The sequence below is a fragment of the Monodelphis domestica genome, chromosome 2, assembly GCF_027887165.1.
Source record: "Monodelphis domestica isolate mMonDom1 chromosome 2, mMonDom1.pri, whole genome shotgun sequence".
NCBI classification, from domain to species: domain Eukaryota; kingdom Metazoa; phylum Chordata; class Mammalia; order Didelphimorphia; family Didelphidae; genus Monodelphis; species Monodelphis domestica.
Window position 1 is genome coordinate 396,746,353 of NC_077228.1, and position 72,089 is coordinate 396,818,441.

Here is a 72,089-nt window from a genome sequence, read left to right on the forward strand (position 1 = left end):
AAAGTAATTGCATACAAAGCATTCTGTGCCTGTGCTTGATACATATACATATGTGTATATATTTTATTCAGATAATCTACAACTTTAATAAAGTTTTATTTCACTCAATTTCAACAATTATTCAAAAGCTGCTCTTTTCTGTGCTGTTCTCTATAGAAGAAACTAGCTTAAAGGGAATTTGGGAACTTGGGTAAATATAGGATATGTTATATACATTTTCTATTGTGTATATGTGTATATGTATATATATATATATATATATGTATATATATATATATACACACACAAATGGTGTGCCAAAATTCTTACTGCAATTTTAAGCTATTAAAGTAATAAGACACCATTTATATGTCTCTATATAATCTTACATTAAATGGCAGAATTGAGATTTGAACCTGGATCCATTGATTAAAAATGGAGCCAATTCCTTGTTTGAGCTAATACATTTTGACAAAGAATAAACAGAGTGATGGAATGAAAGACAGAGTTGTTATAGGGAAAACTTCATTTACTTCACTGATTACTAGCTAATTCTATATTGCTCTTATCTATTAAGTGCATTGCATTAATTCACATTTTTAATGCTACTTTGCCTCAAGTTGTTTTCCATGTGTGTGTTTCTATATATATGAATTGAGTATGTATGTTTACTCTGCTCCACTAACATCCTTCCCTGATGCCTCTTCAAAATGTGGAAATGATGCAGGTTCCTCAAAGGCTATGCCAAATAAGGCTAGGTGATGATTTTTAAGGTTCTTGAAGTCTCCCTCTTTTTAGATACCTATTGGTCTTTCATTAGATGTCAAGAGAATCACAGTCTTTCACAATTGGAAGGATCTTACTAGCCATCTAGGCCAAACTGGACTTGATCAGAAATGCCCTCTATCACATCTCTAGCAAGTAGTCATCTGGCCTCTACAGAAAGGCCTCCAGTAAGAAAGATACTCCTACCTCCTAAGACAAACTATTCCACTTTTGGACCTCTTTAATCATTAACTGGTTTTCCCTTACATCAAGCTCAAATTTGGATCTCTATAACTTTCACCCATTGTATATTATTCCACTTGGTCCCAAGCAGAGTTAGTCTTTTCCCTTTCCAACATGGTAACCCAACTCTTATTTGTGGCTCTAAAAAGCTATTGTATGTATAGCAGCCCTGTAAAACTGCCTTAGGAGAGAGGTTAAATCAGGTTGAGGGTAATCGAGAAGCCTCAAAACTATTGGTGACTTAAGGGAATGTCTACTCCAAGTATGTGAAAACTATCCCTGATGGAATGGGTTAATCAGCACAATTTGTTCCAACAGCCATAAAGGCTGCTAAAGCAAGCCCTATGGAGCACTTGAAGCTTAGACAGATATCGAAGACACTAAGATCATCCATTGCATCCTGGGCCATCACCAGTCATTCTGGCTTTTGTCTTACCACTGAATGTTGTTGACTCTGGAAAAGAGAGTGAACCTGACAACTTTGCACAACTCTACTGCATTTAAATCCAACTCATGCAGAGGTCAAGACATCATCCACCATCCACTATTTTAGCCTAACACCGGGCCATCATTGGTCATCAAGAACAAAGGGTAAACAACAAAAATCTTTCAAATACTTGAGGAAATTTATTATATCTCCTTGGCTTTTTCTCCTCACTCATCAAAGAATTCTCACATTCTTTAATTTTTGTATGACCATCTTCTCACCATCCTGATAGCCTTAGAGATGTACTCCAATATATTGATTCATGTTGTAGTTTGTTCTTGGTGAAAATGAAGCCAAAAAGAAAAGCCAAATTTATGTATACAATTTAATCTTGAATAAAATATTAGAGAGATTAAGGATTTTAGTCAACTCACTGGCATAGTAGTTCAGATCTTTTGTTATATATTTGCTTACCTGAAAGAAACATGCATGTTTCTCCTCTATGGAAACCAGGGCCATTTTCTCTAGGGAAGAACCTTAAAAAAACCATACACTACCACTTTTCAGCTATTATCAAAATCAGCTTCATGACCACTGATACTTGATTCTAACCATATTGTGACTATAGTTCTGCTGGTGGGCTCCCTTTTTTTGCCAGAACTGTGCTAAAATCATTCTCCAGCAGAATTTGTCCTGGATTATGTATAGGAATATGTCTTGTTTTGGCTTTACAATGTGTGAATTAAATTCACTATGGTTGCTGTGGTTTGGGCAGTCATTCGAATGAACTCAAGTTACTGTCAATGCCATTATAGTGAAGAGCTTTAAAGAAGACCCAATATCCCAAAGATCCTTGAGCAGGCAACCTCAAATGGGTGGGCCTCACCTACAGAAAGCAGCAATTAAGTGGTTAAAGAGCAACCAACCCAGTCAACTTGTATTTGTCTTATAGAAATTTGAGTCAGCACGCTCTGGGAAGCACTTTGTGCCAACTGAATATGGAGATGGCGAATGTAAAGCATGGAAGCATAACAACTCGATTACTGACTTCCTCTTTATAAAAGAAATATTGTTTTAAGCAAGTTATTCTAATGACCAGAAGTCCCACAGGAATGTGTCAGTAATTACAGCAATCAGTACAGAGCACTTGTTCCCCCTCCCTTTCAATATTTCTTTATCTCACAGCTTCTAAATAGTAATAGTGGCGATGTCTTTTGCCTACAGCCATAGAAAAGGGGGAAATACTACAAATCAACTTTTATTAGTCAGAAAGAAATAACAATCATATAAATGTAAAATGCATTTCCTGCCTTAACCATCATAGCCCAATAAAGTGTACACTATAACTGATATCTTTATGAAAAGTTGAGCAAATACTGTTTCTTTTTCTTTTAGAACCAAAGTAGGGATGGCTTTGTGAGATAAGCTTTCAGTTTTTCATTATGACTCTTTGGGAGAACGAGATGAAGAGCAAATCTACATAATTTGATCACCTAAGGATGAGGCTAATGTACAATCCAACGTAAAGCAAAAGCAAAGCATGTAAATATTTATTTAATCCATTTTCTTGGTAGCAATTTCTATAGTAACCCAGAGAATGGATGGCCTATTTGCCTAGTTTGTTGATGAGAGGAAACTAAGAACAATTGCTAACATGGTGAATGGCATAATAAGGGCTCAAAAGAGTTGATACAGGCTAAGACAATTTTTTAATAACCACTTTCTGACATTTTGAAGTCCTCCCACCCTTCCCTCCTCCCAAAGATGGGAGGTAATATGGCATAGGTTGTACATGTGCTGTCCTATGATATATATTTCCATGTTCATCATGTGAAAGAAGATATATCACTTATATAAGGGAAAATTATGCAGAAAATAAAGTGAAGAATAGTATGATTCAATCTGCATTCAGACACCATCAGTTCCGTCTGTGGGGGTGGGTAGTGTTTTTTATAAGTCCCTTGGAATTATCTTGAACTCTTGCTTTGCTGATAATAGTTGAGTCATTCACAGTGAATCATTTTACATCATTTCTGTTACTGTATACAACACTCTTGTTTCAGCTTATTTCACTTTGAATCCCTTCACAAGTCTTTGCAGGGTTTTTGTTTGTTTTTTGTTTTTTTTGGATCATCTCAAACAAGAGTAAATTTAATGGCGATATTTTGCTATCATCTGCGTAAGTCTTTAAGAAGTGAAGTGAGTGAGATGTTGGAGACTGGAGGAAATAGGTTCTGTTCTATACATATTAATATGGAGATATATAAGGGAGATCCAGTTAGAAATAACAAATAGGCAGTTAGTGATATGAGACTATGCCAGTAGAGATTAGGGCTGGATATTTGTGAATAATTTTCATAGAGATGGGAACTGAATCCATGGGATTTAATTAGAGTTCCAAGACAAAGCGTGTAAAGAGAGGAGAGAAGGGAACCTACAATGGAGTTTTGGGGGAATTGACTGGAGAAATGACTTGTCCATGGTCATACACTTGAGTCTATGGAAGTTTCTAAACCCAAGTCAATCTTGACTCTAGGTCTAGGGCATGTTCCATAATATCATGTTGCCCCTGCAATTTATAAGACTGGGAAGATCTAACTTGATAACAATTTAATAAACTATTTGGAGATTTTAGTTAATTTCAAGCTTGATGTGGGCTAAAAATGTGACCTCAATCTGGATTAATAGTAATAGAAGCCCATGTTTATATCACACTTCAAGTTTTGCAAAGCACTTTAAGTATTTTATCTCATTTAATACTCTCAATAATTATCGAGAAAGGTGTTATTCTTAACATTAGTCATATAGATGAAAAAACTGTTACATAGATGAAGAAACAAAAGATGAAGAAGAGAATCACAGAGCTTAAGTGACTTGTCCAGGATCACACAAGAAATAAATGCCTAAATTGAGATATGAACTCAGTTTCCTGACTGAAATTCAACATTCTATCCAATATGCCACCTTTTAAATAAAATATAATGTCCAGATCAAAGGGAGGTAATTATCCCACAGTATACCAAAAGGTTCAGACCACACCAGAAGCAGTGGACCATGCCTCAACACAGGATATTTATAAACTAGAAAGCAACCAGTGACCAGGATGGTAATGAACCTACAAACCAGATCCTACGAACAGCTGTTGACTGACATAGGGGTGTTTAGACTGAGGAAGACATAACTTAGGCAGGAAAGACATTCCAATTGTATGAAAAACTTAAAAGACAAAAGAGAAATTGAAGTCATAAATTTATATTTAATGCTATGAAATTGACCAAAGAACACTGCCTTCTGGTTTGTAATTATTTGAATTAGGAGATTTAATCTTATTTTACAAAAGCCTGCTGGAACTTGGAGGTGAAACAAATGGAGATTTTCATTTGAAATAACTGTGGGAAGCCAGTTTGCATCCAGATCATTTTGTCTTCCATTGTCCAGAACCTCTTCCAGGGTTTTAGCAAAATCAAAACTGTTCTACTTCCTAAGACTTAAATGCAGCCAAGGGACGGTGTTAAGAACATTCTGTCCCACTGATGGACTCTACTTTTGGCATGAAAAGACTGAAAGAACTAGCCTCATGAAAGCATAAAGAAACTCATTACCGGAAGAGTGGATGGACACCAGGAAATAAATGTATTTTTCTGTCTCGAAGCTCATGAAGATTGCTTACCTTTATATTTGTCACTAGTAAGCCTAATAAAATCCCAAAGGCTGGATCCCAGCTAATTGTTCTTCATAAGATAAAACTAGAAATAAAAGATTATCTAAACTCTCCTAATCAAGTGACTTTCCTGATCAAAAATTCTATCATTGACTCATTCAAAGTTTTTGTCTTTTATTATTTTAATGTAAGTTTCTTGAGGACAAGGACTTGACTTTTTGTATTTTTATCAGCAGTACCAGGTGTATGGTACACAGGGTGTTCAGGGAAGATTAGTTCCTCTGGTATGAGGGCTTGTCAAGCCCTTTTCAAGACTACTTTCTTTTTTGGGTGTCATCTTGCCATCTTCCTCTCACCTGTGGCTCCAAGAAGCTGTAGCATGTACAGGAGTCACACCCTGGTAAACCATCTCAGCAGATGGGCCAAACCAGACTTAGGGGAACTGACAGGTCTCAAACCTATTGGTGAGTGAGGAGGATGTCTACCCCAAGCATGTGAAAACTTGCCCTAGTGGAATGTGGAATCCTGGGGTCCCTCTCTACACCCACACCTCAATTTATTTTACCTTTCCTTTCTTAAATTTTCTTGATATAATCCCTATCTTTGCTCCTCTTTTCCTATAATAAAAATCTTATCAGTGCTGATGATCCCTGAGTCTCAGACCAAAGAGGGGGTATCTTCATGCCCACTGACTTTGCATGACCTGCTTCTCATTAAAGCCAATGGTCTCATTAAAAAATAACTGATGATGATGAGATGGTTTGTTCCAAATGCCATGAAGTTGGCTGAAGCAGACTCTGTGGAATACTTAGAGCTTGGTTAGATATCAAAATAGCCAAGGTCACCCACTGTTTCCAAAGCCATCACCAGTCATCCTGACTTTTGTCTAGCCACTAGACTTTGATGAATCTGGAAGAGAAAATGAAGTCAATGATTTTGTGCAATTGTGCATTACTGAAACCCAATTGATGTGTGAATCAAAAAACAAAAACAAAAACATCCGCTTAGGGATGTCATTTTGGCCCTTTTCAAGTATGAAGGTGTGGGGAGTGGAATTTTTGGGAAGGTCTTGATATAGTAAGATGTACCCCATTTAATCACTCAAATAATCAGAAAGGCCAGGATAAGATGCAGACAGATGTGGTTTTATTGAGTATAGTGCAGAGGATGAAGACACTGCGCTTAAGTCAGAGACTCAATGATACAACTGAATTTCCCAATTTATAGGAAACTAATAAAATGCCCTCCTGTGCAAGAGTACCAACCAAAGGCTTATGTGAGAAACTGGGAAGGGGAAGGGAGAAGGGAAGCGAAGCTGTATCTAATTAAGCTGATGATTTAAACTTTACCTCTACTTGGAATTTCTACTGCTAGCCAAGAAAACATTGAGAAATATATACTAATTTTCACTCCATACAAAAGGCAACAACCAGCCAATCAACACAGTATACAGTACCTACCACATATAAATGCTTAATAAATAATGCTTCATTCATTTATTTGTTAGTTTACTCATTCATTTATTCTCTATACTTGATAAAACCTTTCTTTATACATACAGACTTATGGCTTTCTGACCAGTCGTATCCATTCTCGTGCATGCCTTCATCTCCCTAGGAATCTTCAGTTTGCCTTTTTCAATGAGAATATTCCATTAGTCATCTCTCAGACATCAAAGAATTATTTACATGTTTAGAATAGCTCAAAAATTGGGTTACATCATAAAATTTGCGCCTTGCTATAAAAATGACCAAGCATTTCCTTGGCTAAGTGTTTCAATGGTATAAAAATATTTGAATGACCAAAAAAAGTTAAGCCATAAATTCATATCTAATGACATAAAACATAAGACAAAAGGAACACTGCACACTGGCCTGCAATTATTTAAAATCCCTGATTAAATCTTATTGTACTCTTCTAGCATTCCATTGTTACTTCAAGTTACGACTTCTAAAACCTAACTCTTCATCTTTCTCCCACTAAACCAAAAGTCCTTCTGATGTCCCTATTTTTCCATTAATGGTACCACCATTTTTCCAAGGTCTCTGCCTCAACATGTAAGAATAAGGCTTTTCTTTCTTTCTCTCTTGCCACCCATATTGAGTCAGTAACAAGATCATGTTCTTTACTCCTCTTCAGCATTTCTTTTTTAATTGGAAAAAAAAGATGGTTCTGAATTGAACAAAGACCAAAAAAAAAACTTCTCCTAATTAAAAAAAAAATAGAACATATATGTGGAACTGTGAATATCATATACAGGTAGCTCAGAAAAAATTTACACTACTTTCAATGTCATCCTGTTTATGTTTCCTTCTGAATTTTTCTCCATTTTCTTCTGTGCATATTAAAATTTTTCAGTGATTCTCTTTTGTTTTTTCAGTTTTTTTCAACACTACCACTATTTCTCTTCTCTCTTTTTAAAGCTATCAAATCCTAACTTCTCTATGAAAAAAAAAAGATGAGGAAAAGTCCTTGTAACAAATCAAGCCAATCTGCAGTTTTTCATATCTATCTCTTTCTATTCCTGTAGCCATCATCATTATTCATTCATTCCCTTGTAACATTATACTAATATTAGTGTTGACGTCTATAGAAGTATCTGCCATTCAGCATACTGTACAGGGCAATGTAGTAAATCCAAAATGGTATATAGAATGGCAAGTCCTGGGGTGACCATTCCCACTGGCTGCCCCAAGGGGAAAGAGAAGAACCAGTGAGAATGCTCTCTCAGAGGGTGTGGTGTGATGTGGTGTGGTGTGGTGTGTGTGTGTATGTGTGTGTGTGTGTGTGTGTGTGTGTGTGTGTGTGTGTGTGTGCACGCGCGTGCGGGTGGGTAGAGGCAACTCTGTCTCAAGGCCTATGCCGGTGATGGCAAACCTTTTAGAGATGGAGTGCCGGGCCCTACCCCCACCATACCTCCCATACCAAGAGCCATGCCCACCCCCACCCCCCAGAGACCTTGGGCCCTGCTCTCCCCACCCCACTCCAAGTGCCAGACATTCCCTGCCCCACCCTTACCTTACACTGAGGAGGGAGGAAGCACTCCCATTGGGTTGCTTGACAGAGGGATGGGTGAAGTGAGGGATGTTCTCAAGGAGTGTAGAGAAGGGGAGTAGCCCAAGTGCTCCACTCCCTTTTAGCTTTGCTACCTGTGAGCTCCCATTGGGTTGCTAGGCAACGGGGTGGGTGATGTAAAAAAAAAATCAGGCATGATAGAGAGGGGGTAGGGAGCAGCTGTGCCAGAGTCCCTCTGCCTTTCTAGTAATGAACTTGGGGGGGTAGCCATGTGCCCACAGAGTACTCTGCATGCCACCTTGGCACCCATGCCAAAGATTTGTCATTACTGTTCTATTCACTCTTATGGGTAAGATCTCTGCTTTCATCAATATGGGTACTCCTTATACTAATGCAAATAGAAACCAATTTCCCTACACTTTCTGTACATCAGATGATACTTGTCCATATTTTCAGATTAACTTGTCTAAACCACTGCTGCCACCCTACCTTGATAATCTCATTCCTTGGCTTTAAAACTTTCATTGATCATCCAGTGCCTTAGAGATAAAATCTAGTCTTCACTGATGCTGAAAGCCTACAATCTGGTCCAACCAACATTTCTAGCCTTTATTTATATCCCATGATTGGTTTTTATATAGCTACCAATGGGATTTTCCTAAAATTTGTACACTGGGGGGAAAAACACGCTCCTTGACAATATCATATCCCTGAAAATGTCATAGAAGGTGGCATGGCCATCATATTTTAATTTTCATTCGAAATGTAGATGTTACAAAGAATGTCATTAATTGCACTGATGTGTACATCATAAAAGTAAATTGAGAAACTAACTTTTTTTCACTAACTCATCACAGTGAGATAGCTGTTTAACCAAAGTTATACTCAATGGTTCCACTGAAAAAACTTAAGCTACTTCTTTTTGGTGGTAGTGCTTAAAATTCTGGTGAGTCAAAGTTGCAAAGAGGCAAATTTATGCTTATTATCAAGAAGAGAGATTATTAGTAATTAGCTTTATGAAGGAACAAGTTGTTTCTCTTTGAATGTCTTCAAAAAGATGACCATCAGTCTTGCTATACTGGGGACACCTTTCAGGGCTAAATTGGACTAGTCTTTTGAGATGCCCTCCAAACCTCATATCCTGTGATTTTATGATTTAAATCTTTCATTTAACAGCACCTCTATATATGACATAAGGATAGCAATTTCCTCATGTTACTTGACAATTAAAATTATCTTTTTAAAAAATGTAATAATAAGTTTATCAAAAAATAAAAATAAAAAAGAGAAATAAAATCTTTACAGTTGCTAGGAGTCTTTTGTTAGTGTGGAAAAGTGTAAAGGGCACTGGATTTAGTCAGAGACTTAAGCTCAAAGCATTTGCTGTGAATACTTATGCGTCCTGGAAAAAGTCATATTACTTCTATAGGTCTCAGTTTCCTTGTTTCTAAAATGAGGAGGTTAAACCAGATGGTCTTACTAGTTGTAAATCTTTATTTTTTTTAAACCCTTACCTTCTGACTTAGAATAGATACTAAATATTGCTTCTAAGGCAGAAGAGTGGTGGTAAGCCTTAGGCAACTGGGGTCAAGTGACTTGCCCAAGATCACACAGCTTAGATGTATACTAGACCAGATATGAACATTCCATGCCTGACTCTCTGTTCATTGCCTCCTGTAGCTGCTCCTATGAGCTATAAATCTATGATCCTACAATCTTAGTAGGAGGTTTTTGAGATCCCAAGTGGCATTATTTTCATATTTAAAAATAATTTGCATAAGTTTATGTACATTTCACATATACTTTTAAACATTAAAAAATAATTTTTCCAAATTACAAAAAAAAATTATGACATTCAATTTTTGAAATTTTGAGTTCCCAATCCCCTTCCGCTGTCCCTTCTCCTTCCCCTCCCTAAGATGGTAAGCAATTTGAGATAGGTTATACATGTGAATCATGCAACATATATTTCCACATTAGTTGTTTTCACATTTACTTCCCTAGGTATATGTTATGTTTACCCAGTAGACTCTAAGCTGATTGAGGAAATTGTCTATTTTGTTTTTTGTATCCCTAGGGTGTAACACAGAGTTTTGGGCATACTCCAATATTGCAATAGTTCTGTGATCCCATCAATGTGGATACTACTACTACTATTACTACTACTGCCAATAATAACATTTATATAAAACTTTAAGGGTCTCAAAGTACTGTACAAATATTATCTCACTTAATCCTACGGTGGAAAGTACTATTATTATACCTGTCTTTCAAAGGAAGAAACCAAAGCAAATAGAAGTTGAGTGACTTGCCCACAGTCACAAAGCTAGTAAGTATCTGATGAAAGAGAGGAAGTTGTAAAAGAAAAACCTTTGTAAGTAATCAGCTGCAAAGAGAAAGCATGGGGAAAAGGCAATGGAAAAAACTCAAGATTCCAGGGAGAGAACAGAAGCTGAGAGAACTCAAAACAGCCAGCTCACTTCCCTCCTCCAATTAAGAACCTGAGAAGAGGATCTCTGAGGCTGGGGGGTCCCTCTGGATATCAACTGTTTCCCAGTGAATGCCTGAAGTCCCTCACTCAGCCAGTACCTGCAACCCCAGAGACCATGCCAACAAACCCTGACTGCCAAGATTAAGACATTTCCTTAGACCTACAAGTATGAAGAGGGCAAAATTTTAAAATATGCCTTTGTGTCTGGAAACAATATAACCTCTTTGTATCACTGTATCAATGATCTGAAAACCAAGAGAAGTCAACTAGAGGCTATAGGCTTGAACTGGGAAAGAGAAACTGGGCAGGAAGAATCCTTGTGTCAGCAAAAGAAATCAACAGTTTAGTACTATCCGAGAACTCTAGGGCACCCAAAAAGGAAAAGGACTGAGATACTTAGCTAGAAAAGAAAAAACCCAGGTCCAGGCCAAAGGTCAGAAAGGAACAATATCCCAGATCCTTAATATTTATTATTTATTTAATATATTTATATATTATATAAAATAATATAAAAATATATATCATATATAATATATTGAATAGTATTCTCCATCTCTCTCCCCAATTTGTCCTAACTCCATTACTTTAACTAGATTACCTCAGGAGTAAGGACCAAGTCAGTAGCTGACCAGAAGAGAGGTCAAGGCTGAAAGCCTGGACCCCCAAGATTGGGGGAGGTCAGTCTGCCAATTAATAGGTATTCCTGCTACCCACTTTCCCCACCTAATACCTTTATCTCTCCCTTCCCTGAGTGATCCCAAATAAAGTGTTACTACTTAGATCAAGTCTGCCTAATTCCTGACACTAAGGAAGGGGGCTGAAAATTTGGGGAGAACTATACATCTCCAAAAAAAGGAGGGTTAACTCAGGATCCTAGAGATCCAAACAACTAGATCTAAAGGAGTGATCTCCTCTGGCAGAGGAGAAACTTCAGGATTTGGGGCGGGGGGAGGAGAAGTGGCAGCTGGTGTACTTGAAGGACCCAGAGAAAAGAAGGTCCATCTCAACTATAGCTGATCAATCTCTTCCCTCTCTTCATTCTCTCAATTCTTTCTCTCCCTCTCTCCAGTTCCCCAGTGTATTTGTGTGTGAGACCCTCTTCCTGGACATATATTACACTGAAGCCAAATTCAAACATGGGTTTTAATGATTCCAGGTCTAGCCCTCTATCCCCTGGATCAACCAGATGTCTCTATCACACCCATTATGCCTGCTCATTCTTTTCCTTGCTTATCCCTGTCCTCTCATAAGTTTTCCATAGTAATTCCTCCCAATATGGTGGTGGTACCAGTGGAATTTGTTGGCAATCCATCATCAGTGACTTACACATAGTAGATATTAAGTAAATGTTGAATTCAAACTGAGGTGACAGAGAACTCAGGGATCTGTGCTGTACCCAAAATGTCTTCTCTCTATAGCAATAGCTGTATGATGAAAATCAAATCTCTAACATAATTGTGTGGATGCTTCATTGATGAGTATAGTAAGAGGAAATATGCACAAGGACACATAAACACAATAATTCCATATTTCCTGTATCTGTTGCAAATAAATGCTCTGTTTTTTATCACTTCTTGAACATTCTATATGACCCTTTGGGTATTTCCTGGGGGAGTGAGAAAGGATGTAAATATGTTGTAGGTCATCCACAGCAGTGACATGTGGATGTTTGCTTAAACAAATCATAGAGTTTGGAGGTGGGATACTGGAAAAAGAGTTTTTCCACACATCTACTAAGACCCTATTCACTTAGCCCAAGAGATTGAGGCTTTAATGAAAATAAATTAAAGCACTTCAATTAATTCATTCCTTTGCATACTCAGCCAAATAGGACAATATCACTATCATTTGCAGGATTTTTACTTCATGGCATGAGAACAACTATAGTCTTGGGAAACTGAATCGGAGATCTTTGCCAGGCCCAACCAGCACACGCCATCTTTGTGATTGGAGGCCTAATGCTACTAAATGATGGCTCTAATAATTTCTGCTGTAGTTGATTGTAACTGGCACTTAAACATGAATTATGAAGAAGAGAAAGCAGCATCTCTCAGCTATGGAGTCATTATGATAGATTGCTCAGGAGCAGAGTCAGGGAATTCCACTAGCCTTTTAGTCCTGAACATTTGCTGAGAGTATTTCAGGAAATGTGCTGTCTGAAATCCAGGGTCAGATTTATTTGCTTTTAAACTTATAAATAGGCCACAGAGGTATAATTTCCAGGGACAGAGGGAACACAACCCTAAAGTGAACTATCAGTATGGAAATGGGGCTTCAGGTAGAAATCCCCCATTGCTCATTGCTAAGACAGCCTTCCTCTCCCCAGAATTACAACAAACTATGGTTTCTGGGAAGCTTTTAAGAGTTAAAATGAGACATAGTGACTTCATGAGACCAACATGTTCACATCATGATGTCGTTATGTACCCACCCAGACACAGACCCTTTGGAGCACAGAGATATCTGTGAATGCTGCTCCCCTTGTTCCTTCCATTGCTCTAGACATTGGAATTTTTCAGCATACCAATGACAGCATGAGTGGCTGTAGCTAGGATCTAGAACAGGAAATCTCAGATTTTTTTTTTTATCCATCGACCTCTTAACGGCACATGCTCCCACAAACCACTCCTATCCCTGTCTGTTGCATTCTATTACAAAGAAAGAATAAATTTTGGGGAGCCAGTAAAAAAAACAACTACTTTTGTGGCTACATTTGTTTCAAATGTTCATTTCCCTACTCTTTTTAACACACATACAAATCTGCCTCAGAAAATTTCCCTTGCTAAGCAAATTAAGAAGCCCCACATCTGAAATTCTTATGTGACTTGTACCATAAACCAGCTCACAGACTATCCAGAGGTGATTTACTCAGGGAACAGCTGCATCAGAGAAAAAACTGAAGTGGAGAAGAACTGAATTCCTAGGATCATAGATATGGACCTTAAAGGCGCCCAAGGGCTGTCTAGTCTAACCCTCTCATTTTTTACAAATGAAAAAACTGAGGGGTTCAGGGAAGGTAAGTGATTTACCCAAGGTCACAGAGATAATAAGCCTCAGGAAAAGGAATTTGAGCCCATTTTCTCTGCCTCCAGACTCAGCTAACTTTTTGACTCATGTTGACTTGCCATTGGTTTATGTCTTGAAACAAGTCTCTTTCAGGAGATTTTTCTGTGAAAGGTGAATTTTCTGTCCTGAATATTGAGAAAGGTTTCTTCCTAGACTTTACTCTTTATTGTAGAGGATAAACAATGGTTCCTATCTTCTTCACCAAATTGGTTTTCCCTTCAGGTTCTGCTATAATACAAGGTGTATTTTAAGGTTAAATAGCTTGATATTTACCTAAGACTTTGGGGACATACTGTACTAAAATTTTAAACCTTATAGTCTATTCCTCTTCATGCCTTAAAGAGAATTAACAGACTCCTCCTGTCCCAGAAATTGAGAATAGAAAGAATCAAGCCTACAAATTCATTTCCTCTCCTGCCTTGAATGTAGGATGAATCAATCAACATTTATTAAACACCTACTATATTCCAGGCATTGTGCTAACACACACACACACACACACACACACACCAAAAAGATAGTTTCTACCCTCAAGGAACTTACAATCTAGTGAGGAGACAGCATGCAAGCAAATACATAGAAAACAGAGAGGATACATATACAAGATAAATAGGAAATAATTAAAATAAATGGGGAATGCACTGGCATTAAGAAAGGTTGGGGAAAACTTCCTGTAGAAGGTAGAATTTTAACTGAGACTCAAAAGAATGACACCTCTCTTTCAAATGTTCTCTCTACAGTTTTGGGCAGCCTCACTTTAAAAGAATCAAGTTCCAAACTTCAGCCACATCCCTTGGGGAATCACCATACTGCTGAATCACTGTTTAATTGGTTACCCTTTGGGGAGATTTGGGGGAAATGATTTCATTATTCTTGTTTTCAGTCAATGCAATGTCTCAAGGCTATGTTTGGAGGAATTTAAAATGGGCTTATGACTCAGTGATGTTTCTTTTTTTTTAATTTTTATTATCTTTATTTTCTTTAAAAAAATTTAACCTCTGTTAAATCTTTTTTTTTGCAGCACTGCCAAAAAGATAATATTATATCTCACCTATGACTTTCTTTTTTTATTTGAAATTTTTTATTTAATTAATTAATTTAGAATATTTTTTGATGGTTATATGATTCATGTTCTTTTCCTCTCCTCCTCCACCCCCCTCTCATAGCCAATGAGCAATTCCACTGGGTTTTACATGTGTCATTGATCAAGACCTATTTAGTGATGTTTCCTAAATGCCTGTCATTCTGTTTCTAATCGGCAGTTAGAAATCCAACTGCCTCTGAACCAGAGCTGTGCTAGTAGATGTCTAGAAACCAACTCTCAAAAAAACCTCAAATAAATCAAAGGAAAATTAGAGACTGCACTCAATTTAATCTGTATTTTAACATATTCTCCTTCACTTTCTTAAATTTAGACAATCAATAAAACAATAGGTCAAGCCTGGATTTGTAATATTTGCTGATTTTTGAGGTGAAAATATTCACACTGAAAATTTAACAATTGACCTAGGGTAGTGGTGGTGAAACTATGGCACATGTGATAAAAAGGGTGGGCACAGACTGCAGTGGCCTGCCAGAGTTCACTACTAGAAAGCCAAAAAGACTGGGGCAAAGCTATTCCGCTTCCCCTCTCCATGCACCTGAGGACATTTCTCACACAACCTGCCCATCTGCCCAGCAGTTCAATGGGAGTTCTTCCTCCCTCCCCTGTCTGGGGTAAGGTTGGGGTGAGAGGTGGGCTCACATGCTATGTGAAGGCACAACAAAAACTGTAGCCTGTTGAGTCTATGGTGAAGAAGATTAACTTGGTGGGGTTGGAGAGGAGCAAAGCTCACAGTACAGCACAGAGTAGGAGGGGAGTGGAGCATTTGGGCCATTCTCTTTCCTCTCTCCACACATGCCTCTCATCACCAGTCCCTCTGACCAGCAGCCCAATGAGAGTGCTTCCTCCCTCCTCTTTCTGGTCTCTGGGGGGGAGGGAAGCATGGCACTCAATCTGGGGGTTGGGGGGAAAGGAGGCCAGGTATTCTGTCTCTAAAAGATTAGCCATCACTGACTTAGGGGATCTCTGAATGCAGGCTCCAGAACACTTCCACTATGAACTTTAAATCAAATATGACTAAATCTTGGATATTCGGTCTTAATGATCATGATTTCATCAGTAGTAACAAGAGATATTGTCAGTCAGTCAATAAATGTTTATTAAGTACCTACTATGTGCCACACACTGTGCTAAGTGCTGGGGATACAAATATGAAAAAGATAGTTCTTACCCTCAAAGGACTCACAATCTAATAGGCGAAGAACACACACAAAAGGAATCTGAAAAGAGTTGGATTAGGGAAGGTATCCAGCATGAGGCATTATAAATCCAAAATACTTTGGGCAGATGGGAAATGATGACAAAGTTGGTCTCAGGGGCCTGCTCAAGTGAAAATTGCCCATTTTCCATTCAAAGGGTTGACAAAGGAAGAGAGAAAGTACTGCTGCATTGTATCAAGGCTTGATCTTGTAAAATGATGGATACAATATTGGCATGATGAAAAACTCTAAAGTAGTACAGTCAGGTGGAAAATTAAGAGATGGTTAATCTAGGGGCAATCCTTATATGGAGGTTCTCCATCCTCTATTTATGAAATCACAGTGCCATGGAGCTAGAAGGAATTATCTTGATTATCTTAGAGATCACCAAATTCAACCCTCCTCCTGTTCTTCTTCCTCCTGCTCCTCCTCTCTTTCTCCTCCACCTCTTCTTCCTCTTCCCCCTTTCCTCCTCTTTCTACTCCTGTTCCTCCTTCTCCAACGTGGCTAATGTGGAGATGTTTTAAATGACTTCATGTATATAACGGGCATTGTATTTTTTCTCTTCTCAGGAAGGGGAAAGGATGAAAAGAGGAAGATAATTTGGAACTGAAAATAATATAGATGCTTAAAAATAATTATTCTCAGGAACTCAACGCCAATACTTTATTCAAATAATATATAGTAGGATTCTCCAGGGCTTGTATTCTGCTTGTAAAGCCTCTGAGAAACTAAGGTCATCTATACACTACAATAAATCATTGGAAGAGGAATTTTGTGGAGAACTGCTTCATATATTTTATGGGCATGTTCAGGCTAGTCTTTTGATTTGTGCTTGGGCTAGAAAGTTTCAAGAAATAAGTACTTCCTTTTTCCTCTTGACTAGAAGAAGATACTTCTACATGGGTCTATTCACTGTCTTTTTTGCTTTCTCCTTTACTCACTTTTCCTATTAAAGTAAATGACCATAGTCAGGCTACTTTCTAATCCAATAATTCTTTGTTTGGATTAGAAAGGAGATATGAACATGAGAAGGGGAAGAAAATAAACATCTCCTACCATGTACCAGGCACTATACTTAGTGTTTTTGATCCTCATAACAACCCTATGGAGTAGGTATTTTTATTCTTCCTATTTTATATTTAAGACAACTGAGGCAGGCAATAGTTAAGTGACTAGTCCAGGGTCAATTCAACTTAATAAACATTTATTAAGTGCCTAGTATGTGCTGAGCACCGAGGATACATAAAAGAAAGATATTCCCTGCCCTTAAGAAACTTACCATCTAGAGGGGAAGACAACATTTAAAAGAAATTAGAAAACAGATGGCAGAGGGAGAAGAACAGACATTAAGAGTTGTCATTGAGCTAGTAAGTGTTTGATTTGAACTCAGGTCTTCCTGATTCCAGATCTAGCTCTCTTATCAATGGTGGCACATATCTGTCTGAACAAAAGAAGCAACACTTCATTTATTTGAATTCCATTAATGAAAAATATATGACAATTCAGATAAAACAAGACCCATTTACTTTAGTTACATCTGAAGAAAAGGTCTGCTAATTCAATTAGAATTTTGTAAGAAGAAGAATAATATACTATTTTAAAACTGATTTGCACATGTTAAAAGCATCCTTTTACTTATACATGTATATGTATATGATAATATATAAGATATAATCTTTACATGAGAGCTTATTATATCAAGGACCCAGATACATTTTGAAGGATTTTGCTTATTTCTGGCTAAGGTTTATTGCCTTCCTATGAATGAATCTGGGACTTTCATCATATGGAACCACTCAATTTGTTACTCTTGAAAACACACAATTCACAAAGCCTAAAAGGGGGAAAAGTTTTTTTTCCAGGTGAAAAACAAACAAGCTCCTCCAAAACAAAAAATAAATAACTTTGTTCCTAGAAGAGTTCATGGAAAATATGAAGACCACCAATGAGTATCTCTTTCCCAAAGACTTATATAAACAGTCACTTACAGTTCTCTAAGCACTGATATAGTACATTGCATTCATCTGCTCATGATAGGTCTTCTTTACACATTTAATATGGACAAAATCTTCAGCCCTCTTCTTAATGGTTTCTTGTCTTAAAAAGAATTTAGTGAATGTTTTTAGAATTTTTTCCACCCATTCAAAGGCAGTTGGTAATTTTAGTACTTAATTTTCCCAATTACATGTAATAATTTTTAATGTACATTTTCTGAAACTACGTGAACCAAACTGACTCTATCCCTCCCTCTCTTACCTCTTCTCTACTGAGAGGGTAAGACATTTTTTTCTGAGTTATACATATATAATCATGCAAAATATATTTCTATATTTGTCATGTGAGAAAATACTCAGGGAAAATAAAAATCCCAAAGTAAAAACACAGAAAAGTAAAATAAAATGAAAAATAGTATGCTTCATTCTGCACTCAGACTCCATCAGTTTTTTCTCTGGGGGTGTATATCATTTTTTTTGTCACAAATCCTTCAGAATTATCTTGGATAATTGTATAGCTAAGTTTTTCATGGTTGACCATTGTACAATATTGCTATTACTCTATGTACAATGTTCTGGTTCTGTTCACTTCACTCTGCATCAGTTCATGTAGGTCTTTCCAGGTTTTTTTCTAAAATCTTCTTCCTCATTTTTCATAGCACAATAATATTCCATAACAATCATATACCCTAATTTGTTCAGTGCCACAATTGATGGACATTTCCTCAATTTCCAATTCTTTGCCACCACAAAAAGAGCTGCTATAGATATTTCTGTACAAATAGGTTCTTTCCTTCCCTGACCCTTTTTTATCTCTTTGAAATATAGGCCTAGTAATGATGTTCTCAGATCAAAATGGGTATGCATGATTTTATAGCTCTTTGGGCATAGCTTTACATTGCTCTCCAGACGGGTTGGATCAGTTCACAACTAGACCAGAAATACATTAGTGTTCCAATTTTGCTACCTTTCTTACAAAATTTGTCGTTTTTCTTTTTGGTCACATTAGCCAATTTGATAAGTGTAATATGGTCAGTTGTTTTAATTCACATTTCTCTAATCAAAAGTAATTTAGAACTTTTTTTATATGACAACAGATTGCTTTGATTTCTACCTGTTCATGCCCTTTGGCCATTTGTCAATTGGAGAATGACTTGTATTCCTATAAATTTGACTCAGTTCTCTATATATTAGAGAAATGAGGTCTTTGTCTAAGAAATTTGCGATAAAAATCTTTCCAAGTTTGTCAAATTTTCTTTCACTCTCCTACCTTCCCCCCTCATAGAAATGGCAAGCAATTTAACATGGGTTACACATGTGTGAATATGTAAAATATATTTCCATATGAGTCATGTTGTGAAACACAGACTAAAAACAATAAAGTGAAAGAAAGTATGCTTTTATCTGAATTCAGACCCCCTTAGTTCTTTCTCTGGAAGTGGAGAGCATTTTTCATTATATATACTTTGTAATTGTCTTGGGTCATTTCATTGTCGAGAATAGCTATGTTATTCACAGTTCATCATCATATAATATCGCTGTTACCACATACAATGTTCTAGTTTCGGCTCACTTCATTTCAAATTAATTCATGGAAGTCTTTCCAAGTTTTTCTGAAATCATCCCTAGTCACTTCTTATAGCATAATAATATCCTATTATCATCATTATATTGTATAATGAATAATAATAATTATTATTATTCTTAATAGATTCCAAAAAGTAGTACCTTTAACCCTTCCAGTTTTTTACAGGCTTTGTGACATATTTTCTATATCAATGTGTTCAAAATTTCAGAATACTCATGTCCTGCATTTCAATTCAAAGAGACACAAAGCAATATCTCTTTATTCTGAAGTTTCTCCTTTGTGTTGAGTGAATGTCTGTCTTTCTTGAAACTTTACTCATTCCTCAATTCTCTCTTCTCAGATGTCAACAGAAAAAGTCTGATAACTCTTCTAAGAGAAATATCTCAAATGCTTAAAGAGAGCTCTCATCTGTTCCAACTGTCTTCTCTTCTTAAAACTAAATGTATCTCCATTTCCTTCTATTAATCCTCAAAGAGTATGATCTCCACTCATCTTATCCTTATGGATAGCATTCCACTGGTCTTGTTCAGTTTTGTTACATGATCCTTCCAACTATATGCACTGTTACATTTCTTTCATACTCTATTCTCTTTCTTGATTTTTTTTGGGGAAAGTAAATGTTATGTCACTTTTCCAATTGTGCTTCTGCCTCTCTATTTGTATCTTCTCTTTCTTACGTCATCATAGTTATTCCCAGTATCTCCCATCTTCTCCTTCCTTTTCAAAAGAGTTGTCTAGTATAACAAATAGTATTTTTAAAGAGAAAAAGAATCAGCACAATTGATGGATAAATCAAAAAGTGCAAAATAAATTGCAATGTATATCACTTGTGGACTTCCTACCCCCATGAAGGAGTATCTCTTTGGGGGGTAAATTTTCATAACCTTTCATTTGAATCATGCTTGACTATTATAATTTGATTACATTTACTTTTCTTTTTTGTGTGTATTTGTTCTTTCCATTTCCACTGTTATTATATTGTGTATATAATTTTCTTGGCTCTGCTTATTTCATTTTGCATCAGTTCATGTAGATCCTTCCATGTTTTGCTCTATTACATAAGCCATTTCTTATAGCACAGTAGTATCCCATTAAATTTATATACCATAATTTATTTTGCAATACCCGAATTGATTAGCATCAACTTTGTTTCCTGTCACAAAAAGTGCTACCATAAATATTTTGATGTATATTAATCTTATCAATTGCTTCCTTGGGGTGGTATAAGCCCAGTAATGAAGCCTCTGATTCTGAGTATGTAAATTTCAGTCACTTTATTAGCAATTCAAAATTGTTTTCCAAAAATGATTGTTTCATAATCCATTCAACATTAACTATTGCAATTTTTTGGCATCTTTGGCAATTTACATGATGTGAGATAAAACCTCAAGTTTGTTGTGATGAACATTTCTCTTGTTAGTGATTTTATTTATTTTTAAATTAATTTATTTAGTCAATTTAGAACATTATTCCTTGTTTACAATAATCACATTATTTTCCTCCCTCCCCTCCACCCACCCTTTCCGTAGCCAACATGCAATTAATCTGAGTATTACTTGTGTCCTTGATCAGAACCTAATTCCATGTTGTTAGTATTTGCACTAGGATGTTCATTTAGAGTCTACAACCCCAGTCATATCCCCTCAACCCATGTAATCAACAGTTGTTTTTCTTCTGTGTTTCTACTCCCACAATTTTTCCTCTGAATGTGGATAGTGGTTTTTCTTGTAGATTTCTCCAAGTTGTTCAGGATCGCTGCATTGCCACTAATGGAGTTTGTTAGTGATTTTAAAGCATTCTTATATATGGTTGTGAGTGCTTTGCAATTCTTTTGAGAACTGCTTGCTCATGTATTTTAAATAATGTATTGGGGAATGACTATTAGTTTTACATATATATGTATGTGTATATATATATGTATGTGTATATATATATATATGTATATATATGTATATATAGTAAAGATTAAATTAACTCTCCCCTTATTGTGAAAATGAAATTCATTAACTCTCCCTTGATTGTGAAGATTAAATTAACTCCACTGCCCATTTTTAGATTTAATCACCAAAAGTATAAACATCCTACTTAATCAATGAGTGGGGGAGGTCTGTGACCCACATATGCAATAGTGGGTGACAAATCAAAATCAAACTGATTGCCCCTGGACAGTCCTAATCAAAGCTTCAATTGTATTTGGTAGACATAAAAGTGAAGGAAAGCATAGGAAGTGACACAAAAGAAAGGGAGTTACAACTTCCTGTGGGAAAATCTTTGGAAAGAGCTTGGTCTTCTTCTAGAGTTCTGAGTTGGAGTTGGAGGCTGGTGAAGAATCTGCTGACTGGACCTGAGACCTTCCCTGGTGAAACTGTTCTTAAATCTCTCCATTTGAACTGACATGTGGTGAGTGAAAAGAGCTGACTCCTTTCCTGGATTTTCTGAAAAGACTAGCCTCAGGAGAGACCTACCCTCTTGAGAGAGGCTCCCTGCATCCCCAGGTCCTTGGTAGCAAGGGCTGAGGCCCCTCCACCTAAGGACTAACTCTCTCCCCTGCCTCAGTTAATACAGGGATCAGAGCAAAATACTTAGTGTTTAGGCTAGATATGTGACCCTATCCTCTCTCCGATTTCTTACTTCACTCATTCTATATTTCGTATATAAATTGTTAAATAAATCTTGTGGAATTAATTAAAATCCCTGGTGATCCTTTTCTTGAATAATCCAGTCCAACCTTTTTTCCAAACCCTGTTTTTACCCCTCACTATATATATCTATCTTTGAAACAAAATTCTCATCAGAGAAAACATGAAGATTTTTTGACTGTGCTGAAATTTTTCAGTTTCAGATAATCAGTTATCTATTTCATCGTTTGTAATTGCCTCTATATCTTATTTGGTTAAGAATATATTCCCTTGGTTCTCTCTTTTTTTCTCTCTCTCTCTTTTTTTTAAAGGACAGTGAGGTGACTCAGGAGTTAGAAAGCCAGGCCTGGATGTGGGAGGTCCTGAGTTTAAATCTGACCTTAGACACTAGGCAAATCACTTAACCTCAATTGCCTAGCTCTTACCATTCTTCTGCCTTGGAACCAATACTTAGTATTGGTTTTAAAACAGAAGGTAAGGGTTTTAAAAAAAATATCTCCTATTCATAGCTACGAAAAGTATTTTTTCAGCTTTTCTTCTAATTTTTATAGTATAATCTTTAATATTAACATATTCTTTTAAAATCTTTTTAAAGTAGCTTAATGTTGATTAGATTTATCTGGTTGGACCTGAATATTTGATTGGTTGGTTGCCAGGGATTTAATTTCTAAATACCAAAATGAATTACTAAAGTAAAATGTAATTTATGATTGTTTATTTACAATAGAGGGAAGATATTAAGGAATAGATAAAAGAGAGGAAACTCTGGCTTCCTCTCATCTAGATAGAAATCCTATCGCCCTAATCAGGGAAAAGGAATCTCAAGATGATGGGCCTTTCTCAGAGGTTCACACCTCCAGAAAGGCAGGGAAACTAAGTCAGCTTTTCACTCACCAGGGTGACCGTCTAAAAGCAGTCTGAGGTCTCCTGCAGGAGCTCCTCCAGGGTCGAATTCCACAGCCAAGTCAGAGTGTCTGTCTTCCAGTCTCTCCTCAAGTGTCTGTCTTCCAGTCCAACTCGGAGTGACTCTTCCAATCTCTCCTCAGAGTGACTCTTCTTCACTCCAATCCAACTCTGAGTCAGAGAATTCTCCTATCTCTCCCTTGTGTCCCTCTGTTTCCTCTATTTAAGGATCTTTTTCTCTTGTGTCACCTCCCCTAAATTTTACATCTACCAGTCACAGTAGAGGCCCTCTCCAGGACTGCCCACTCTTTAGTTCACACCTTTTTTGGTTATATACGCCTTTTTGTAGTTTGTTCACACCTTTAGTAGTTAGTTTGCACCTTTTTGTAGTTAAAATGGGTAGACCTACATCAAATACTGAGTTAACACTTTGGGGGATTAAAATCTAAAAATAGATAGGGGATTACAATTTAATCTTCACAATCAATGAAGAGCTAAGTACCTTCATTGTTACAATCAGGAGATAGCCAAATCCAATCTTCACAATGTATTATTTTACAACTAATCTGCCAGACTGTTTTCTAGTTTTCCCAGAAGATTTTTATCAAATAGGGAATTGTTTCAGCCTCTCGCCCCCCTCAAGTAATTTATGCTTTTTACTGTAACAAATACTAAGTTATGGAGTTCCACTGTTTCTGATTCTCCCTTCTCTAGTCTGTTTCATTGAGCTATATTTCTATTTTCTGACCAATATCAAATGATTTTGATGACTGCTGCTTTATAATATTGTTCCCGGTCCTATTTCTTTTTATCATATATCTTGAAATTTTATATTTTATTGTTCCAAATGAATATTGCTATTATTCAAGTTTTATAAAACATCCCCTTGCTAATTTGATTAGCATTTAGCATTAAAAAGTTAAATTAAATTTAGTAGTATCATATTTGTTATATTGGTAAGATCTATCCATGAGCACTGAATATTCCTCAAACTATTTAAGTTGTTCTTTATGTCTTCAATGATTACTCTGTAACTGAATATATGCCAATCTATTGTGTACTTTTGGTATTGATACTTTGATATGTTATGCATTTTGTAGTTATTGGGAATAGAATTTTCCTTTCTACTTTTACATCTTGAGTTTTGTTATCATATAGAAATGATATATAAGTATGTATTTATAGAGAGAGACTATATAGAGAAACCTATAATATAGAAACATCAGCAAATGGGAATAGTTTCATCTCCTCTTGTCTATCTGTGTATCTTTCATTTTTCTTTACTTGTTGTTAGCATTTCCAGAACCATATCAAATTATAATGGGAAGAGCAGGCCTCATTGTTTCCCTCCTGTATTTATTGGAAAAGGTTCTACTATATCTTCATTTATATGATGCTTGCTTTTGGTTTTAGATGGATACTTTTAAGACATTATAAAAAAGGTACTTCACTGCTTATATTTTGAAGGATTTTTAGGATGAGAACATTGTTCTTTGTAAAAGGTATTTTCTTTATCAATTCAGATAATCATGTGGTTTGGGATATTTAGGTTTTTTAAATGGATATATCAATTGTTTTCCTAATATTGAGCCATCCTTGCATTCTTGTTATAAATCCTCTTGGACATAAAGGATGACTTTGTGGATAGAATTTTGAGTCAATACACATTAATGATAATTATCTACATTTTCCTTTTAAAAAAATCCCTAGATTGGATGTCAGAATTATATTTGTGTCATAAAAAGATTCTGGTAGGGTGCTTTCTTTCTCCATTTTTTGAAAATAGAACTTTTAAGTATGAATCCTAATTATTCCATAAAAAATTTGATAGAATTCTCCTGTGAATTCATCAGGAGCAGGAGTTTTTTCTTCAGTATTTTTTTACAGGTAGATCTATTTCCTTTTCTGAGTGTGAATCTTGAAATTTCTCAGACTTATGAATGTTAAAAATTTCCACATGGGGAATTCTCAATTGGAACAATTCCCTACTGGGAACATTCCCCATTTTGACTGTGAGAACTCGCCAGGATCAGAAATGGGAAGACCTCTACTCCACCTGTACTTAAGACTGCTTTAGGGGAGAAAACTCCTTGCTAAACAATGAAAGTACTTAAACCATACTTATAATAAGGCAAGGAGTTCTTTGAGCCATGCCTGTTTTTAGAATTGATACATTGGGATGCTAGGTACCTATAAAGGTCTGGCAACTTGTAAACTTGCCAAGAGCAAAGAGGTGAAAACTTACTCAGAGGTTTTCTCTTGAGGGGATTAGTCGACTCAGCTGTGTTTTCTCTGGTTCAGACTTACTCAGAGGTTGTCTCCTAAAGGGATTAGTCGACCCAGCAGTGTTTTTAGAATGGGTTGTCCTTTGGAAAACGTCTACAGTGATTGGTAGATGTAAGGACTTAGGGGAGGTGACATAGGAGAAAACCCCCTATATAAGAAAAAGCAGAATCTCTTGAGACAATCCTTTTGGAGAAAGCTCTTATGAGGATCGCTTGGGAAGAATCTCTTGAGAGAGGCTCTGGAGAAGGGAAGCTCTTGGAGGACAATCTCTAAGGAGGTCTTGCTGGAGCTCTTCTGAGGGGACTCTGTCCCTCTGGAGGCTCTGGAGAGAGGCCCTTTGAAACAGTCTCTGGCTGGATCTCTCTTTGAGGAGGACTCTGGCTGGAACTCTCTCTGGTGAAGTCAGCTGAGATGGAGCTGGCCTGGTGTCACTAGAATCCTTGCTTAGACAGACCTTGTGGTGAGTGATAAAAGACTGACTGACTGATTTCTCTCTCTTAAGACTCAGGTCTAGGCCATATTGGCTTAAGGCCCTTCATACTTATTCCTTTCTTACTCTTTCTCTCTTTCTTTAATTCCTCATTGTATTATTAATTAAAGTCTCTATAAAACCCAGTTGACTTGGGTATATTCATAATTGGGAATATTTCCCTGGTGACCACCTTATATTTAATTTTAAACAAAACACTGTAGTGAAAACATATTTCCTGCAGTCACAATTTACTCACCCATTCTTATATCTATCATAATTTATATCTTCCACCATTTTGACTCACTACAGTTTATGACATCAACTATTTTAAATCTTACATGAGTTTAGATTATTTAACATTATACTTTGTCAAAGGTTCTCTCTCTGGTCTTCAGATATTTTGGGTATTTTATGTTTTTGAAGATATTCCTTTGTATTTCTTTTGGGTTCCCAGTTTTATTAGCATATGATTGCAAAATAGATTCTGATTAGTCTCTCATTTCTTCTGGTTTGGTTTTGTTATAATTTTACCTTGCTCATTTGCTATTTTATTGATTTGTTTTTCCACCCTCTTCTTTTTGACAATTAAGATTTTTCAATTTTATTAGTCTTTCCAAAGAACCATCTTTTAATTTTAGTTATCATTTCTTTTGGAATTTTTGTTTCCAATTACATATTTTTCTAATTTTTAATGTCTCTTCTTTTGTGTTTATATTAAATTTATTCATTAGATTTCTATTTGAATGTATATTCACTTAAATAATCTCTATCTTCTCAATGCATGTTTTTAGGAATATAATTTTTCTGTTTTAGTTGTACCTCATAAATTTTGGTATATTGTTTCATCATTATAATTTTATTTCATATAACTATTGTTTCTATGATTCATTCTTTGATAAACTCATTATTTAGGATTTCATTGTTAAGTTTCTCTGTGGGTTAGTTGCTTTTGTATATGGTACCTAAACCAATAACCATTTTTGCTATGTTATAGCCCCATTTAGAAGCTACTATAAGGTTTTTAATACTAGTTTTTCCAGAATTTTATTCAGTTCAATATTTTCCCTTTTTCTGTTTTGTCCTACGAAACTGAGAAAGTGATATCCTATTAATATTGTGCCACTAGTAGTCTTTGTCATTTTGGAGTTCAGTTAATGATTCTTTTATAATTTTTAGATGCTAAGGCATCTAAAGTATATATTGGTTCGTTCTCTATAGTTCCTTTCACTATGAAGTAATTTCCTTGTTTATCCCTTTTTATTTTTTGAATGTTTATTTTTGCTTTGTCAGATAGCATGATTGAAACTTCTGTGATTTTGGATTCACTTAATGCCTGATATTTTCCTATCCCCTCAGTTTTATTTTATGCAGCTTTGTTTTTAAAATTCTTTTCTTGTAAGAAAGGAATTATAATGTTTTATTGTTTTATCCAATCTGTCACTCTTTTTTCTTTATAGGATTATTTAATCCATTCACATTTAAAGTTAAGAGTGTTAGGTTTATATTTTTTTCCATTCATCTCATATTAAAGTTTTTCAAGATACGGTTTTCCTTTTTCTGCTATATATTCCTTCAATTACTTTGAAATTCTTTTTTTCAAGGTGATCCTATTCCTAACAACTTTATTTCCTTCACCCCTGACACCTTTCCTTCTCCTTTTTGTTATTCCCTTCTGTTTTGGATTTGGTACATTAGTTTCTTTTTCTTTTCCATTTTTATATGGTATTTAAATTCTTCTCCCATTTTACCTTCTCAATCAAGTAAATTTCCTCTTCCTCTCTCCTACTTCAACTAGTCCTTTTCATAATTTTTAAATTTAATTTTTGTACCCTTTTCCAGAAAGGATTATTGTTGTTTAATAATTTTAAGTCATGTTTGACTCTTTGTGATCCCCTTTTGGGGTTTTCATGGCAAATGTAGTGGTTTGCCAGTTCCTTCTATAATGGTTAAATTGGGGTTGTGACTAAATAAGAGAGTTATAAAAAGTGGTCACCAATTATTATCCTTTAAATTAGGAAAACTATTGGCAACTTTAAACAATTTTGTTTAATTGGAATATTAGCTTTAAAAATGGAAATTTGGAAGGGAAAGACCTAAGGAGACTACCTAGCTTACCCTAAATGCTGATCTAGTAAAATGAAGCTCGCTCCCCTACAGAGTTCTAGTCTCCATATGGGAATCCTACTCACTCACCAGAAAGCTCATCAGGATTCAGGCAAGGTCCCAATGCAGAAATACCCATGTGAACTAAGTTCACCAAGGTAGCAGTAAACCCAACAAGAAAGTCCCTGGCTCCAAAAAGCTCCAAAGTCGAAAGTTGAAGCCCTGAAGTGGAAAACTCCAGTTGAAAGGCCCAAAGCTCCAAGTCAAAGTCAAAATCCAAAAGCCCCAAGGAGCCATCCTCCAAAGAAGAAATCCAAAGGAGAAGATCTAAGATGCAGAGACTCCAAAGAAGAACTCCAAAGAAGAAGCTTCAAGGAGAAGACCCTTGGACAGAAAATTCAGAACTTTTTATTACCCTTTTTCCACCTCACTTACTGTCTCTTCCCCACTTTACAGGAATCAATTGCAGTCCTTCAATTTGCCTAGCACTTCCCAGGGTATGTGTGTATGTGGGAGCAGTGGCCTCTGGAGTTGTCACCCACTTGATTGATTAACTTAAAAGTCACTGATTGATAGACAAAGAGAGTTTGATTCACACTGATGCAGCTAATTTTACAGCTGAGGAAACTAAGACAAACAGCTTTAAGTGACTTGCCTAGAGTTATATAACTACTAAGTGTCTGAGAATAGATTTGAACTCAGGTTTTCCTGATTTCATGCCTGGCACTCTACTGTACCACCCCATTAGATTTTCTTTTTAACATATGGTAAGGCTCAGATTTGCTGAGTAGTTTATCCTGAACCACATTTTGAACCTCATTTATCTTTGCAACAAAGTATTCTTTCCCCATTTTCTAGAGGATACAGAATAATCTTGTGTTTTTTGAATTTCCTTTCCTTCACATTTGAAGGTGTTTCTGTTGTTTAATCACTTAATTTTTTTCTGAATGGAATGTTTAAATTTAACCACTATGTGTTTCATAATTTGCATATTTGGGTTTTCTTTTATGGAAGTGATCTATCCATTCTTTCAGTTGTTATTCATGTTTTGCATTCAGAAGTTTTAGATAGTTTCCTTATATTATTTCTTGCATCATGGCTTTCAAAGTGTTTTTGTTTTTTACCTTTTGTGTTCTTCTGGGAGGCCTTAGGTTGCCTCCAGAGAGACTTTCTTTTGTGATGATTTTTCACTTCTCTTCCTAAAGTGACCTTCCTTTCTGTGTATTTGCTTTACCAAACTATTCTTCTCTCATTTGTTTCTTTGGTGAAAAACCATTTCAGATCCAACTTTTTTCTAATCTGCCCCATTATTTTTGTTGCTCAGTTCATAAATTCTGCTCTCAAAATTTCATTTCTCTTTTAAACCACTCAAGAACAGCATATTGTGGTTTCATGTTCTCAAATTCCACAGAGTCCTCTGTCTCAAGTATTGAATCATTTTTCATTTGTTTTGTAGCATTCATTCACAGATGCCTGAACTCATTTAATAAATCTGTAAAACACTTTTCCTTCTGCTTTTAATGTTTTTCTTTTATATTTATCTCCTATTCAAGTTTTATTCTTCATGAAATCTTTGGTAAAGTCAGCATTCCTCCCCAAACTTTATTTATTTTCTCCTATTGTTCACTTTCTGACTCCCTCTCTTCTGATGGTGGTTTCTGTAGGAAGTTGGGTTTCAAATCAAGTACCATGGCCTCTTCCTACTCTGGACAATTCATGGTTCACCAGTCTTGTTCTCTATTCCAAGTGACTTTGGGGGATGGACAAAACTGTCCATAGTTAAATGCCAAAATGTTTCCCTCATAATCAATGAAGTGCCATGTAGCTTCCCAGACACAGTGTCCAGTTCCAATATTCTGTCCCACTCCTTCCATTCCTCAATTTTCTAGCCTGATGCTGATCGTTTAGAGAATTTCCATGTAGGTGCTATGGAGTTGATACACTGACATGTACTTTGCCCCTTTCTTTCAATTTCTTCATATTCTAGCAGAGATCTTTTGGAGTAGAAAATGCTACAACTCTATCACTGTTTTTCTGTTAGGGCCCCCAAAAGCTTCTGCAACCTGGAGTGCTGCTTCTACAGCAACTGGTTATTTCTGCTCAAGCAAACTTCCATAACCTATAGCTAAAATCTCCACAGCACTAGAAGGAAGAAGAAGGAACTATGGTGTGAAGTTGCATTGTTGTAAGCCTGTGTATCAAATCCTTGGGTTTTATTGTAAATTTATGTGCTAGGTTCTTGGGTTGGTTGGTGTAGTCCTATTTCTAGTAAGATAGTATCAGAGGGAAAGGGGGTGCTCAGTTAGCTCAGAATCGGTACCAATTCATTTTTTTTAACCTTTTGATTTCCAGGTGTCCTAGACCCTTGAAAATTCCTAAAGTTCCTTTTTCTTTGGAACATAACTTCTGCTTTGAAGACATCATGGAGATGACAAAAAATTCTTTTGTTGTTCATATGACCCAAAAGTCATACATATTTATATTTGTTTTCTTGAATTCATTATATTATATATGTATGTGTACATATATATATTTAAAGAGAGAGAGAGAGAGAGAGAGAGAGAGAGAGAGAGAGAGAGAGATGTGTGAATACATATATTTTCATTAGTTGACCAGTAGTTTTGGTGTCCTGAATAAATGGTCACAAAATCCAACTATTTAATTTAATTCAATAAAGACTTTTAAATGCCTACTATTTTCCAGGCCTGGGGCATTACTGGACATTAGAGTTACAAAAACACACAAATAAAACAATCTTTAGAGTCAAGAAACTTACAATAACCTGGAATGTGATTGGCAAGTATATATATATATATATAATTTTTTTAAACCCTTACCTTCCATCTTGGAGTCAATACTGTGTATTGGCTCCAAGGCAGAAGAGTGGTAAAGGCTAGGCAATGGGGGTCAAGTGGCTTGCCCAGGGTCACACAACTGGGATGTGTCTGAGGCCAGATTTGAACCTAGGACCTTCCATCTCTAGGTGTGGCTCTCAATCCACAGAGCTACCCAGCTGCCCCCTATATTTTTTTTAATTATTATAATAAAACCCTTACCCTCCGTCTTGGAACAATACTATGTATTGGTTCCAAGGCAGAAGAGTAGTAAAGGCAATAGGGGTTAAGTGACTTGCCCAGGGTCACACAGCTGGGAAGTGAACTCATATTTGAACCCAGAACCTCCCTTCTCTAGGCCTGACTCTCAATCCACTGAGCTACCCAGTTGCCCCAGGTATCCTTATAGTAAGGGAATCAGTGCCACTGGTTAGAGTGGCATGTGGTAGAATTTGACCCTAACTAATCCCCTAAGATTTTCCTCCATTTTATATGTTCGTGTAGTTACTTTCCCCCTAAGAAATGTCATTTCCTCTAGAACAGTTCATTTCAGGATGTTTTCTGTCTTTGAACTAAACTGAACTGAACACATGACCTGCTAATAAACTCAAGTATTTTTGTTTCCACAAGTTAAAGTCTTTTTAGTGATTTTAGCCTTGTTTCCCTCTCCATAGACTGAAATTCACTGTTGGTGCATAATGAATCCTTCTCTGTCGCCTTCTTACAACTCTATTAAATCTTTGTGAATACTGTCACAATGACTTGGTTCAGCGTTCCTCCACCAGAGAATACATTAGAAACCAAACAAAACACTGTCATACATGAAGGAGTTCATAAAACTCAGCCTGTGAAAGGCCATCCACAAGCTGTGCAAGTCACATTCTAGACTTTTGTTTGACAGACTTTCCCAGCCGATTGGCCCAATGTTAATAGAGAAACTACGTGAAATGAGAAAGAGAAGAGGGTCAGCTGACTTAGGAGGGAGCTGAACTTGAATTCTTCCCACACCCCTAAGAAACATGCCAAACACACTATCTCTACCATCTTTGACTAGCACTATGTTGTGAATTAAAATAAATAATTTTTTAAAAAAGTATGAGACTTTCAACCATTTCTTGCTTAGCATTTTGGGATTCTCTCAGCCAAGGTACCTAGAAAGGTCCATTTTAAAACATGGCCTACATTTAAGGAAGGGTCAGGCATTAGTAACTTACACTCTTGCCCTATGTAGGACCTTTCTGAATAGGATTGGAGGAACTTGAAGAGAAAGGAGTAACTGTTTTCATTTAGTGTGGGGTCTTACTTTTTTAACTTTTTTTATTTTAAATTTTTTATTTATTACAGTTAAATTCTTGCTTCCTATTTTTATAACTGTGTTCCCTGAGATAACAGAAGTATAAAGTCTAAATATACTTTCCCACCAAAGTCAACAGGCTTTTGCTGTGACATTGATTACTGTGCTGAAAATTATGCTCATATCTGTGTATATGCAACACATGTGGATAGATAGATAGATAGATAGATATTACATATGGGCATTAGGAACCTGCAAGTATAGGCTTAAATTAGGCAGTCAAATGAACATCTTCCTTTTTCTCAGTTTCATATCCTAGAGGCAATGTGGTATATAGTGGTAGAAAGCCCTGGAACGGTTTCCTAGTGTAGCCGTTATCAAAATCGACTTTATATCCAGAAGGTCCTAGATTGGAGTCCTGGCAGAACCAAACAAAAAGAAAAACTGGTCTTTGGGGCAGCTCAGTAGCACAGTTCTGGCCCAGACTCTTCCTCGGTGAGTGGCTCTGGGCCACTCTCCTTACTCCGCTTGCCTCCCCTTGGTCCCACTGTCTTAGAGTTGTTACTAAGACAGAAAGTAAGGGTTTTAAGAAAATTAATAAATAAACCTTGGAGTCAATGAGGAGACCTGAATTTGAGTCCCAATTACTACTTACCAGAGAAACTGCTTTTCATCCTGAGGCCTCAGTTTCCCCTGCTGTACAATGAGGGAGCTGGACTAAATCCTCTCTTAGATCTCCTTTAGCTGTTCTGGTCTGTGGTTCTAAGAAGGATCGCTGGTTCAGGGATTTAGATTTGGAGGGGAGATCAAAGAACTTTAAATCCCCCCCCTTTCATTTTACAGAGGGGAAAACCGAAGCTTAGAAAGCAGCTTGCATATTTTCATGAAGTAGTTTTATCTCAATCTATCACATCAAGTCTCTTTGGTTAAATGAAGAGTGTGGGTGGGGGGATGTGATCAGGGTCCAAATTCAGTGTCTTGATTCCTGGCTCCGTGTCTGACTCCCTGGGTGACCTTGGCATGTCACTTAATTGGCCTGTGTTTCACTTGTTTCAGCTGTAAAATGGAATTGGTAATAATTACCTGTTGCACAGGTGCAAGGCTTTATTACCAACAGCTGGCTTGGATTCTCAAACAGACGAGGAAGCAGACTACAAAGGATAGTGAAATAGCTCGTTCCAGGTGACCTGGCAAGCATAAGGCAGAGTAGGTCTGGAGTCTGAAGTGCTAGTGCTGGGGTGCCTACCACCAAGATGGAAAAGAAAGATGGCAGGAAGTTCCGTAGGGCCAAATGGAAGACCTCTGCCAGATTCTCAAAGTGGTGCCTCTGTGTTCCTGGAAGTTAGGCAGAAGCTCCATCCTTACCTGGAAAATCCACATTGGAGACACTGAACTTTCAGGCAATGTGAACAATGTTAATTGGTCTTTGGAGACTTATACTGACCAGGGACACCATTTTCCCAGAAGGAGAGAAAGAGTGAAGGGAAGGGAGGACACACCCAGGATCCATCTTAATGGATCAAATGAGGCAATATTTGTAAAGCATTGAGCGTGGTATTTAGCTTATAGTAGGCACTTCACAAATGTTTATTGCTAAAGAACCACCATAGCTAAAATAAAGTTCTATAGTGTGCTAACATTTTGGAGTACAGCATGGAACTGTGGAAAGAATGCTGAACTTGTGTTCAAATTCCAATTTTATTACTACCTGTGGGACCTTGGGCACATCATTTAATCTTTCTGGGTCTTAGTTTCCTCATCTGTAAAAATGAGGATGAGTAAGTTTTTGTTTTTGTTTTTGTTTTTTTAATTTTTAAACCCTTACCTGCCATCTTAGAATCAATACTGTGTATTAGTTCCAAGGCAGAAGAGTGGTAAGGGCTAGGCAATGGGGGTCAAGTGACTTGCCCAGGATCACACAGCTGGGAAGTGTCTAAGGCCAGATTTGAACCTAGGACCTCCTGTCTCTAGGCCTACCTCTTAATCCACTGAGCCCCCACTTACCTCCAGTTGCCCCCAGTGAGTGAGTTAAGATCAGCAATTACCAAATTCAAATTAAAACAGGGCCACCAAGCCATAAATAAGAATCCCTGCAAGTCCAGGAGAGAGGAGGGAGACAACATGAATTGTGTATCGTAGGGAAACTTATTTGTAAATTTGTTTTTGGAATAAAATAAAGATAATTTTTTAAATAAAAAAATTCCTGCAAGTGCATATTCACCTAGAAAACCACATATTGACACTATCTACATTTTATTGTATTTTTTTATTTCCTTAAATATTTCTCAATTACATTTTAATCTGATTCTACTATGCTCTAGAGTATGGTTGAGCCTCATGACACTCGCAGCTGCCTGTTTGATTCTTCTAGGTGTCCTCGAAGGTTTGGTTCCAGCTCTAGATCTATCATTCTATCATCTGTTCTTCCTTCTCTTTCCCTTCGTTGCCTCCTCTAAGTGTCCCATAGGATGGCTGGATGTCAGCTCCACCATTTGTCAGATTTCCTTATAGAGCCCATTACCAAGGCAGTTTCTTGTTTCTGCCAAAGAAAAGCTTTGGGGCCTGAAGCTATAATTGATAGGAGTTGATATTCATGCTGATGAATTAGTGCTGAACCAGTGGGAAGCAGAGAGGAAATTTGCTGGCCTGATTGGAGACCAGGCGCCTTTCTCTGATGGCGGCAGGCTCTCTCAACCAATTCCCCTAGACAGAGCACAGGTACGCTTAGAGCAAGCTTCACTATAGTTCATGGCTCTCATTTGTACATGGACTCATCCCCCCCCCAAAAAAAAAATTCTCTGTAAATGAAATAAAATGTAATTTACTCTTGGAAAAAATACCCCAAACCCTAGAGGTAACCACGTTATGCATTTGCCCAAAGGAAGCCAAAGGGAGTCCCCGCTCCAGTACGTACATTTAGCTCACAGGGCATATCCCCATCAGAATCTGCTGTGCTATATAAAAGCCTTGATTAATCATCCCTCAGTGCCATATAATGACAGCCATGCATTTTTCAAAAGCAAAAGCTGAGACTGAGAACCTGAAATGGTGGCTATTATGATTTTATAACCACCCAGCGGCAATTCTCAATGCATTTAGGGTAAATCACAGGAGGATGAAAAGAGCTTTTGGTACCTCTATAATTGTTTTTTTATTTTATTTATGGTAATTATTAAGCAGGTCTCTAAAAGCTACATCTTCCCAACAATTTGGGCATTGTTTTTGTAACCTTTTAGCGATTCCTAGGTGGGGAAAAGAGTTTCCCTCCACAGGAAAGTAAGGCAGGGAACAGGTTATTTCTTAGCAGAAGGTAATTTTTCAGATTTGCTGAGTAGATCATGCAAAAGATTCGCTGAATAAAAATGTATCTTCTGGCCTGTAGAATTCTTTTTAAAGCATGAGGTGTGCAAATATTTTTTTCTCTGAGGAAAAAGAAATGGAATAGATTCCTGGATCCCACAATGCTAATAACAACTAACATTTAAAAAACACATTACATATATTATTTAATGCTCACAACTCTGAGAGGGAGGAGCTGTCATTATCCCCATTTCACAGATGAGGAAAATTAGAGGCTTAGGAAGATCAAAAGACTTGTCCAAGGTCACAGAGATAAGAAGACAGGATTTGAACTTGGGTCTTCTTGACTCTAAGTCTAATATCCTATCTACTATACCATCTAGTTGTCCCACTAGGTATGGCAAATTGATGCCAATTTATTGCTATTCCTGACAACGGGAACCTAAAATCAAGCTAAGACCTTTTATTTCCAGGGGCTACATTTGGGAGCCTTTCAATCCAATCCAGTCCAATCCAATTATCAGATTTAGAGGTCAAGGACCTCTGAAGTCAAATAGTTCAACATGCTCCTTTTATAAGTGAGAAAACTCAGGCCCAGAGACATTAAGTAATGGCCCAATATCATGTAGATAGTAAATAGCAGAGCCAGGATTCAAATCCAGATACTCTCTCTTTTTCCTGTTCCCTCAACTACCTACATGTGACTTGGAATTGTTTACAAATGTTGACAAAAGTGATTTATTGTCTGGATCACCCAGGACAATGAGATGTCACATTTTCTTTTTAAGAAAGCCCAGGTGGGTCAGCCAGGTGGCACAGTGGATAAAATCCCAGCCCTGGACTTGGGAAGACTTGGTTCAAATCTGACCTCAAACACTTCCTAGCTGTGTGACCCTGGGTAAATCACTTAACCTTGTTCTCCTACCCCTTGCTCTTCTGTCTTAGGATCATTACTGAGGCAAAGGTAAGGGATTTAAAATAAAAAGTATAAAAAAAGAAAGACAAGAGATTCTTTCTCTAATAAGAGTAGTATAAGAAATTGTCCTTGAATAAAATTTTTGCCCTCAAATAGAGATCTGCTTTCCTAGCAACAAAATTGCAGCCAACAATGTTTTCCTCATGTCCAATAATTAAATTTCTCTTGATGCAAATTAAGTCTATTTCCATGTAAGACTGACATATCATCCTGAAACTTAAAGACAGAAGGGACATATGAGATCATTTAGCCCAATCAAATTTCATAGAAGAGGAAACTAAAGCCCAAAGAAGGAAAATCTCTCTCAAATCCATGGGCATAATAAAGAGCTTGAGGTTTTAAACACAGGCCTTCTGACAGAGGGATCTAGGGTTCTTTGCCCCACATCATGCTGACTCCAATGTTTGGGGGTACAATTTTTTAACCGTTTACCTTCTGTCTTAGTATCAATTCTAAGCCAGAAGAGTGGCAAGGACCAGTGACTTACCCAATGTCACATAGAGAAGAAATGTCTGAAGCCTCCCTACTTCAGACCTGTACCTAACTGCTTCCTGGTATAATTTTTGAAAATGTTTTTAAATGTGTCAGATTTTTGTTCTTCAGCCTAAAAAGTCCTGATGGATGTATTAATGTGCCTTGCTTTCTAGCACTATAGAGTATATACAGAAGTCTGCATATAGGCTTAAAAGTCAGAGAATCTGGGCTCAAATCCTATCCTGCATGCTCACAATGACAATTAACTTTCCTCATGTAAAAATTAAATTTAGTCTCTAGTAATAGAAATATCATATTTTAAGAGGTTTATTAAAGATTATTAGAAATCAAGGATACAAAATAATAAACCATGTGCCTAGGGCTGATTAGCCCATTCAAAACCCCTGTGCTTAGCTTACCCACTACATCACTGCAATGGAAGAGGGCAAAGTAGGTGTTGCTGCCAGTTAAATACTCATTGTGATCTCGCCCAGGCGGAGACTCATGTGAGATTATAGGGAATTCTGGGAAGTACCAAGGACTTCTGGGGATTGAAGTCTAGGGTCAAATCTCCATTTTACACTCAACTCAAATGATTTCACTAAAATTAGGTGTAAGTAGGACTTCTTCAACAAGAAATATTGCTTCACAATTTAGACACGAGACACACTTATGAAAATTAGTTTTATGATGGTCCTGTTGAGTTTCAGAGGTCCGTTGGTAGCCCCTTGTCTTTTTCAGTTCAGTCTTCTCCCATCTTGTGTGGTTCATTTCATAAACTTCTCTGTCCTTACCCTTACTGAACTTCAACTTCTATCTGTATCACCATGTCACAACTTCAAGTGCTTGAGTATTAGTCATGATTATAATAGTTCAAAGGAGGAAAGGCAGCATGATAGAGCAGGACAGTTGGACTTGGAGCCAGAAAGATGTAGGTTCAAGGCCAACCTCTGACAGATAGGTGCTGAGTAACTTTAGCAAATCAATGGATTCTCTCTGCAGGAAATCCTTTAACCATATACTATTCATCTATCCTGAACCCTACCCATTCCCCCACTCTGCAAAATCAACAGAGTATTTTCCTTGCAAAAGTAAGCAGTATAAGCATTACGAGTTCCATTTTATATATGGAGAAACTGAGGTCTAGGGAAATTGGTAAATCTATCTATTGATATTAAGGTCATAGATTTAGAGCCATAAGGGAAATTAGAGATAATTTAATGTAACTCTCTTATTTTACCGATGAGGAAACCAAGGCCCAGAAATGTTAAGTGACTTGTTTAAGATTACAGAGTTAGTGAGGAGTAGAAGCAGGATTTGAACTCCAGATTCAGTGTTCTTTCAAAGAGTTTGTAAGAGCCAGAGTCAGGTTTTGAATTAAGCTTGATCTCTTACAATGTAAAGAATGTTAAACATGGAGTCTCAGGACCCAAATTTGGATCTAGGTTCTGCCACTTTTCCTGGGTGACCTTGGATAAATCATTAATACCTCTCTGAGGCTTAGCTCCATCATCTGTAAAATGATGGGTTTGGAGTATTCCCACTTGACTTCCGGTCAAGATGGCGGCTTAGAGAAAACTAAAATTCAGATCTCTGGAAACCCTTCCCTACCGAACTCAAACTATATGCTCCTAAGGCACCGAAATTCAAAACAAACAACAGCACAGACCCCGGGAATCCTTCTCCTGGACCTGGACCTGGATCAAAAGGTTCGCCCCCCCCAAAAGCCAGAACACGAGATCACTCAGACCTAAGGGGTAGGCAGAAGGAAGGTCCCAGGACCCATTACCCCCAACCTAGAGCGCTGAGTCCGAGGCAGCAGAGGGAACCTCAGAGCTTCAGGGCTGGCTATCCTGAAGGCCACTTCCTGAAAACAACCTGACCCAGTCGAGGGGGCACCCAGACAGCAGGGAAACAGAGAGAGACAGGAGGAGCCTATAGCCCCCTGATAGATCCTTCCATCTGAGTCCTACCAAAGGTCCCTGCCTCAGGGCATACTCAGTCTGAGGTTAATCCTATCATCAGCCCTCAGAGCTCCAGGAAGCCACAGCCCCTCCCCCCTCAGAGAGCAGGGTCCTCTGAAACAACAGTAACCCTCAGGGCTGGCAAAAGGGCCTCGGGAGCTGGCTATTCTGAAGGCCACATCCTGAAAACAACCTGACCCAGTCGCAGGGGCACCCAGACAGCGGGGAAACAGAAAGAGACTGGGGAGCCTGCAGCCCCCTGGCTGGATCCTTCCATCCGAGTCTCAAGATCACTGCCTCAAAGCATACTAAGTTCAACCCAGAGAAAGTTCATCTTATCAGGAGCCCTCGGAGCTCTGGGAAGCCATGGCCCCTCCCCCCTCAGAGTGCTGGCTCTCCTGGCCATATAAGGCACAGAAATAAACACCCCGAGGAAAGGGCCAAGCCAGGCTCAGAGCTTGGAAGTAAGGCAACAGAGAAACATCGGGAGGGAACTGAGGAGGGCAGTAACACGGAAACACCAACAATTCCTGGCTTCCCTGGGAAGACAGAACAACAACTGCATAGAAGGGACAATCTGCCTAGGGCTAAAACCTCTGAACACCAGACAGAGATAAGAAAAGCTAGTCCTCCCAACTCAGATAGAGATGGCAAACTCCACAGAAGCACAAAAGCCCCAAAATTCCAAGAAAAACAAGAAGAAGGGGGCGACTTTGGACACATTTTATGGAGCAAAAATACAAACTACAGAGGAGATAGAAGACGATACACAAGCAAATGCTCTGAAACCTTCCAAAGGAAATGGAAAATCTCCACAAACCCATGAAGAATTTGAATCAGAAAGGATCAAAAAAATGGAAGTCTTCTGGGAGGAAAAGTGGGAAATAATGCAAAAGAAATTCACACATCTACAAAACCAGTTTGACCAAACTGAAAAGGAAAACCAGGCTTTAAAGGTCAGAATTAGGCAGCTCAAAGACAATGAGCAGGTAAAAGAGCAAGAATCAATAAAGCAAAGCCAAAAGATGAAGAAATTAGAAGAGAACATAAAATATCTCACTGACAAGGTGACAGACTTGGAAAATAGAGGAAGAAGAGATAATTTAAGAATAATTGGACTTCCAGAAAAGCCAGAAATAAACACCAAACTCGACATCGTGATACAAGATATAATCAAAGAAAATTGCCCAGAGATTCTAGAACAAGGGGGCAATACAGCCACTGACAGAGCTCACAGAATACCCTCTACACTAAATCCCCAAAAGACAACTCCCAGGAATGTAATTGCCAAATTCCAAAGCTTTCAAACAAAAGAAAAAATCCTACAAGAAGCCAGAAAAAGACAATTCATATATAAAGGAATGCCAATCAGGGTCACACAAGACCTTGCAAGTTCCACTCTGAATGACCATAAGTCATGGAACATGATGTTCAGAAAGGCAAGAGAGCTGGGTCTTCAACCAAGAATCAGCTATCCAGCAAAACTGACTATATACTTCCAAGGGAAAGTATGGGCATTCAACAAAATAGAAGATTTCCAAGTTTTTGCAAAGAAAAGACCAGAGCTCTGTAGAAAGTTCAATATCGAAAAACAAAGAGCATGGAATACCTGAAAAGGTAAATATGAAGGAAAGGGAAAATGAGAAAAATGTTATCTTTTTCTTTTACCCAAACTCTCTTCTATAAGGACTACATTTATATCAATCTATGTATACTAACATGTGGGGAAAATGTAATGTGTAAATAGGGGAAAAGAAAGACCAAATAGAATAATCTTTCTCACACAAAGATTCACACGGGAAGGGGAGGGGAAGAAAACTCCTATAAGAAGGAAAGGAAGAGAGTTTTTACTTAAACCTTACTCTCAGGGAAATCAACTCTGAGAGGGAAGAACATCCAGATCCATTGGGATCATGAATTCTATCTTACCCAACAAGGGAAGGGAGAAGGGAAAACCAAGGGGGTAGGGGGGAGGGAACACAAAAAAGGGAGGGAAGAAGAGGGGGAGGGGGAGGGAACAAAAAGGGAGGGACTAGAAAGGGAAACATATCAAGGGAGGGGACAAGGGGGACTGATTTAAAGTAAATCACTGGACTAAAAGGTAGAGCTGAAGAAGAAAGGTTAGAATTAGGGAAGGATATCAAAATGCCAGGGAGTCCACCAGTGACAGTCATAACTTTGGACATGAATGGGATGAACTCACCCATAAAACATAGATGAATAGCAGAATGGATTAGAATCCAAAACCCTACCATATGTTGTCTTTAAGAAACACACATGAGGCGGGTAGACACCCACAAGGTCAGAATTAAAGGATGGAGTAAGACCTTCTGGGCCTCAACTGACAGAAAGAAGGCAGGAGTTGCAATCATGATATCTGATAAAGCCAATGCAAAAATAGACCTGATCAAAAGGGATATGGAAGGTAATTATATTTTGTTAAAAGGGACTTTAGATAATGAGGAAATATCAATAATCAACATGTATGCACCAAATAATATAGCACCCAAATTTTTAATGGAGAAACTAGGAGAATTGAAGGAAGAAATAGACAGTAAAACCATATTAGTGGGAGACTTAAACCAACCATTATCAAATTTAGATAAATCAAATCAAAAAATAAATAAGAAAGAGGTAAAAGAAGTGAATGAAATCTTAGAAAAATTAGAATTAATATACATATGGAAAAAAATGAATAGGGATAAAAAGGAATACACCTTCTTCTCAGCACCACATGGCACATTCACAAAGATTGACCATACATTAGGTCACAGAAACATAGCACACAAATGCAGAAAAGCAGAAATAATAAATGCAGCCTTTTCAGATCACAAGGCAATAAAAATAATGATCAGTAATGGTACATGGAAAACCAAATCAAAAACTAATTGGAAATTAAACAATATGATACTCCAAAACCATTTAGTTAGAGAAGAAATCATAGAAACAATTAATAATTTCATCGAGGAAAATGACAATGGTGAAACATCCTTTCAAACCTTTTGGGATGCAGCCAAAGCGTTAATCAGAGGTAAATTCATATCCCTGAGTGCATATATTAACAAACTAGGGAGAGCAGAGATCAATTAATTGGAAAGGCAAATAAAAAACCTCAAAAGTGATCAAATTAAAAACCCCCAGCAGAAAACCAAACTAGAAATCCTAAAAATTAAGGGAGAAATTAATAAAATCGAAAGTGATACAACTATTGATTTGTTAAATAAGACAAGAAGCTGGTACTTTGAAAAAACAAACAAAATAGACAAAGTACTGGTTCATCTAATTAAAAAAAGGAAAGAAGAAAAGCAAATTAACAGCATCAAAGACGAAAAGGGGGACATCACCTCCAATGAAGAGGAAATTAAGGCAATCATTAAAAATTACTTTGCCCAATTATATGGCAATAAATACACCAATTTAGGTGATATGGATGAATATATACAAAAATACAAACTGCCTAGACTAATAAAAGAGGAAATAGAAGTCTTAAATAATCCCATATCAGAAAATGAAATCCAACAGGCCATCAAAGAACTTCCTAAGAAAAAATCCCCAGGGCCCGATGGATTCACCAGTGAATTCTATCAAACATTCAGAGAACAGTTAATCCCAATACTATACAAACTATTTGACATAATAAGCAAAGAGGGAGTTCTACCAAACTCCTTTTACGACACAAACATGGTACTGATTCCAAAACCAGGCAGGTAAAAACAGAGAAAGAAAACTATAGACCAATCTTCCTAATGAATATAGAAGCAAAAATCTTAAATAGGATACTAGCAAAAAGACTCCAGCAAGTGATCAGAAGGGTCATCCACCATGATCAAGTAGGATTTATACCAGGGATGCAGGGCTGGTTCAATATTAGGAAAACCATCCACATAATTGACCACATCAACAAGCAAACCAACAAGAATCACATGATTATCTCAATAGACGCAGAAAAAGCCTTTGATAAAATACAACACCCATTCCTATTAAAAACACTAGAAAGCATAGGAATAGAAGGGTCATTCCTAAAAATAATAAACAGTATATATCTAAAACCATCAGCTAATATCATCTGCAATGGGGATAAACTAGATGCATTCCCAATAAGATCAGGAGTGAAACAAGGATGCCCATTATCACCTCTACTGTTTGACATTGTACTAAGAAACACTAGCAGTAGCAATTAGAGAAGAAAAAGAAATTGAAGGCATCAAAATAGGTAAGGAGGAGACCAAGTTATCACTCTTTGCAGATGACATGATGGTCTACTTAAAGAATCCTAGAGATTCAACCAAAAAGCTAATCGAAATAATCAACAACTTCAGCAAAGTTGCAGGATACAAAATAAACCCACATAAGTCATCAGCATTTCTATATATTTCCAACACAGCTCAGCAGCAAGAACTAGAAAGAGAAATCCCATTCAAAATCACCTTAGATAAAATAAAATACCTAGGAATCTATCTCCCGAGACAAACACAGGAACTATGTGAACACAACTACAAAACACTCTCCACACAACTAAAACTAGACTTGAGCAATTGGAAAAACATTAACTGCTCATAGATAGGACGAGCCAATATAATAAAAATGACCATCCTACCCAAACTTATTTATCTATTTAGTGCCATACCCATGGAACTCCCAAAATATTTCTTTACTGATTTAGAAAAAACCATAACAAAGTTCATTTGGAATAACAAAAGATCAAGGATATCCAGGGAAATAATGAAAAAAAAAAACACAAATGATGGGGGCCTTGCAGTCCCAGACCTTAAACTATATTACAAAGCAGCAGTCATCAAAACAATTTGGTACCGGCTAAGAGACAGAAAGGAGGATCAGTGGAATAGACTGGAGCCAAGAGACCTCAGCAAGACAGTATACGATAAACCCAAAGATCCCAGCTTTTGGGACAAAAATCCACTATTCGATAAAAACTGCTGGGAAAATTGGAAGACCATATGGGAGAGATTAGGAATAGATCAACACTTCACACCCTACACCAAGATAAATTCAAAATGGGTGAACGACTTAAACATAAAGAAGGAAACCATAAGTAAATTGGGTAAACACAGAATAGTATACATGTCAGACCTTTGGGAGAGGAAAGGCTTTAAAACCAAGCAAAACATAGAAAAAATCACAAAATGTAAAATAAATAATTTTGACTACATCAAACTAAAAAGCTTTTGTACAAACAAAACCAATGTAACTAAAATCAGAAGGGAAACAACAAATTGGGAAAAAATCGTCATAGAAACCTTTGACAAAGGTTTAATTACTCATATTTATAATGAGCTAAATCTATTGTACAAAAATCCAAGCTATTCTCCAATTGATAAATGGGCAAGGGACATGGATAGGCAGTTTTCAGATAAAGAAATCAAAACTATTAATAAGCACATGAAGAAGTGTTCTAAATCTCTTATAATCAGAGAGATGCAAATCAAAAGAACTCTGAGGTATCACCTCACACCTAGTAGATTGGCTAACATGACAGCAAAGGAAAGTAATGAATGCTGGAGGGGATGTGGCAAAGTAGGGACATTAATTCATTGCTGGTGGAGTTGTGAATTGATCCAACCATTCTGGAGGGCAATTTGGAACTATGCCCAAAGGGCGACAAAAGACTGTCTGCCCTTTGATCCAGCCATAGCACTGCTGGGTCTGTACCCCAAAGAGATAATGGACACAAAGACTTGTACAAGAATATTCATAGCTGCGCTCTTTGTGGTGGCCAAAAACTGGAAAACGAGGGGATGCCCATCAATTGAGGAATGGCTGAACAAATTGTGGTATCTGTTGGTGATGGAATACTATTGTGCTAAAAGGAATAATAAACTGGAGGAATTCCATGGGGATTGGAACAATCCCCAGGAATTGATGCAGAGTGAGAGGAGCAGAACCAGGAGAGCATTGTACACAGAGACTAATACACTGTGGTATAATCGAACATAATGGACTTCTCCATTAGTAGCGGTGTAATGTCCCTGAACAATCTGCAGGGATCTAGGAGAAAAAACACTATTCATAAGCAGAGGACAAACTGTGGGAGTAGAAACACCGAGGAAAAGCAACTGTCTGACTACAGCGGTTGAGGGGACATGACAGAGGAGAGACTCTAAACGAACACTCTAATACAAATACTAACAACATGACAATGGGTTCGAATCAAGAACACATGTGATACCCAGTGGAATCACGCATCAGCTATGGGGGGTGGAGGGGAGGAAAAGAAAATGATCTTTGTCTTTAATGAATAATACTTGGAAATGATCAAATAAAATATTATTTTTTAAAAATGATGGGTTTGATCTAGATGAGCTCTAAGACTCCTTCCAGCTTAACCTCTGTGGTCCTATGATTCCAATTCCATTCCTTTTTTCCATTACATATCCTATTGTAACAGTTAAAATTTAGGAATATGGGGAGACTGAGGCAGGTAGAAATTAGTTTCTCTATGCAAGGAGTATTATATTTTTTTTAGAGGTTTATTAAGGATTAAGGATTAAAGAGAATATAGGATAAGGAAAACGTGCCTAGGCCAGAGGCCTAGACAAGACCTCACCTACATTATGGAAAGAGCCACGTCTGCTCCAAAACGGAAGTCCAAAAAAAGAGCCCTCAAAAGTCTTTGCCCTCAGCTTAAATACCTTCTCGATCTCGCCCACCTCAGAATTCCGAGATTACAAAGCATTTTGGGGAAGTGGAGCAAGGGCTTGTGGGGATTGAAGTCCAGGGTTCAAATCTCAATTTTACATATTAAGATCTGGTTGCAAAAATTCAGTCATGATTATAATATATATTCTAAATAGACATTTGTTGAATGGTTAAATGAATGAATCATTAAGTATCTGCTACATGCACAGCACACTAGGTGCTGAATTTGCAAAGACAAAAAACGAGAGACTGCCCTCAAGCAGCTTAGATATGGAAAATTGTGTGATTTTCATTATTCCAATGATATAATGAAATGCAGTATAGCATAGTGGATACAATGCTAGACTTAGAGTTAGAGAGACCTGGATTCATATCTTCCCTTTAATATCGATAAGTTAGCTGTGTGACTTTGGTCACTAAGTTACTTTATCCTCTCTGAAAACCTTAATTTTCTCATCTGTAAAATGGAGCAGTCATGTCTGTGGTACCTATCTCAAAAGATTGATATGAAGCTCAAATGAAATAATGTACAAACAAAAAAAAGTACTTCATAACCTTAAAACTATTATTATTATTATCCAGTTTTTGAAGTTTTAGAAATTAATGAGGCTGTTGAAAGCATGCTGAGAAGAAGGCAATAAAGATGGGCAAACCCATTGCTCTTATTTCCTCCCTCTCATAATTTAACCCATTTAAACTGACACAAGCATCAATAATAGTGAATTAAGGAAATTTAAAATAGAGAAGTTCCTCTTCTTTAAGAAGAGGTAGATAATAAAAGAAAGTCAAAAACATAAGATTTCAGTTGGAATAATGAAAGAAATAGTGGACAATAGCTCACAAGGAATAATTTCTTCTTTTATAGCAACAATCTCTTCTTTTAAGGCTCTAGAAGTAGCAGAAAACTCTTTAAGAATCTAAAAAATTAATCCACCATTCTTTTTACCTGAGAGCAATTGCAAAATAGGATAAAGTTGCCTCTGTAATAAGAGACAAGAGGTGTCAAGAAGTCTACAGCCCATCTACTTAACATTTAATTAGAAAATGTAATTCATTTTCTATACCTGAGACTATTTAGAATTAAAGGAGAATATCTTTAAGTTTTTCACATGTTCACATTATATAGTCCTTTAAAATATTGGATTCTAATCCTTGAGTAACCAAATTTGATTCTGATTCTGGTTTTTAAGATTTTTTTTAAGAATTTTAAGATTACCACCATGTCCTTTACAAATATTTTCATATTGCTTTTACTTTTCAGGTTGAACTCAAGACCTGATTTTCCAAGATGCAAATATAAATTTTGCAATTGAATCTGACAGTACTATTCTCTCTCCCCCAACTCTTTTCAGTGCTTGGTCACAAACATTGAAAGACTTGTTTCTACTACTTGGTTATGAGATTAAACACATTCAGTTTTTATGGACAAAATTTCCTCCTTAGTCTATCCAAACATGACCCATCTTAACGTTAAAGCACATTATTTGGGGATGCAAGTAATACAAATCTATTCAATTTAATTCTAGCTTGATAGAATTTGTCCTTACACCCTCTGACTTTACCATTCAATTCCTAGATCCAAGCTAACTTTTCCAGTGTTATTTAAGATTACAATCCATTGATGCATTCTATATTTCAGGCAAATTGGATCATTAGCTATTTTTCAAATGTGTCCTCCTTCCCTGTATTTCTGTGCATTTTGGGTGCACTATATCTGAAATAAAGCCACCCTACAAACTCATGACCACATTTGGGAACCCATCTAAGCCTTCAAGACCTATCTTAGTTATTGCCTCCTATATATAAACCTTCTCCAATCTACCCAGTTGAACATGATCTCTCCTCTTTAAATTTCTTTCTCTTCATTTTTATTTTTGAGGAACAAAAATATTTTAATCATCTAATTATATTGAAAAACAGCATAGCAAATTACAATATGTTTTTAGTAGAGAAACATAGTTTTTAGCAAATTAAGTACTTGTCTAATAGACATCAACCACTTATCATAATAATCCTTATTGATTTTGAATAATTAAGTAACCTTATGATGACCTTTTCTGTAGATCCTACCATATGTGAGATAGCAGGGAAACTCTTAAAATTTCTAGCTATAACTTTAATCAGTCAGTCAAGTAAGCATTTATTAATCTTCAGTGTGCCAGACATTATGCTGGGCACCTAGCTGGGGCAGCTAGATGGCAGCAGTGGATAGACAGCTGTACTTGGAGTCAGGATGACCTGAGTTCAAATCTAATCTCAAACACTTACTAGCTGTGTGACCCTGGACAAGTTACCTAACTTCTCTTTGCCTCAGTTTCCTTATCTGTAAAATAGCAATAATAAATAGTACATACCTCCCATAATTACTATGAGATCAAATGAGATAATAATTATAAAGCACTTTGGCACAGTTCCTGGCACATAGTAAGTGATATATAAATGCTAGCTATTATTATTATTAGGTACTATAGAAAAAGACAAAAGTGAAATAGTTGCTATGCTCTAGGAGCTTACATTCTAATAAGGGGACCCTATAGCTACATAGTCAAGTACAAGCCAATTAAGTGGAATGGTGGATAGAGTGCTGGTCCTGGAGTAAGGAAGACAGCTTCCTGGGTACAAATCTGGCCTCAGACACTCACTAGCTGGGTCACTCTGGCCAGGTCACTTCACCCTATTTGCCTCAGTTTCCTCATCTATAAAATGAGCTGGAAAATGAAATTCTAATCCACTCCAGTGATGTTCATCAAGAAAACCTTAAACAAAGCCACAAAATATTGGGCATGACTGAAACAACTTAGCAACATCAACAGTCAGTTACAAAGCAACAAAAGGTAAAATTAGGAGGAGCATCTCAGTAGGAACTGAGGTGATCAGGAAAGTCCTCTTGCTTAAGGCAATCCTTGAGCTTCATCTTGAAAGAAAGCAGTCTAAGAGGGGGAGGTGAAGAGTGAGAATATTCCAGGCATGGGGATAGTCAGTAGGAAATACAATAAGAGATGGAGGTAAGATAGGGTAAGAAAGACAGTTTGGCTGGACCATAGAGCTTGTGAAGAGGAATAAAATGTATAAAACTAGCAAGACAGAATGGGTCTAGAATTGTAAAGATTTGAAACTAACAAACAGAGGAATATTGATTTCATCTCAGAGGTGATAGGTCTGAAATGTAATGAGTAAGGGATCGTCAAAGCAGACCTGCAATAAAGGAAAATTACTTTGTGGCTGTGTAGAGCATGAATTGGAGAGGGGAAAGATTTCAGGCAGGGAGACCACTTAGAAGGCTGTTGTAATAGTCCAGGTGAGAAGTAAGGTTTGAACTGACAGCGTTTGTATGAGGAAAGGAGATGGATGTGAGATATTGGGGGGATATCAAAGATATGTTATTTCCCCAATTACATGTAATAACAATTTACATTATACATTTTCCAAAATTACAAGATCCAAATTGTCTCTCTCCATCCCTTCCCTTCCCCCTCTCAGAGAGGGTAAGCAATTTGATCTGGATTATACATGTATTATTATGCAAAACATGTTTCCACATTGGTCACTGTTCTGAGCGAATACTCACATAAAACTAAAACCCCAAAATAAAACCATAAATCAACTAATGTGAAAAAGGGTATTCTTTGATCTGCATTTTGACTCTTTCTCTGGAGGTGGATAGCATTCTCCATCATAAATCTTTCAGAATTGTCCTAGGTCATTGTACTGCTAAGAGTAGTTGTCTTTCACAGTTGATCATTGTACAATACTGTTATTACTGTGTACAATGTTGTGAAAGATATTATTGATGTAGAAATGAGATTTGGCAACTGATTGGAAATGTGGGGTGCATGAGAGTACAAAATTGTGGATGACAGAGAGGTTGTAGATCTGAAGGAGTGTCTGCTTCTAAGTATTTTTTTAAATTCATTTATTTTTTCAAGTTCTGAAGGAGGTAGGTTTGAGGGAAAATGTAATGAGTTCAATTTTGGACATTTTGAGTTCATCCAGTTCAGAAATCAAGATTAAAACTAGGGATGATTATAGTTGAACCCTTGGGAATTGATAATATTAATAAGAGAGAGTGTAAAGAAAGAAAGAAGAGGGACACAGGTGGAAATTTGTGTACATCCAATTAAGAAACATCACATCAATGATGATCCAACAAAGAAGAATAAGGATTGGTCAGATGAAGTAAGAGATGAACCAAGAGAGAGTAAAACCATAAAAATCTAGCAAGGAAAGAGTCTGCATGAGGGGTAGAGGAGTTATACCATATTGCTGAATGCTTTGGAGAGGCTGGAAAGAATGAGGATTGAGAAAAAGCCATTAGATATTGGCAATTAAGAAGTGATTAGTAACTTTGGAGAGAGATTAGTTTCCATTGAATTAGATTAGAAATCAAATTGTAGAGAACAAGAGAAGCAGCATAATACCTGGATTGACTCCACCATCATCATGCCACCATGCTGCCTCTACCAGAGAACAGTGGAATAATATGCCCAGTGCAAACATCAACCTGTTCCAAGGGGAAGCAAACCAAATGAGAACAGCATAATGATATCACCAGAAGATACCAATCATCTAGCTATGTTGGAGACATAAGTTTCCTGTCCACACATGGTCTGGTTACATATTTTCTATATGTTTACCCTTTAAGAGCAATATCTATCCATGCCCACTCTATCTGGCTTGTGTATTTGTGTGAAGGAATGCCCCAAGGTTATGAATATGTTCAGTTGATTTTTCTTACTTTGATATGTCATTAAATGCCTTTTTTAAGAGCTAAATATGTCCACTTACTGAGTATAGAAAAAAAGGTAAATGTACTGGTGTGGGCTCATGAACTATAGATGAATGGGTGCAAATCCATATGCATCTTGAACCTAGTATAGCTCATCTGTGGTCCCTGTGCTTGAGAAACTGTTATAAGAGGAACTACTTACTCTTCTGAACCTGATCCAACTTAAGGAAACTGGTTACTGAAGTAGAGATGACAAGGATCTTCCAAGGAAGAAATCACTCCATTTTAGAGTTCATGAGAGAGATCATATATTGTATATGTGTTAGATTTTAGAATAGTTTTCAAAGAGTTTAGGGGGAAAAGGTAACTACTATCACAGAGCCTAAAAAAGACTACATAGGAAGTTGGTATAAGAGTGATAAGATATCCTCCAGAAAAAAAAAAAGTTATGACTATACAAAACCAAATGAGTCCAGTCAAGAAGGCAAAGTAAAAAGTGATGCATTCAGGGATCTGCTTGCCCAAGCAGCACTCAAATACATGAACAGAGGGTAGAAGCAAGGGCAGATAACTGAGGGTGAATACAAAAGAAGTGGATCAATTTGGTTAGAAAGAACATTAAAATTTAAATAAGAATCATAGTTAGCATTTTTATAGTGTTTTAATGTTTTCAAAGCACTGTATATTTTATTTCAGACAACTCAAGGGACTTCCAAAAAGTTTTATTGGAGAAAGACTGAAGAAAGGAAGGTCAGGATGATTATAATTGAAAACAAAGAGAAAGAAGACCATTAAACTCTTATTTTGCTATTGCTTTCTCTACCAAGGATGACTTTAAAACTAGTTGGTATAGAACAAAAATGGCCTCAAGTAAAAATGGGAGTTGAAATCCTTAGTGAATGAAGAGATGGTTAAAGAAGGTATCTATAGAATCTATCAATGAGTCCAAATGGCCATAACTCAATTAACTACATTAATATTTAACAACTAGTTTTGAAGGGAAAAAAAAGCAAGCATGACACACTTTTAAGCTTAATCTGTATTAACATTTTTTCCCTTTGCTTTCTAATTTAGGATTAGGATTAAGGTTAGCAAATAGGTCCCTAATTTGTAGTGTTTGCCCATTTCTGAAGTATAAATGCTCATACTGAAAATTAAATTCTGGTTTGCTTGAACCAGAACCAAAAAAAGAATCAATTTCTTTTTCCTCTTCTTTACTCCATCAATCACATATTCCAGGTTTCCTAGAATTTGTTCACAAGGAAAGAGAAAATACTGATATTCAGAAATGACAGAATGAAGAAAGCCATTAGGCTTGTGAATAACTGGAAATTTCCTACTCTAAAACTAGATGGCATTTGAACTTCCTGTGCTATTTTGAGTAGTTTTCCTGGGATTAACTTGACCCACAAGAGGCCTCTGTTTTTGTATCTTCAAAATAAGGGGAGGAAGGGAGGCATTGTGAAGGAATAAGTGGCCTGTGAGGTCCTTTCCAGCTCTGAATCTATGATCTTTGGATACTTCTGTGATTTTCTGATCTAGAGAATCTATTCCATTCTGAACACAAGGACATTCCCTTTAGTTCCAGAATATGCATTGAGGAATTAGGAGTTTGGACCAGATGATCACTTGATTTTAGCACTGAACTTTTATGAATCATTAGAAAAATGTAAATGAAACCATTGAATGCATTTTCTTAAGTTAATAATATCAATATTACATGAAAAATTAATCTAGCCAAATGAACTCACTGAATTCTCTTAATTTTAAATGGTTGGTTGCTTTTGAACAATAGCATTGAAGTATAAGTTGTTTTTTCAATAAGATATCACATATTTTGATGCTTTAGAGGTATTAAGCGATATTTCATCATTTCTGAAAACCATGGAATTCGTGTTTTAAAAATGTATTTGTTATCGATATCTTTTGTTTCTGTTACCCATATTTCCTAATGTGTTCCTTTCCTATCCCCTCCCAGACAGCTCTCTTTCATCACAAAGAATTTTTAAAAAGGAGAAAGGGGGGTACATTTCAGCAAACTAATCAACACATAAAAAAATTGACATTACATGCATTCCTTCTTCCACAACCATAGCCCAAGGTACCATATAGCTCTTCTTTTGGACCAAGTGTGGTCATTGTCATTATTGTATAGCATTAAGTTTCAATTGTCTTAGTGCTCTTCTCTCTATTTCCATTGTTGGAGTCACAGTGTATGTTTTCTTGCTTTTTATTTTGCATCAGTTCATTTCTGAGATTCTCTGAATTCATCATATTCATTGTCGCTTCTTGGAGAGCACAATTTCATTATATTCATGTACCACAGAGTTCCTATTAAAGAACCTTGTTTTTCAATGCATCCAGTCTTTTGAAGGTAAATTTTTGGTTTTGTTGTTTTGTTTTTCAGCAAAAATAAGCTACCTGCTAAAGAGGGTTCTGGGATTTCTAAAACTACAAGTCTTGGACTAGCGTCCAAATCTAGCTCTAACACTGAGAACTGGGTAACCCTAGTGAAATCACTACCTCAGTTTCAAATCTTATCTGTAAAATGGGAATCACAGTACTGGCACTATGTACCTACCTTATAAGGATGTTATGAGGAAGGTGTTTTATAAAAGCCTCCAAATGGGAAATAAGTGTGATCGAGTTTTTCTTATTGTCCCATTATCTACAAAATGGATTTACATCTTTGGCATATGGGATGGATCCCCAGTGGCTGGGGAGTCTGGGGTCTGGGAACCCTCAGGAAGGATGCATAACTATGCAGAACAGGAAACTCTCAATCTATTATTTAGCAGCTTTGTAACCCTAGCTGTGGCTCTCAGACCACTTGTAATGTTAGCAAACTGCAGGCTTAGAAAGGCAAGGACACCAAACCTGTGTGGGAAGGAGGGGAGAGCAGTTTCCAAAGGCAGGATTGTTTGGCTTAATGAGGGTCAGCTGAGAAATAAATGGTGCCCACACACATTTTACGAATGCAGGGAATTTAATCCGGCCACATCTTTAGATGGAACTCACTCTTCAGTTTCCTGTTGGGCTTGGCACTCTCGGCCCCTATTATTCAGGTGTGCACAGGAGATGGGAGTACTTGAGAGGCTGAGAGCACACCTTGCTTCTCACTTTCCTAGCTTTCCATTAGCATCATAATGGCCAAGTCCATAGTTCTGAGCTCTTTTCTTTGGAGTAATTTGTATGGCACTTAGAGTAGACTACTTTTCTTAACATAATGTCTCAAGTCCACAGACAGCTCAGGAGTGACTAGTAATAAAGGGAAGAAGAGATACCAACAATACCAATCAATACCGTATTATTCATTTAGTAATACACGAGGCCTTTTTTAGTCATTTCTTTTGTATTTGCTGTTAGGATGTTTGCTGCCATATGCCATAGAAGTTGTAGGTGGGGTGTATTTAATCTGATTTGAAAATTACTTTGTAATTCAACTTGTTGGCCACACAATAAGGAAGGCATCCCAGAAGCCTGGTGGCTACCAGTGGCATGCCCAATGTGGGCATTTAAAATCTGTCACATTTAGCCTCTAAATAAAGAATCTAACATAGAAAGGAGAAATGAAGTATGGGAGCTTTTGCAACTAGAAGAGAGAGCTTTATAAAGATTTATTTGTCTTTTTCAAAAATATGTTTTCTTGATGCCTTTTGTTTTTGTTTCATAGTAATTTCTAGAAATACTTGTCTTTCCTTATTAAAAAACGTTTTAAAGCAAAACAAACAAAAAACAAAACAAAACACATGCCAAAAAAAAAAAAAAAACCCTGACAAAATATCCTCATCTGACAATGGATACAACATTCTCCCTAGGAGTACCACCAAAGAGTGATCTCATTTATGTATACAACATTCTGTCCTAGTAATCATTTGCTTCTAGGATAATAGGAAAGAGATATATTACTTTATCTCTTCTCTAGGACCATGATTGCCTGTTTGTTTTTGAAAAATTACTTGGAGTTTAACTTCTTAAGAGTGGTTTTTTTACTTGTTTTGTAGTCATTTTTTTATTTCTCTTGTAGTAATTATTCTTGTTTGTACCTATTTTACTCTGTATGTGTTTATCAGAGACAGAACATTATTATAAGTAGAAAGCTATCCTTGAAATCAAGAAGTCCTGTATTCAAATCCTGCCTCTGACATATATAGATTGTATGACCCCAGGTAAGTCACTAATCCATTAACCTCAGACTGCTCTAGACAACTCTATAAAACTGTAAGTCAAAGAGAAGTTATGGACCTGCATTGGTAGAGGAACCTCCAATGAAATCATAGCTCTTTTCCTTACCCCTATCAGTTCATACAAATCTTTCCACATAAGAATTGGATTCTTGTAAGTCACAGTGAAAGACTCTGAATAGTAGCTGCTGCTACTATCAGTCCCCATTAGGGTCAAGAACCTTAAATATCTGTCTGAGAAGAACCACAGAGGAAAGTGCTAGAGATTATTTCTATTGTGAAGCTAGTTTGTTTCTTGCTATCATCCGGAAATTTTTAACATAAGTGAATCTTTAATTAACTTCAAAAAGTGCCTGGTGCTTGTTTCTCAGGTATGTAAACATGGCAGGACAAAAGTCGCTATTGTTTGGCATAGGGAATTTTCAAAACATCAATTAAAAAGAGCAGGTATGCCTGGTGAACACCCACCTTGACAGTAGGAAAGAAATTAGTGCTAATTATGAGGGTCCCTATTGCTTCACAATTGTGTCTGATTATATGCTGGGCAACTGAAACCAAGCTTTGTCCTGTCCCTCTCTTCCAGGCTTTTCTAGACCACCAATGGAAGCATTCCAAGATAGTTTAAAAGATAACATAATGGATCTTTCCCCCTTCTCCCCATAGTTAATTAAGTCCCTCAATTTTAATTTTGAGATCAGAGAAATATTTTAAAAGAACTAACTAGTTATCCTACTTTTGGAAAAGTCAGTAATGTATTGTTCAATTCTTGTAGAAAATAACCCCACAGACTTTAAAATGAAAAAATTTAAGGCTCCATTCCTACAAAAATATGTAAGCTTTCTTTTTTCTTCCTTCTTTTTTCCTTCCATCTTTCCTTCCTTCCTCCTTCCTTCCTTCCCTCCTTCCTTCCTTCCCTGCTTTCTTTTTTCTTTCTTTCCTCCCTCCCTCCCTCCCTCCTTCCCTTCTTTCTTTCCTTCCTTCCCTTTCTTTTCTGCTTTTCTTTCATTCCTTTCTTTCTTCCTTCCTTCCCTCATACTTTCCTTCCTCCCCTACTTCCCTCCCTCCTTCCTTCTTTACTTCCTTCCTTCCTTCCTTTCTTCTTTCTTTGCTCCCTTCCTTTTCTTTTTTTTTTCTGCTTTTCTTTCCTTCCTCTTTTCACATTTTCTAACACATATTAAGTTTTTAATAAATGCTTGTTGACTTCATTTCCTCTTTCTGTTCCTTACCTCTGTGCTTCCTTCCTTCCTTTTCTGCCACACTAATGGCAATAATACTTCTTCCATTGGAAAATACTTTAAAGGAAATTGTTGTGGGTTTAAGTCTAGAAAGGGAGAAATGGAGGTGGAATTAAGTTGCTCATAATACTTAATAGATATTTAAAACAGAAAAAAACCCTTTATTTGGAAAAGAGTTTGGTAAATAAACATATTCAGGAGACGAAAGGCAGTTGCCATCCTGTGTATTCTTGAAAAAGGCAAAACTAAAATGGAGAAGTTGTAGGTTCATATATGTTCTATGGCTGTAAGGAACAGGGATATGGAATTAGAAAGTTTCAAAGCTAAAGGTACCAACACCCTCATCTTACAGATGATGAAATATCGATTATAATTCTTAGTTGTGACAGCACAGCATTCTAAATGAGGTAAAGAAATTCTTCCATGAAGAATGCAGTGGGACAAATCATCTTTTCACTCTAAATTATGTGTAACAAAGTATTTGTGGATTAATTCTCTCATTTACAATCACAAACAAACAAAAATGCAGGGAATCCTCCAAAACTGGAAGTCTTTTTTAAAAGTAACTTTGGGTTGGCTCATCAGTTCTCACTCAGCACTTTGATGAAACCTAAAGCCGAAGAATAGAGGGAAAAGCCATCATTTCATTTTATTTTCCTGTTTTCCCAAGTCTGAACAACACATGATCCAGTAGTGACCAGCCTGGAGCTTGGGCTACTCAAGTAGAACATACCTTGGAAGAGATAAAAAGTGTCACAAAGCAAGCACTGTGTGTTTAAAGACTTGAAGGTGAGAAGAGAAAGGAAAGGAGTCTCAGGAAATCTGAAAAGGGCACTGGAGACTGGCAAAGTAATTCAGAGAATAGTTACATTCAAATCAGATACCTCTGTGTAAAGACTATTTGCTGGGGGAGTCTTTAGGTTACCTGAATGCTTAACTGGGCAGCTAGATTCTGGAGATAAGAGCGTATTCTTCTTTTCAAACTATAATTCCTTGGGGGTGGGGGTGGGGGTATAATGCTACCATATAGGATTCATTTCGGCGTTTAGTTCCAATTGGTAATTGCTCATTAAAAAATCTCATCAAGTGTCCCTAGCTGGGAGGGCAAATCATCTTGGATATAGATGCTCTGAGTGAATTGAGGCAAATGCTAATTATGGCACCTTTTCAGTGCTTAAAATGTTAGGCAGGCAGCTGTTACCAAGACTATTTGACTTGACTGAGCTTGCCAATTGTCCAGAGCCTGAGCTAGAGATAGGAAAAGCCTACTTGGCCTAAAATAGGACAGACTACAGCCTTGGGGATGGGGAATTGGGTGAAGAGGTAAGCCTGACTCTTTTTCTGTAAAGTTCCAGACAATCTTCAAGTGTTTTCCTTACACTAAAAATAAGTAAATAAAAATAAAACCTTTTGTCCAGAAGAGCTGTAAACTGTAAAGGAAAACTAAAATCCGATTCATTTTTGGGGAATAGGGCAGAATCATGACAAAAAATGCTGAAAGTATCATTTCCTGAAAAGATCTCTAATTTACATTTCATCTTGTATGGAAGGAGAAGGGTTTTGAACTACAAGCAATTGTAGAATAGAAATAATCACACCAATAGTAATGGCATGTTCTTGTTTTATTTGGGGGTTTGGACATGTAATTGTGTTTGAGCAGGGAACTCTCAGGATGGAAACTTTTCCCACTAATACAGATCAGCAACTTGTCTGTAATTTATAGGTTCAAAGAGTTACCTGGGACCAAAAGCATTTTCATGACTTACCCAGGATCACACAGCTAGCTTGTACTAGAAATGGAGCTTGAAACCAGGTCTTTTGATGCCAGGCAGATTCTATCCACTACTCACTCCATAGTGCTTCTCAATAATAAATACTTATGATGATAATAACAGCTAGGTGTTTTCTTCCTCAATCTAGTAATGAGTGTAAGGTAGAAAGAGGTCTGGAATAAAACTTGGAGATCTGGGTTCTAAGATCTATAGCATTAACCAATTGGGCAATGGATAGAATTCTGGACCTCAAGTCAGGAAGACTCATCTTCCTGAGGTTACATCTGCCTTCAGATATTTCTTAACTGTGTGATCCTGGGCAAATCACTTACCCCTCTTTGCTTCAGTTCCTCATCTATAAAATGAGCTGGAAAAGGAAATGACCAACCTCTCCTTTCTCTAATAAAAATAGCATCATAATGAGTCAGACATAACTGAAATGATAAGAATAGTTATGTATTGATCATCATAATTTCTGAGCTTTGCTAAAAATAAAGGAAAGCCCATATGGTAAATGCTACTGACAAAATTTGTCAAATTCACTTGTGAAGTAGATTGTAATCATTATTTTCACTCTCATCACCAAGATATTGGTTATTTGTACAAAAAAACACATGAGAGGTTGACAAGAACATTGATAAAAGAAACATATATATATATATATATATATATATATATATATATATATAAATTCCTGGCTGCTGATATAAAATCAATGTGTAAACAGCTTATTAACATCATCAATTCAAGGTGGAGAATTTGTTCAAAGGAAAAGCTGTCGAGAGTGTCATGGAGAAATACACTAAAGAAATAGGAATTAAAAAAATAATAGGTTTACTAAATAACAAAAAGGAAATCATGAGTTTGACTTACAAAAAATTACTCCCCTCTCTCTTCTCTTTTTTCTCCTCTTCCCTCAGCCTACCAATTGACTTGCCACTAGTTTTACTAACAACTTTTCTTCCTCAATCTAGTGAGGAATGTAAGGTAGAAAGAGATCTGGGATAGAAACTTGGATATTTGAATTCTAAGATCTATAACATTAACCAGTTGGGCAAGTGACTTTTCCTCTCCAAGTCTTCATTTCTTCAGCTGTGAACTGAAGAGTATGCAGAGTGGATATATGTCATGCTAGATTTGTAAATTTGAAGAATTGGATTTCAAAGCCCACCACAGACACCCCGTGTGACCCTGAACAAATCACTTCTTTTCTCTGGGCTTTAGTTATTCATCTATAAAATGTGAGAGATGGCATAGACTTCTCAGTTGGATGACTTGGATTCAAAGCCAGCCTCCAACCTTTCCTACTTGCACAACCTTAGACCAGTTGTCTCCAAGATATCCTTTAATGCTAAAGTTCTATATTTCTAATATTCCTTCCTGTTTCCTGCTCCTCTACAGAGGAGGAAAAACATACAAAACACTACAAATTAGGATTGATTGAACCTAAAGTTAACTCCTGAGGTGACATAGATTCCTTATAATTTAATCTTATCATTGGTGCCAAAGGCTAAAAAGAGAAATTTGGTGTCTGAATTGGAGCAGATGGCTTCTGAGGTCCCTTCTAAGCTTGGGTGTGGGTTCAAAAGAGCCAATTTTTAATTTTTTTAAATCCTTTTTTTTTTGTCTTTGAAGCACTTTCAAAGACAGAGAACACTAAGGGTTAGGCAGTGGAGGTTAAGTGACTTGCCTAAGGTCACACAGCTAAGAAGTGTCTGAGGTCATATTTGAATCTAGGATCTCCCCTCTCTAATAAGCTTTCTTTTTCTTCCTTCCAGCCAACTAGCTGCCCCCTAACTTCTGTGGTGATTTAAAAAAAGAATAAATTTCTCTATTTTTGTTTAATGTACTTTGGTTGATCATACAAAAGAGTTGCCAGGATCCCTTTTACTCAATAGAAACCTGTGCCTGTGGTTTTACAAGAAAAGCAGTAATCCCTCTTCTGTTGTTCTTGGGGGACAGAAGAAAAGGAACAGGATTATGGTGCTGTCCACAGGAGAAACAAGATTTTATTGTTCTTGGAAAATCACTGCTTTACCCCGTTATGCAATTTAATCTCAATGTTGATTTTAGTGACTAAATGGAACCCAGAACCCTTGTGCCAATAAAAGATTTCTCTTTTTAAAAAAATAGAATTGATAGAGCTGTAAGGGAAAGATAATTGGGGTTAAATGACTTGTTGAGGATCACACTACTAAAGTCCTACAGACTGCAAGTCTTGTACTCCATCCACTGTGCCATCTAATTGTCCCCAAAATTTAAATTCTTTTATATATACCACAGAAATTGGCAAATGGGGGGAGGGGAGCTGGGTGGTTCAGTAGATGGAGAGCCAGGCCTAGAGATGGGAGGTCCTAGGCTCAAATCTGACCTCAGACACTTCCCAACTATGTGACCCTAGTCAAGTCACTTAACCCTCATTGCCTAGTCCTTACCACTCTTCTGCCTTAGAATCAATACACCAATTCTAAGACAGAAGGTAAGGGTTAAAAAAAATGAAATTGGCAAATGCTACAAATCAAGACTAAATTTTATTGATTATCTAAATTTAAGAAAGTTGTAGGGGAAATGTTAACCATGCAAATTAAAACTAAAAATATGTTCTGCATATAATTCCTTTCTCCCACTGAGATCCAGTTGTGAAACACTTAACAATATATTCCTGCCTCCATCTTTCAAATCTGTAATTCTATGAGATCATGGAGATTCTCAACATTTATCATTTTGCTTAGAATCTAAATTACATTTTTAATAGGACAATACTTAGAAACTCTTCCAATCAGGTATTTCTATCATTGGTTATATAAAAACTTGTTCTGATGGAACAACATAAAATACAAATATTTGTATCTTTGGTTGGCTGAGTTTATTGGCCAGGTACATCCTATGTCCCCAAGTGTGCCTAAAACCAGGAAAATGTTCCATAAATACATAATATGCTCACATCCTTATAGAAACAGAGAATTAACTCACCTGAAATAGTGAGCAGTAAGTGAGCAGACCTGGAATTCCAGTCTTTGTCTTAAGATTCCAAGATTCAGTGCTTTATCTCCCATTTTTCTTTCTCCATGCTGTCACCTCCTAGATTCTTTCTAAGATTATTATATTCAGTCTTCCATGTGGAAGGAGCTTTCTTAAAAAAAAAAAAAGAAAACTTCATCATGTATTTTTTTTTCCATTTGTATTGAGGTTTTTTATTAGTTCTCTGTGTTAAGCATATGTTATAGATGCTACTCTATTGGGTTGGAAGGGAAACTGGTCTTTGACAAGTGTGAAAAACCAGCTGGTTGAGTCTCATTTGACCTTCTTTGTCTCCAAAGGTATTTGCAACAAACCTTGGGAGAAAAGAAAAACAGTTCTTAAATTTCCCTTTCTGAATTCTCCCAACTGGGCATAAGGTCTCTCTGGAGTTGGTGGTCTTTGGTGTTGTGTTTTCTTTCTTTCTTTCTTTCTTTCTTTCTTTCTTTCTTTCTTTCTTTCTTTCTTTCTTTCTTTCTTTCTTTCTTTCTTTCTTTCTTTCTTTCTTTCTTTCTTTCTTTCTTTCTTTCTTTCTTTCTTTCTTTCTCTCTTTCTTTCTTTCTCTCTTTCTCTCTCTCTTTCTCTCTCTCTTTCTCTCTCTCTTTCTCTCTTTCTTTCTCTCTTTCTTTCTCTCTTTCTTTCTTTCTCTCTTTCTCTCTCTCTTTCTCTCTCTCTCTTTCTCTCTCTCTCTCTCTTTCTCTCTCTCTTTCTCTCTCTCTCTCTTTCTCTCTCTCTTTCTCTCTCTCTCTCTCTTTCTCTCTCTCTTTCTCTCTCTCTCTCTCTTCTCTCTCTCTCTCTCTTTCTTTCTTTCTTTCTTTCTTTCTTTCTTTCTTTCTTTCTTTCTTTCTTTCTTTCTTTCTTTCTTTCTTTCTTTCTTTCTTTCTTTCTTTCTTTCTTTCTTTCTTTCCCTTATCTTCCATCTTAGAATCAATATTGAGTATTGATTCAAAGGCAAAAGAGTGGTAAGGGCTAAGCATTTGGAGTTAAGTGACTTGCCCAGGGTCACACAGCTCAGAAATGTATGATTCTAGATTTGATTCCAGGGCCACCTTTCTCTAGGCCTGACTCTCTATTCACTGAGCCACCTAGCTGTCCCTTGTGTCCTCTTTCAATAATTGACAAGTTGGGGGTGGAAGAAATGTTAAATTAAGAACTCCCAGAGAGTTCCACACACTTTTAGTGGTACTGTGTCCTCAAGCACACTAGGGAGGGACTGTTCTCACTTAGAATTTTTCATTAATGTAGTAAGAAAATCTCCCCCTCCTTCCCACCCAGCAGAGAAATGAGAAAAGTAGGAGAGCCAGGCAAAGGGAAAAAAAAAAACTGTCCCTCTTTATAAACCCTTTTCAATTCCTCCTAAGAAACTTCACACACACACACACACACACACACACACACACACACACACACACACACACACACAAGATAGGCTGAAACAAACCAAATCACATTCCTTACACAAATCAGCAAGTTTAACTTTTGCAGGGTGTAGAGGATTTTGTTCTGAGAGAAGACTTGATCTTTTAACCTGAGCTGGCAGAAGATGTAAAATTACTTATCCTGGCAAAGAAAGTCCAAAGCCCCTTGGTTCCTTCCTAGGGATTTGGAGGTGGGAAGTATTTCAGGTTTTGTTAGTAGAGAGGAGTAATTAAACTTCTAAATAGCTACAAACTCTTATCTCTTTAGGGAGCTTAGGAAATGAAGCCTTGGATCATTTTAAAGTTCTCATTGTCCACCTGAGTTATTAAGATGAACATTTTCTCCATCTGTATTACCTATCATCCAAAGTCAAGAAAAACAAGATGACCAACTGGGCTCTTTTCTTTTTTGGTCTTCGGATTCCATGATGTAATACATGCTGTCTGGTAGAGAAAGATTTTGAAATTATTGATTACATGGTGCATGCAGGGTACTTTTCTTGTGGAAGGAACTCTTCCTTAAAATTCTAGAAAGAAGAAAACTGAGAGCTATTTGGCAGCACTTAGTATAGTTGAAGATTTGTTTTCTTCTATCTTCCTGTGTGTGTGTAAATCCTGACTGCTTCCTCTGAAAAAACTAAACAATATGGAAAGAGACAAAGGTAGAAAAACAGATGGGGAGGAGGAGGAAGAAGGAGGGCAGGCAGAGTCAGAAGATACAGAAAAAGATGAACCAAGAAGAGATAGGATAGAGAAACTGGATAGCCCAGACAATACAAGAAAAGGATCCCTGTGTAACAAAACATGGCCCAGGGCAAGCTCTCCAACAGAAGGCTCTCTGATTGTTTCCGCTGCTTAGGTAACTTTCCACTGCTGCCACACAGGGAATCAGAGTTTCATCAAGAAAATCTGTGTCCCTGGCATCCATGTCTTTTCTTCTTCACTTTTCCTGTGTTCCCTTCCCATCCCCTAAGTGACCTTCTTTTAAATTATTCATTTAGAAGGCAAAAACTCTTACAGGGAAACCTCAAGATACCAAAAAAAGGGGGAGGGGGTATAATTTAAAAAATGTTGGTATAAGTTCCATCTCATTATTTATATAGCTTGGTCCAGATTAAAGCATCTGATGGTCTTTTATGATGAGATCATGTTCCATCCTAGTGCTGGATTAGCACTTTTATGAAAGAAGCAATATAGCATGGTATATAGAGAACTGAACAGTCATGAGAGCTGGCTTTTAAATCCTACTTGAAACACATATGATCCACTTAACACCTGGACAAGTCACTTAAATTTTCTAAGCCTCATTTTTCTCATCTGTAAAATAAGGACTTGAAGCTGATGACTTCTAAAGTAACTCCCAGTTCTAGATCTACAATCCAGTGAAAAGATCCAATCTTTTCTATATTAGTCCCACATCCATTCCTCCTTTCCTGGTCAAAAGTACTGTCCTTGTAGTCACAAAATATTATTGGATTGAATTCTTCCATTCCTTATATCAGTGATAGTGAACCTTTTAGGGACTGCGTACTCAAACTGCCACATGTGAGTTACCCCCTTGGCCCAGATGAGGAGGGAGAAGCATTCCCATTAGGCTGTTGGGCAGAGGCGGGGGTGATGGTAGAAATGTCCTCAGGCATGTGAGGAGAAGGGAAGGGGAGCAGCCCCCTCTGGCATGTGTGATAGGAAATATTGGACAGGAAAATATTCGACAGAAGTCCAGGACAAATATCTGAAATGGGATCCACAGCTACCTGGCCATCTTCATGCCATGCTCCTACCAATACACCATCATCTACCTCAAGGTAGTTCTGGGGCACTGGACTTCTGAGTAAACAGCCTTCACTATTTTTAATCTAACTCAGTTCCAGTATCCAACCAGGGCAGTGACTTTTGGCCATCTCCTTCCCTTCCACCTCCTGCTCTAATAAAAATAATCAAAAACAACACTACTGTTCTTGGAAAGAAATGCCCATCTACAGCATCTACAGCATGGGTCCATAAGCCCTTTGGCAAGCTAGTGAAGTCTATGGACTCCTTGAAATGAAAGGACATGCTACATTTTAATTACAGCTTAGTAAAAATAAAAATATAATGGCAATATTGTTTATAATCTCTACAATCCTCCCCTATTAAATTTTCCCAATGAGTTTATATTTGTAGCACTGTCTTAGCATTGCCAATGAGATTTGGACATTAGGAAGGAATGCTGGCTTAAGACAGACATCCTGACTAGCATTTTTTCCCTCCTCAATCCCATGAGGATCTACCCTGACTCTGTGACCATATAGAGCCAGACTTGACCTAATAACCTAGCTTTTCAGTTCTACAGAAGAGAAAGAATGAGAGCAAGGGAGAAAAGCATGTATGGAATGGCGATAGAAGAGAGAGGGGCAGTAGAGAAGCAGCAAAGTAGGAGGTACCATAGGAAAGCAGCCCCAACAAGCAGTTGTATTGGAGATCCAGTGAACAGACTATGGAGAGCAATCACCATGGAGGAGGAAGCAAAGTTACTTTAATGAGATCACCATTATGAATTCTGAGAACAGTTAGACATTACTAAGAAAGTCCTGTTTTTGTAGAGTTAAGCTAAGCTTTCTCCTTTTCTTTTCCCTTTCCAAAAGAGACATAGCTATCTCCCAAATCTAAGTTTATTAAAAGTTTGCTTGCTTTTATTATTTTGTTTATTCTCCAGAACAAGAAAGTAACTTACAACAGGATATTTCTAGCCAAATGAGTGAATGGTTTTGGCTGGGGGAAGGCTGTAATGACAGACAGACAGATGGATGGACAGAGACAGACACTTCACTTTGGATGCATGTCCTATCTTATTTTTATTTCTCTGCTTACTATTAATTTTAATCAGAAGATGGTATTTTTAAAAACTCTGTATTTGGTAACTACTTCCTATCTACTAAGATATAGTCAATTTCATTTTTTCTGATGTAAATCATTGTCATTCTGACTATATCCTACCCCTTTGTTGAAGAAAATATTTATTTAAGATCTTAAGTCTCCTGTATAGTCTAAAACCTTTGACTTCCTTCATTTCTTGATCTTAAGACGTATTTTCCAATGTATTTTTTCTCCATCTTTTCCTATGCTCATATTTCCATTGAACTCATCTTCTATCAAAGCAAATTATTTATAAACTTCTAGATCCTCTGTAACAGGTGTGTATACATAAGCTATGATTATTTTTCTGGAAGTCATTTTGCTTATGGTCATCATGAGTACCATCATGCAAGATGGCCAAATGATTTATCAAGTGCCTTTGAATAAAACAAAGGAAAACCATTTCTTTATCTGCTTAACCAAGGAGAACTTGATGGTAATGTTTCCATTTAGATGTAATACCCTAACCTTCTGGTTTTCCTTAGAGCTAGCTAGAATGTCAATATTCTTCATCTTTGGGTTCCTCTAGCAGTGTTAACTGTGAGTTATTAGAGAGGGCTCTCATTAGAGTTCCAGCATTTAAGTTAATGTTAATAGACTTCATTATAATTCTTTAACTCGCTGTGAACCACTCTACCACTGTTGGTCTAGAAAAAGTATATAAAGAACTAATTAATACCCATTTTGTATTTCTCTTTGTTTTAGGAGCAGTCAGGGCCAAATCATTCATCACCTTGTGGCTGTCTACTAGTGCTGAGACTCTCCATAATTAACTTTGTTGGTCTCTGTAAAGCTGATACAGTTTAATGCTGAGCCTATGCTTGAAACTTTTCCATTATGATAGAGCTTGCATTCTCTTGGCATAGCCTTCAACAGCCCAGGATTACTGCCGAGAGACAAGGCAGAGAAAGAAAACTGTAGACCAACATCACCCGTGAATATTGATAAAGTTTTCAATTAAATGTTAGCAGACATGCTAAAAACATGTATTCAAATAATTATTCTCTATGACCCAATTCAATTTATATCAGCAACATGGGAATGGTTTAATGTTAAGTTACATACTTAATAAACTATATTAAATAATAATAGCAGTATAAATCATGTGGTTATAATAGATGCAGAAGAGTATCACAGTTTAAAATGTAAGAATAAACGAATCCTTCTCTAATATGATAAATATATCTATCTAAAACCAAGAGTTAGCATTATTTATAATGGGGACACACAAGGAGCGTTTCCAATAATATCAGGATAAAACAAGGAGGTCCACTGCCACCTTTCCTTTAATGTTAAATGCAGTTTTAAACATTTTACCCAGAGCAATCAGATAATAAAAAAGAAACAGACAGAATAAGCACAGGAAAAGTGGCAAAATTATTTCTATGTGAAATGATAGAATGATTTACTTAGAAGATCCTAGAGATTCAATTAAGAAAACAATTGAAGTAATTTTAACCTAGTAAAAGCAGATTATAATAAACTCCAGAAACCATGAGTTTTTCTACATATTATCATAATCCCAAATGAAGAGATAAAGAAATTCTATTCAAAATCATTACAAAATACAGTAAATAAGAGTTAATCTACCAATACACATTCAGGATTTATAGGATTACAACTATAAAACACATTTCATAAAAGTAAAAGAAGACAAATAATTGGAGATATGTTCATCATTCCTAGCTGACCTTTACTGATGATAAGGTTGAATTAATGTATATGTTTATTGCCACAACAATCAAATTAACAATGTTTTTTAGATATATTTAGTTCTTAAAAAAATAAAGAAAATCTAACTGGAGTAACAAAAGGTTATGAACCTAAAGGGGATTTTTATAAAGCAGAAATAAAGGGAGGCCAGCTTTTCCAGATTTGAGACATGACTACAAATAGTAATCACTGAAAGCCTTTGGTATTGACCAAAAAAAAGATGAGACTAGGTGAAGAGGATCTAAGACATGCATTACGGGGAGGTAATGATTCCATTTTATTATACCTTTTTTCTTAATTTGGAAATTTTATTTAATTAATTTAGAATATTTTTTCCATTGTTACATGATTCATGTTCTTTCCCTCCCCTCCTCTCACCCTCCTCCCATAGCCGATATGCTATTCCACTGGGTTTTACATATGTCATTGATAAAGACTTATTTTCATATTATTGATATTTACATTAGGGTGATCATTTTAATGATTCCATTTTAAACAAAATTTGATAGGAAAAATTGGAAAGCAATCTGATAGAAATTAGTTTAAGACAGTATCTTGTAGTGCATACCACTAAGTAAGTGGCAAACAAATATAGTCTAATATAAAAGGTCATTTTTTAAATAACCTTTACTTTCCATCTTGGAATCAATACTGGGTATTGGTTCCAAGGCAGAAGAGTGGTAAGGGCTAGGTAATGGGGGTGAAGTGACTTGCCCAGGGTCACACAGCTGGGAAGTATCTGAGGTCAGATTTGAACCCAGGACCTCCCATCTCTAGGCCTGACTCTCAATCCACTGAACCACCCAGCTGCCCCCAAAATGTCATATTTTTTAAAAAATTAAAGAAACCTTTCACAATTCTGACTAGCGAGAGAAATATTACCAAAGAATTAGAGGTGTTCATAAACTATAAAACAGGTGGGTTTTATTATATAACATTGTAAACCTTTTGTGCCAATAAAATTACTGGATTCAAATTCCAATAGCTGTTGTTGATTAGGGAATCAACTTTGTAGCAAATATCTCTGACAAAGGAATGATATTCAAGATACATTTGGAACCTAGTTCAAACATATAAGAATAAAGCCCATTCTCCCATCAATAAATGGCCAAAGTGTAGGAAGAGGCAATTTCAAGAGAAAAAAATGTAAGCTATCAAAAATCATATAAAAATAATATTTCAAGACACTAATAAGAAACACAAATTTGAGAACTCTGAAATTTCATTCCATTCTCTTAGGTTAGACAAAATGACAAACATCACTGTTGACAAAAATTAATTGTTTAGAGATTCTATCAGAATGCAGTTATTTGTTGTTGTTAGAGTTAAGAACTGACTTACTATTCTGGTAAACAATGGGGAATTATACTATAAAAATAATCACCAAAGTTTTGTATAAACCCTATGACTCAATTGTGCCACTAGCAGAAAGACCATGTATATTTGTATGTGTGGGTGTGGGTATATATAAACCCAAACAAGGGAAAAAAAGGGGGGGGAGAAGGTCCCATGTATGTGCAATAGTCAGTACATTTTTTTAGGCACCTACTATGTGTCAGGCACTGTGCTAAGCCCAGGAGATAAAGAAAAAGAAAGATGGTCTTAGATGTTTACAATATGGAGACAGCCAGGTGGCTCAGTGAATTGAGAACCAGTGCTAGAGATGGGAAGTCTTAGGTTCAAATGTGGTCTCAGACACTTCCCAGCTGTATAACCCTGGGTTATACACTTAACTCCAAAAGCTTAGCCCGTACCATTCTTCTGTGTTGGAACCAATACACAGTATTTATTCTAAAATGGAAGGTAAGGGTTTAAAAAAATGTTTACAGTATTATGAGTTAAGGGAATAGCTAGGGAGAAAGAGCGATACCAGGGGGTAACTGGTTTGGGGGGCATGATGTTTGTAGAATCAAAACCAGGTAGAGAAGCTAATGGTAGATGAAGTTAGCTGGAGAAGTCTGAAACCTCCATTAAGGGAGACCTTGAGAAATGTACACTGTCCCACCCTCCACCTCTCCATTCAGAAAGGAGAGGCAACTGAGGTAATTTGATGCACAAGTATTTATTGTGGCATCAGGCATCACTTGATACAAAGATCTAGGGGAAAAAATGCCTTTTCATTGGAGCATGGCTGAGCAAATTATAGTATCTAAATGTAGTGAATATTATTGAACTTTAGGAAGTAATGAATATGAAAAACTTAGAAAAATTTGAACTGATGCAGATGGAAGGAAGCAGAGGAACAACTTACATGATTATCACAATCCTCAAAGGGATCAGTTGTCTCATTGATTTGCACCTATGCTGCAGGGGATACAAACCATCCATGTCTAACCATTTTCTAAAGGAAAAAGCACTGAAAAGTATCAGAGCTTTAAGTAACGTAATCATCAATAGTGACATCAGAGGACCAACAATGAAGAAAATCTTTTGCCTCTTGGCAGAAAGGTGATGGACTATAGTTGTGGAATGAGGAAAATATTTTAAAACATAGCCAATAAGTCATAGGATGATAGATCTTGAGCTAGGAGAGAACTCAGAGGCAATCTAATTGATTTTTTTTTTAATTTTGCAGATCAAATCCACAAAGATGATCACTTGTCCAAGGTACACACAAGTAACACGTGAAGCAAGATGGAATCCAGGTTCTCTGAATGCCAAACTATTATTCTTTTCACTGTACCATGCTATGTAAATTTGTTTTGCTGAATTGTAGTTACTTGCTACAAGGAAAGATTCTATGAGGAAATGATTGTCATTCAGAGTCATTAATGTTCTATTGATGCTCTTTTGAAAAAAGAAATGTAAAGAAAAATAAAAAACTTGAGGATCCTCTTCATAACCCAAGGAAACACTACCACTTTTATTTATAATAGCTCACATTTATATAGAGCTTCAAGTTTTGCAAAACATTTTATAAATATTATATCACTCTATCCTCCCAACAAATCAAGGAGATAGGTATTATTGCTATCCCCACTTTACAAATAAAGAAACTGAGGTAGAGAGAGGTTACAGAACTTACTCAGGGTCACATAGTAGAAAGTATATGAGACTGGATTTAAAGTTTGCAAAGCTCTTTATGTACAGTATTTCATTTGCATTTCAAAAGTCCCCTTTGAGGCATTACTAATGTTATTATCCTAATCCAATAAATATGTATTAAGTGGCTTCAGTGTGCCAGGTACTGTACTAAACACTAAGAATACAATTAATAAAAAGAAAGACAGCTCCTGCCCTCAAGGAGCTTATAATTTAAAGGGGGAGGGTAAGGAAAGAGGGGAATTCAACACACAAAAGAAGACAGGGAAGCAGGGGAGGAGACACTTGGGGATACCCAGTAAAACAGCTTATTTTATGGAGTTGAAACCTGGCAGAGAAGCAGATGCATAGTAGAGTGAGCTGGGGGGTCCAGTTTCTGCTCTTTATAAAAGAGGGCATTGGGAAAAATTTAGTGCCCTACACTCCAGCCCTCCAATCAGAGGAGAGAAAAAGTTGAGAAAGGGGTTGTCAATCCAGGCTAGAGTTAGCAGCATTGTGTAAGTTTAGAAATGAACTTTTCATGGGTGGGCATATTATTCATTAGAATTGAATTCAGGAAGAGCAACAGATGCAAAGTGGAGTGAATTTTACAGTTGAGGAAACTGAGGCTCAGAGAATTTAAATGCCCTGCCCATGATCACAATTAACTAGAATATATTGGGGGTTATCCTCTGTGCCATGCTACCTATATGGTGAGCTTTTATTAATGTTACATTTTCCTACTGAATTAATTAACTAGAGTGATTGTTTGGGTGGTATGTAGCTTCAGACTAGTCTAATAGTCTCTAAAGGACTAGGAAGGCATCTAAGGAACTCAGTGTCAATGTTGTAAAAATGATATGTACCTCTTGGAAAAACAAATCGATTCTAAGAAAAGCATTGCCCTTTAAAAATTGGGAAAAGCAAATTTGACTCATAATGATATGTTGTACTTTCTTATATAAACAACAGTGGCCCCATCACCATATACCCTATATAAGAACCTATGAATTGATTGACATGTTCTAAAAACATGCTGTTTCACCAGTCTTTTTCCATGCAGTGGAAAGAGCCCTGACATTGGATTCAGATGATTCTTTACTTTCTGTATAATCTGAGAAGCCATTTAACCACTCTTGGACTCAGTTTCCTTGCAAGTAAAGAAAAAGGCTTGAATGTGATCATGTCTTGTGTCCTATATAGTTTGATATCCTATCATGTGTGATGAGTTGTAGTAACTGGGACTCCGAAAGGTTTGGTCACTTTTCCGAGGTCACTTGGCTGGTTAGTGAGGTAGCCATAACACAACTCAGGTCATCTGATCCTTGGTCCAATGGTCTTTCCATTATACCACTTGGCCTCACTAGGTTGGCCTGTGTAACTGTTGATTCAGATTTATTTTGTTGGATTTATCCATTGTTCATGTTTATTTTACTGTGTTTATCTTCTCCCTCCCCCAATTATTCTGACCCACAGAAAGAAAGCAAAGCCCTTAATAAAAAATAGCATGAAGTTTCAATTTTCACATGAGTCACGACTTGTGAATAAGAGGATGTTCTTTTGTCCTAGGCTCAGCGCATGTTGCAAATCAAAAGAGGATGGTAGGAGTTTCATGCATGTAAACAGCTGGAGCCCAGCGCTAAGTCGATGGGATCTAAAGTCTGAGGCTTCTTTTGTCTGTGGAGGGAATGAAGTTAGAGAGAATCATTTTACATGATGAAAAGGACTTACTTCTTTATAAATATGATAAACCTATCTTAATACAGCAGCTTTGAACTCTCTGAGTGCCTTTCATCAGAGGATTCTAAAGCACTTCACTAACAGTAAGCCCCAAGACCCTTGGGATGTAGACATAATTTCCATTTCACAGTTGGGGAGATGGAAGTAAAGGAGTTTAAGGGACTTGCTCAAAAGCACAGGACAAACAAACAAACAGTCCAACAGAGCTTATAAGTCCAGACCCAGTCTCTAACCACTAGACCAAATGGTTTTGATTTTTTGTGCAGGAAATATTATTTTCAAATGTATGGAACAAGTGCCAGCTAAGAATAAGGAGAAAATGCTTTTTACCTGCTTCAACATGCTTTCTAAAGTCTGAGTTGTTTTTACACCAGTAGGATTTTCAGATGATTAGCTTCGAGTGTCTGTTGTATAACCTACCTCACATTGGATACAAGAGCATTTGGATGGTCTATCCACTCTGTGATCACTAGTTAAAGTCAGGATCACACATCTAGAACTAAAAGAGATCTCAGAAACCATCTACTTCAATCTTTTTCATTTTCAAGTGAGAAAACTGAAGGAAGGTTGAGTAATTTGCCCACAGTCACAATGGGATTCACACCCACTTCTTTAGTCTTTAAAGGTAATACTCATTCCACAGAATGTTGTTGTTGTTCTCCATTCTGTTTTAGCCTAGATTTCTGGTAACCCACAGGGCACCATTCAATGCCATGCAAGATATTATGGGAAAAATGCCAGAGTTACTAGTTTTCATTTTGGTTCTGTGGGAAGAGACTGTCAAAATGCAAAATGACTTCAGAATAGAGATTTGGCAGTTTGTACTCTTGAGTAAGAGGTCATAGTAAATACCCTTTGACTTTAGCACAGAATAGTTTGGACTTGGAAACTGAACAAGATGTTCCTTCCAGAAGGGAAATATCAAAGAGTAA